The sequence below is a fragment of the Bidens hawaiensis genome, unplaced genomic scaffold (genome assembly GCF_021521415.1).
Source record: "Bidens hawaiensis isolate Kalapana, Puna unplaced genomic scaffold, B.hawaiensis_p1.1 tig00036471_1, whole genome shotgun sequence".
NCBI lineage: Eukaryota > Viridiplantae > Streptophyta > Magnoliopsida > Asterales > Asteraceae > Bidens > Bidens hawaiensis.
Window position 1 is genome coordinate 122,782 of NW_027496380.1, and position 72,089 is coordinate 194,870.

The 72,089-nt window shown below is 37.2% G+C and overlaps 1 protein-coding gene, 1 long non-coding RNA gene and 1 pseudogene across 4 annotated transcripts; 1 reads left to right on the forward strand and 2 right to left on the reverse strand.

Moving 5' to 3' along the window:
• The first annotated feature begins 31,638 nt into the window (after nt 1-31,638).
• Nucleotides 31,639-35,461, forward strand: LOC143588589 (uncharacterized). The gene is made up of 3 exons (XM_077069550.1): nt 31,639-32,184; nt 32,284-32,347; nt 34,938-35,461. Exons 1-3 carry the CDS (start codon nt 31,929-31,931, stop codon nt 35,251-35,253), a joined length of 636 nt encoding a protein of 211 aa, XP_076925665.1. The 5' UTR covers nt 31,639-31,928; the 3' UTR covers nt 35,254-35,461.
• A 5,349-nt stretch (nt 35,462-40,810) lies between these two features.
• Nucleotides 40,811-47,260, reverse strand: LOC143588585 (uncharacterized). Of its 2 annotated transcripts, none has more exons than XR_013145132.1 (4): nt 47,185-47,260; nt 41,972-42,035; nt 41,785-41,882; nt 40,811-41,034 (listed from the first exon to the last, which is right to left on the reverse strand). It is a non-coding gene; the product is annotated as an uncharacterized LOC143588585 (long non-coding RNA). The 2 variants fall into 2 exon arrangements; XR_013145131.1 differs by lacking the exon at nt 47,185-47,260 and adding an exon at nt 42,102-42,297.
• LOC143588578 (UDP-D-apiose/UDP-D-xylose synthase 2-like) lies at nt 42,483-43,778 on the reverse strand (annotated as a pseudogene). Its single transcript, XR_013145128.1, has 6 exons — nt 43,770-43,778; nt 43,560-43,652; nt 43,319-43,426; nt 42,993-43,108; nt 42,710-42,904; nt 42,483-42,626 (listed from the first exon to the last, which is right to left on the reverse strand). The product of XR_013145128.1 is annotated as a UDP-D-apiose/UDP-D-xylose synthase 2-like (transcript).
• Nucleotides 47,261-72,089: the final 24,829 nt, after the last annotated feature.

A 72,089-nucleotide genomic window follows, 5' to 3' on the forward strand; every position in this document is an offset into this window, starting at 1 on the left:
AAGGATCTGAGATGGTTTGAAGAATTCAAATCATATGAAAATGGATCTGTATTTGGGATGTGAAATGTGAAAGTTTGACTTGTATTGACTTCTGGAAAACATTTGTTTTAGATTATGTGTTGTATATTTTATGGATTAAAAAGAATCTCTTGTCTGGTGATTTTAACCAGGTTAATAAGTCAGATAAATTTATTTTATCTTGACATGAAACTTTGTTGGATTCGGATATTTGTAATGGAGTATTTAAACAAAATATTAATGTCCCATTTGCCATTGAATCTGTTTGTATGACATCTTCATCTCAAAGCATGTGAATTATTTTGGAGTGAAAAGAAATATAGAATCTTGAAGGAAATGATTAATTCCTTGTTAACTTACTTGGGTTTGAGTGATTAATAAGAAAGAAATTATTATTTTCTAGTTTTGATATAAAATATCTGGGGGAGGTTGATGTTATCCTACGTATAATTATTATTATTATAAATGGGAGTAAAAATGGTATAGCTATGACTCAATTTCATTATATCGAGAAAGTATCGAAGAATTCAATCAGTTTGATTGTTCTTCGGTTAGCACTCATATATATATATATAGATCCTAATATCAAGTTTGTGTTTAATTAGTGTAATTCTATTTCATAATTAGAGTATTCAAAGTTAATTGGGTATTTAATGTATACTATGATTAACATAATGACTTACATAGTTTATGTTGCGGGTAACTTGAGCAGATAAACTAGTAATCTTAGTGCTCAACATTGGCAAGCAGTAAACAGACTACTTAGCAATGGATGTGTATTATCTTTTGGAGAATGCTTCATTTCTTAGGTAATTAAGAAATGAATTTGCATCACTTGACAACGGAATGCGAGTTTCTAGCAATAACCGATAAAAGTGGTTGAATGGCTAAGAAACGAGATTTATGAAATTCTATTGTGGTCAAACCGATATCACCAAAATCTATCAAGTGGGATAGTGCTGGATATGGGTTATAGTCAGATGTATAATGGAAAGTCTAGACAGTTATATATTATACAATGCAATGTGTGATGTCAGTTGGTTTGTAATATATGAGTATAATTTGGCTGACGATCTAAATAAGATGTTAGGAAGAGATCTCGTGAATATATCAGTCATGGGGATGAGTTCAAAGTCCATACTTTAATATCCTGTGTCAAGACACCCAATTCCCATCTAATACAACGTTAGATGCTGAATTCAATGCGGAAAGCTTGTCATAGAGATATTGGAACACAATATCATAAACATCCAAGGTTTGTGTTCGGACCGCAAGATAAAGAAGGTTGAAGTATAACTTCTTAATAGTTCATTGATAAATTGCAGTGCGGGTGCGAGAATAATTAACTACCTATAAGAATATGAAGTTTAGCCGTTTCAAGAAGCTTTGGACCTGAGCTTTGATGTATTCTTTGAAGGATTAGGACACAGGCTAGTAAAATATTGTGTCGAGTGGAATTTGGATTTATAAACGTATGTGTCTTTTACCTTCAAGTATTCAAATGAATAGCAAGGGTTCAATCCATAGGACACCCCGATATTCGAATATTTGGATCGTGTAATTTACTAAGATGAAAATTCAATCCGTAGGATATTTTCATTTATGCATATGTTTGCATTTCTGTGACGATGGTTAAGTTATCATGGATATCACTAAAATAGGGGAGGATTGTTGGTTATTTTAGTGTTATTGGATTAACTTGTTGATCGAGAAAATAACGTTAGAGATTAAACGAGTTAGGTGACGCGGGAGTGCGGGCTCAATTTAATTCTAAATGTTATTTGAATTTATTATGTGGCTATACCTGGGCTTAAGTATAATAATTGGTGGGCTTCTAAATAATTATTTGGGCTTATGTGGGATAGAGATGGAAATCAATTTATATAGACCGATGGTTTTATTCTCTGGGATTCCTAACTTGATCGCATAGAAAGAACATAAGAGACGGTTACTATCTCTTGTTCTTCATCACAATCACAGATTCTTCAAAATTCAATTCTATCTACAGAAAATCTCTGTCTTATCCGATAAATCATTGCGTGTAACCCGCAAATAGGTTTATCTGAAAGTGATTCACGATTTAGAGATTAATCCAGACAATTGTTCAAGAAACCAAGATTGAAATCAGTGTTACAGGTTTGCATCAATGATCGAATTCATCCTCCAGGTACGCAATTATACAACAGTGTCCGAAACAGAAACTTCACGGGAGGGAAGAACACTTAAAGGATGAACAGTTAAAGGGTCTGCCAAAATATATCGATACCAATGGACACGATAAAACCATTCTTTAAGCTAATAGCGCATCGTGTCGTGTTGTGTTAATGTTAACAGAGATGGTGTTATCCGCGATGAAGAGACCAACGAGCTTGCAAACTACGTTCACAAACGTGGCATTTTTATTACTTAAAAGCTTCCATAAGGATTTAAATGTATTGAAATATATTTCTTTTTTTATTTCATGTACATTTCCTGTTGCTAAGTTGTAATAAGGTCAAGTGTGAATCTGTAACCGACTTCATGTTGTTTAATAAAAATAAAGAAGAATGAGTTGGAAGTATGTTGTAAATGAGTAAATCATATAACTGTGAGCAAATATTACTCGCGGTCTTCATTTGCAAAGTTTTTCTCAAGAGCAGGTATCATCACGTTATTATTTCCTTGTTTATCTCTCGGGTCTTAATACCCTGACGCGCTATTAAAGCCCCGTTAATACGTCACATCACTTTTGTCACCCCTTTTAAACCCCCACAACACAAGTAACTTTAAGATTGCATATAAAAAACATATAATAACAAATAAATATAATATAATATAACGACATAACATTTAATACTCAAGAAAATAAATAAATACATATAAAAATTTGATTAAGTTGAATACATAAACATACAAAATAGAATATAACTTGATAAAGTAGAAGAATTTAAAAATAAATGCATAAAAATAAATAGGGTTTGGATCAAAATACAAATAAAATTAACATAATAATTGTATGTTTATTATGTTAATTTTATTTGTATTCTATCTCACATCAAATAAAGAAATGACAAAAATCAGAGTGACATATAACAAAATCCTATAAGACACATTTAACCAAACACTATATTTACATTTAAAAGTCATTAACCTTAATCTACTTCTGCCAAGAACTTCTATCTTTGACATGTCATGTGTGGTGAAAGTCTAACAAATCATATCCAATCTTCTCATCACAAGTCAGTTTGGGCATGCCTATACTCCTCATCCCCTATACAATAATGTTAGCTACTGTTCTAACATGAGCTTTCGTTTTTCTTCTCTTTACATGTCCAAACTATGTAAATCTCCTTGGTCTCCGTTATCGAATCTAATATACTAGCCACTCATAATCTCTTTCGAATAACGTCGTTTCATATTTGGTCCAACCTCGTGTACCCACACATCTACCACAACATTCTCATCTCTGCTACATCCAGCTTACGTGCATGTGTCTTCTTGATAGCCCAACAATTTGTTCCATATAATATTGCAGGTCTAACTGCGACACTATAAAATTTCCCCGTTAATCAACATGCTTTAACAAATGTACTCTTAACTGATTCGCTTAATCGCCAAACTGAATTAGTCTGATACACTACTTTACTAGCCCATACCTCTTCAAGTCAGAACAAGTAAATGCATGTGACTCCATTGGTAGCATAATCAAGTATCCTTTCGAGCTTATATTTCAATTTTCTTTTGCTTGAACCTCTGTGCTTCAAATGCGATATTGAGTTAGTCAATCAACTTCAAATATATACCGTATTGAGTTAGTCAATCAGTCATCACAAATGAGTTTGCTCGAGTGGTCAGGATTTCTCGACAATTTTTTCCTTGCATATTGTCTAAAATATAACTTGAAAAGATATCAATCAATCTGCATGGGTCCCAAATCACTTGTAATATCAACCGAATATATAACCACCATCCTACAACAAGATCATATGATTCATATCACTTATAATATCAACCGAATATATAACCACCATCCAAATTAAAGACACATCACTAACTAGCAATAAACTTTCTACCATTGCAAATGGTGCCTTTTTGTTGACCAAACAACAATATTATTCTGTTATCCATTATAATCTTGCCTTGCCCCTTCTGAGTGGATAGGAATAGCTTAAAAGTTAAGCAAACCACTGATCAAGTCATGCTTTATGAAAGATATCGTTTTAAATAAACCAAATTATTTAGTGTTTCTTTTGAACCCCTACTATTGGGATAAATTGACCTGGGCATACAAATTTTCAATTGCTAACAGGTGATGTATTTGTATTTCAACATTCTGTTAAGTATAGAACCCCATGATTCTATCTTTTATAAAATCTATATACGTTTTTTTATCCATCATCATGTTTCTGTTTATACTATAGTATGTTTGTTGTTGTCTTCTATTATGTTAGGGGTGTTTAGTATTCGAACCGGACTCGAATAACTCGAAATTCGATTCGATTCGCGAATTTGATTCGGTTCGAATTCGATTTTAGAAATCGAATTTCGAATCACATACGAATTTATGATTTTAAATTCGATTCGAAATTCGAATTCAAATTATACATTTTTATTTTTGTTATATTTATACATACTTATGAAAAGATAAACCAAATAAATCTTTTGAGTTATAGAGATTGAAAAGTGAAAGATCATCGCTTTGGTCAATAATTAATGTAATTGAACAATACCATTTTGAATATTTATGATATGATAACTTTAAATGATTATTTATTTTATGTGATTGTACTTTTTGTTGTTAAAAAACTCAAATTTGTAGTGGTTTTGAAACTCAAATAGATTTATTTAACTGAATTCGAATCGATTCGAACTTCATTCTCGAATCGAATTAGCTTTTCTGAACGTGAATCGAATTTGTGGAATCTGTTTCGAATTCGAATCCAACTTCAAAATTTCAAAATTCGAATAATTCGATTCGAATATGTTCGAATTTCGAAATTCGATTTGTTGAACACCCGTAGATGTTATATTTGTTACTATTATACTTTTTATAACGATCCTTTCATAGGTAGTCCACTAATGCTATATTGTTAGTACTTTCAGTGTGGGTATTGTTTTTGTTGTTTAGATTTATAACTGATACATGCACTCTGTTTCTAATATACCTTTCATGCTCATGTATCGTTTTTGGAGTTGGTGGTAATTCCTATAAACAACTTTCTATCCTCCGGGATAGGGGTAGGATATGTTTATACCTCACTATTTCGGACCTTACCAATGATTTTCTATGCTAGGTATGGATCTTCACGCGTCACTAAGGAGTCAGACAATTTCTTCATGACGCGGTCGGAAATGATTTTCCTGATTTTTATTTCCTTTGCATATCTCTTCAATGTGAGTGCATATCATCCTCAATCGTATATGCCTTCAACGCTCGGCATCATTAATACTCCAAATTAACTCATTTTAGCTCCAAACACCCGTAATTATAAAAAAAAAACTCAAAATAATCGTGTTCAATGTATATAAATATCTAAAATACACAATATAAGATATTAAAAAGACATCATTTTACCGCTCATTAACTACTACATAAATTAACACTATTTGCTAAAATGCGTGCCTAACTTATTTTAAGGCTTCGTAAATTGTTTTATCTCCTCATTTATTAGCATATCCCAACTCACTTTAATTTAGATGCTTATTTAAGTTACAACATTTTTTTTCCACATATGTTTGTTTGACTTTTGGATTCATATGGTTTTGTTTAATAATATACTTTTTAGATAACGACTTTGTTGGTGTTTGAAACTTCACTTTCAACTCAATATTACTACATGTTTTACTTATTTGTAAGTTTAAGTATCAAAATTGAATGAATGTGTTATATGCAGTTTTGCACATAAATAAAGAAATAATATAATTTCGCATATTACAAACGGATAATTATTCTTGCAAATTTGAGCTGCGTGCTATTTCTTCGAAGTAACAATCTTATGAGAATCTCTTGGTACTAAACTCAAGGTCAGTTGTTTACACTTTATATGAAATATGTTTTTATGATGTGCTCTTGGGTATGTGTATGACTTTGTATGTTTGTAATATGTAGTTTAAAACCTTTTTTTACATTAATCTTTTAATAATTGTAGTATCAAACGTGTGTTTTATCTTCGGAAGTTCGTAAAAAATGAGCAAAAACTACTTTTTTGTGAGACAAGACATGTTTTATGAGACGTGAATGAAGTTTCTATAATTAGGTAATAAGAAAAGGTATGCAACTTTGTTTTACCTTTGATAATTATTTTTGTTACAACAATAGTATGATTAATACCATAATCTGTTTATTAAAAAACTAAAAAGAAATTAATCACTTGTAGGTAATACCAACTTTCTATTGCAAAAGAATCCCAAATGTTGAAGCATTTGACATGATTAAAAAAATTTTATTTCAAGAACATTGTTGATGTTGTTTTGGGTAGCGAGTAGCAATTTACTGATATTTTATCATTAGATATCAAACATGTTGAAAACAATGTCAATTCTGGAATATATATCTTCATGCATTAATACAAAAAGTTCAGAAAGTTAAAGTTTAAGGTGTTGGTTTCTTTCTCAACTGATGTGAGTCATAAATCATACACGGTCCAATGTTAACAAGAAGCGTATTTGATTGAGATTTGGTCATAATCGAGGTTACATATTTTGTTTACATTTAGACCAAAATAAATTTAGATTCGTCTTTCAGAAAATGGGAAACACTAAGCTGTTGGCATAATGGAATCCTTGGTATTCCAAGGTACCTTATCATTACTTTGTTCATGTTCGTTCATAAAAAATAAGGGCATGTCTGTGTGCATTCATGTTCATTCATTTGAAATCTAAATGAACAATTTGCAATGGAAATGAACAAGTCTAATACATCACAATTTATCTAGAAAACACGTCTAAATTAGTGGCTTAAATTTACCTCATTCATTTTAACGAGTCCTTTTTATTTTCATATACATAACTACTTAGATGTTTATAAAACATAAACGAGCGAAAATACATCAATGAAAATAACGAACATAAATAAACGAACATAATCGGATGCTTACGAACATAAATGAGCAAATAAAATGCATGTTCATGTTTGTTCGTTTTTTAAATAAACGAAGATGAACTTCCAGCCGAACAGTTTGTTAATGTTCGATTCTTTTATAGGCTTAAATTAGCATGTAAGCTGATTGAAAATACACCTAGAAGTAATAATAAATAACGTATATTTTTAGAGTAGTAACTACAGATATATTTATAGAAACACTTTTAGAAAACTTTCTACATTTACAAGCTCTAATTAACACTACTAGAAGATAGAATAAAACAAAATCCTAAAAGGGTCATATGGGTCACACGGGTTAAAAGTCGCATGGAATTTATCGCAGTCCGATCTAACCTTGACATAATTTTATGAATACATAAATAGAAGATGAATGCTATTTTAGCTCCATTGTATCCTCAAAATATAATTATTCTGATAAAGAAGATACAACATGTATACACAATTTCTTTGTGATCATGCTTTATAATGGACTGCTCATAAATGAGTCATAATATCAACTTCATATTTGGCAGGAGGAGCCATCAACGTTAAAGCTTGTATTATCATTTGCTTCATTGAAGTACCATGTGAACTCTAGAAGTTAAGTGACAAAATTCATATTAATAGTTTATATTCTTTTTAAACTTGTTGGCTTGACTTCAAAAGTCACAATTCACCCAACAAAACATATATAAAATATTTTAATATTTTTACGAAACTGGTGGTGGTGACGGTCGTGGTGGTGGTGACTGCCATGGAGGTGGTGGTGGTGGTAGTGGTAGCAGTGCAATATGTCACATAAGCATGCCACATATATGCCAAATAAGAATGCCACATCATGAAAACTAACGATGTTAGGATTTCGTTAGTCAGGGTTCATTAATAGAAAAAAAAAGATAAAAGGTGGGTCTGTCATTAGTTATTTCGTTAGTTATGATCGGTAGTGGTCAAAAGGTGATAGTTGAGATTATTTAAAACCAATATATTTTTTTAAAAGTGGTTGTAAATTGTTATTGACACAATGTTTGATTAAATAAACTAAGAACAAACACAAATCCCTTCAACAACCTACAAAACTTTCACTTAACAATAAAATTCATCCTAATTAAGGGGAATATTAACTTAGGGTTTCTAATTGTTAGATAAAACGAAGAATTTGATAAAGAAGGCAAGAAAAGAGTTTATCAAAACGGGTTATAATCATTATATCGTCACTTTTAAATGATGACTTCTAATTATTATCCATTTTGAAATATAAAAAAGAAATAAATCTACAAATTTCATAATACAAAAATTTATGTATAAAATATTAAAAACATATACATTATTAATAAAAAATAAATTTTTAAAAACTTAGGTTTTACATATAATCATAAAATTTTCATTAATATAATACATAAACTAGTATAACTTATATTATATTTGATAAGAATAAAAACAAATTAACAAGTTAAATGTTCTTTTAATACACAACAATAACTAAACTACAAAATCTATAAATATAACAAATACATACAAAATAATAAGAAAATCACAAACTAAACATCATACTAGAAAAAAATATAATAAATTAATAATTCATCCGAAAATGAAATGATAACACATGACGTACCTATTTCAGATAGACGTGGAACTAGAATTGGCCTATAGAAATTCGAATACACCAATTTATTAAAAGCTCAATTCACTATCAAGCACAAAATACATATTTTAAATAACAAAAAACAATATATTTGGCTACATTAATTGACAGACACATGAGAGCCCATTTTTGGTGATCTATTAAACAACATATACGTTTTATATCACAAACGAACCGTAACAACTCAATACAAATGGAAATAACACAAACCATATAAATTTCTTTATGCATTCATGTATATTAAGACGAAAATTCGCATCTTAAATAACAAAATGTTGGGTCACGTTAACTACTAGACCAATGAGACCCATTTAAGATATAAACAAAAAACAAAACAAACTATACCTTAACTACAACTAATAAATATAACATATTTTATTATAAGTTCATGTAACCTTTAAGTTTAATACCTAAACACATTTTACATGGAAAATCTACATAAACAATAATTAATAAAAAACAATTATTTAAAGAAAAACTAAAAGTAACCCGCGTAAATCATCAGAAATGTTGTTTGAGATCAAAGATTTTTTTTCAAAAATTTACGGCTTTTATTATGAATCTAGAAATACACAACTAATTTGAATTAGTTTTATTTATAATTGTAAGAATGTTGTTCAAATACTATAACTGTGACTTTAACTTAAATTTAAAACAATTTAATTTTATAAGGTGGCAAACAAAATGAATAATATAAGAGTCTTATATGATACTCAACACCATGCCTTTATACGTTGTGGTGTGTATATATATGTTCAACCTCTTAGCAACTCAAACCACCTTTGCCTGTTAACATAAAGCCTTCCCTTTTTCAGTCATGAGTTGTAATACTTGGACGTCACATAGGTTTTGTCCGAAACCGCTGCCGATCTCGAACACAAATGAGTTTGGTAATGGAGACGGCAAGATTAGTATTAAAGCCTTGATCAAGAATTATGGAGTACGATATTTTGCAGGCTCTGTTAAGAGTGATGAAGAGACCAAGGAACTTGCAAATTATGTTCACGAACGGGGCATTTCTATTACTTAAAAGCTTACACGTTAAGGGAATATTTATATATTAAACGACACTTTTCTTTTGGTGTTTTAATGTACCTTTCCAGTTGCTAAGTTGTACTAAGGTCAAGTGTTGTGTGAATCTGTAACCATCTATCATAATGGATTTTTTTCTTGATTTAGGTGGGTTGAAGAAAAAAAAGTGCTTTTAGGTAGTGTACTATAATTTAACTGCTTTTAGGTAATCCTCCATCTGAGATGGCGGATTACATGTACACGCAAGCATGCTTTCCACGTGTGTCTCCAAGTTGGATGCCATGTCAACAGGTAATATACGTGGAATCCTCAATCTGAGATAGATGATTATATAAACTCATTATACCACCATTTACCGTGAACTTACCATATCCTTTTTTACCTCCTGGACATGTGTCACATGCAATCCCTGAAATCCTCAATCTCAAATAGAGATTTGTCACACAAGGAATATATGTTAATAACTCTCGTGAATGAATTGTATTCAACATTTTGAATAAGTAAATCTCATATTTGTCACCATAAAAATGTATTTCAGCTTGTGTATAAAACATTTTTTCATGAGTAAATTATTTGCATTGGACTTTTAAAATGTAACCCTAGGAATCCTCCATCTTTACATTTAAAGATAGGATTATAACTATTCTTTACACACTCTTAATACAATATTAATTAAATTTTAATGTCAACGAATATGTTAAATTTACGTATAGTTAGTTAGGGGCTAAGATAAAATAACAATAGATTTTATAAATTCTTCACTTAATTTTTAATATAATACATTACTTCATTTTTAATATGGAAAACCCTTCTCATGTGGGTTTTCCATACATTGTTTTTAATGTAATGTATAAAATTTATTGTTATTTTATCTCAGCCCCGGACTAACTATACGTAAATGTAACATATTCGTTGACATTAAAAGTTAATTAATATTGTATTAAGAGTGTGTAAAGAATAATTATAATCCTATCTTTAAATGTAAAGATGGATGATTCCTAAGGTTACATTTTAAATGTCCAATGCAGATAATTCACTCATAAAAAAATGTTTTATTCACGAGAAAGCTGAATACATTTTTATGGTGAAAAATATGACATTTACTGATTCCAAATGTTGAATACAATTCATTCACTAGAGTTATTAGAATATATTCTTTGTATGACAATCCTTTATTTGAGATGGAGGATTTAGATTTTGTGACATGTGTCCAGGAGGTAAAAAAGAGACTCCATATGGTAAGTCCACGGTAAATGGTGGTAAAATGAGTTTATGTAATCCTCTATCTCAGATAAAGGATTCCACATGTATTACCCGTTGACATGGCATCCGACTTGGAGACACACGTGGAAAGTATGCTTGCGTACCCATGTAATCCGCCATCTCAGATGGAGGATTACCTAAAAGCAATTAAATTCTAATACACTACCTAAAAACACTTTTTTTTCTTCAACCCACCTAAATCATGAAAAAAATCTATCATAATGCATGTTTAATAATAAAGGATAAAAAAGAATGAGTTGAAGTGTATTGTAAATCTTATAAGTGTGACCGTAGAGGTGTAAAAGTGCCGAGGCACTCGAGCATGGCTTGTTTTGACTCAGTTCGAGCTCGGTTCGTGAGCTCGTGTAGTACCTTAAACCAAAGCTTGGTTCGACCTCGGCTGTACCATATAAAATTAATACATAGAAGTCCAAACAAGAAAACAAAAACTAAACGAGCTTTTTTTAGGATCGGGCCGTTTTACATTGATTTGAGCTCGAGTATCTCACGAGCAACTCATTTAAGCTCAAACCACGTTCATCTCAAACCACTCATCTCAGTCTCTTGGTTAGCAACTCAAACCGATTTCAACTATTAATATAAACCGGTCATCTTTCTTTAAATAGCGGAAATCGTAAAGTCTGAGACAGGTAGAAGTTCCCTTAACCAAAGAACAGTTAAAGGGCATGTTCAAAAAATTTAATAAAGATGGAGACGGTAAGATCAGATTAATATGAGTGAATTAAGGGCAGGAGCTATTCGTGCAGTACGCGCATGATGCTGGACTATAAACGCTTCAGCGTTTTCTTGACGAAAACAAAGCAACCCGATTGAGTTGAGTCTATTAGGATATGAAATTAGAACAAATTCTTTATACGGATTGCTGACCACGTACAACTCCGTCCCAGAGAGTGTCTTGGACACTTGGGCGGAGCTTAAACCCAAGTCAAGTCAAACGCATGTTTCCCAACACAAATATTACTGTCAACTTGCTGTTGCTGATTCAATGAAGCAGTTTCTGCAATTCCCTGACGGGTTTCGTTAATACAGAGGGCGATATCAGAGCCCAGGCGGAGTAAGTAGTTGCGGAAGAGGGGTTTGGGAATGAGAGAGTGAAGGATACGCATAAAATTTGAAAACGAATAAGAGCTGTTCACAATCGGCTCAGTTACTAACCGATCTGCTCGATTTAATATTTGTATAGACACGAACGAAGAGTTAAGGTTCTAACTCAGATTGGAAGTAGAACAAATTCAGCCAAATTGTCATTCATTAACAAGTTCCAACTCAAACTCAATAAAACAACAAAAAAGAAAACATTAAAACAAAACTATTCTTCCATATGTTATTATGTATATTATTAAATTAATTTTTTTGTTGTATTTTTTTAACCACATGTGTATCACACGGGCTCTATCCTAGTATAAAATAAGTTTAAACATACTAGAAATATAAATTGTAATCAGACTCAAACATTAAGAACATTTCCAAGGTTAAACCCATGTCCATTGCGACTCCACGTCCATTATACACGAACCTCTTCTCGCGTCTCTTTCCCCATGCAGGGAAACTAACAGATCTTAATAAAATGAGTAATTAAGATGACATGCAAAAAATAAAGATGAAACTGTATGTCATTTGGTTGTTAGCACACCCGTCAGGAATTAACATATCAACTTCAATTTTTTTTTATTCTTTTGCAAATAGCTGCATTTGATTGGTTCAAACAATGTGTTCAAACGTATGTAAGAGGTTACGTACATCAATCTAAGTCTAAGTGTAATGAGCGAAATATAGGGGCGAAATGGGGCGAATTTGGGGGGGGGGGGGGGGGGCGTCTTCCTGGCCGATTTTGGGGCGGGGGGAAATTGTCGCTGGAAAGGAAGAAAAAATATTAATATTTTATTTTGTTTGTGTGTGGGGTATATATATATATGTATGTATATGTATAACATATATATATTATTATTATTATATTACTATTTGTAGCCCCTACACCATTACACCCCAAAAACAAATTCTCACCCCTTGCTGACTGGGCATCACGTGTCGCAACTCGCCCCAATTTGTAGCCCCTCAATTACGCATAGCCTAACAGCTTATAGGCTTCTGGGTTTATTTTTTTCTTCAATTCATTAATAATAGGAAACACACTTCTTCGCTTGGGGGGAGGTTCTTCTGAACCAAGTGTCTCCGACTTCATTTGTGGCATTGATCCTTGAGGTGGTGAATAGGTTCAATTTCAAGGACAATCGGAAAATGATTTGGGCTAACATTAGTCGAGTAGTTAACGAATTGCATGATAACAATGTTGTTCCGCGGCCTTCGATGAGAAAAAAAGTGAATAACGGGAAAAATACTTTGTTTTGGAAAGAGGTGTGGTTAGATTATACATCTTTCGGCAATAGATTTTTCTAGTCTTTTCCGTTTAGAAAAAAAAGAGGCTTTAATTTTAATTGGTGATCGAATACACAACTCAGGTTTCATTTGGGATTGGAGACGGTTCCCAGGGGAGGGGCGGAGGCTTTGCAATTAGCTGAGTTATGTGGGATTTTGGGAGTATTCCAGGTTATGACTTGGAAGACAAATGAGAATGGGTATGTGATTGTGGAGATGAGTTTTCGGTTAATGGAGTGAGGAAACCCTAAAAATTTGAGTACCTGAGGCTAAAAAAGAATGGGCCTCTAATATATAAATTCGTTAACTCCTATATAAAAAGTAAATGATACGACGATAATTGTGATAACAATAAACAAAACAAAAGTATAGTAGCAGAATAGTAAAATTTAAATACTTAAATGAATCGTAAAGTTATCATACCCTTTTTGGTTTTAAATCAAAAGGTCTTTTTTTTTCTTTAAATAAATAAAAGAAAATAATATAACTATTGATACGAGATCGATTAAGAATATCAATATCGATTAAGAATTAAACTCATGCCATATTGTTAATGTAAATGACAAATGCATTGAGCCTTTATTAGTGTGAGTTTAGATTGGACCTAAATTTAATGGGGGTGTAGACTGTAGACTAACCAATGGAAACCAAAGAAGTTAAAAGAAATATATAAATTGCAATAGCAGGACTTGAACTTGTGCAAGTCATTTGGTGGAAGAGAGTTTTACCAGCTGAGCTAGAACAATGTTATTGAGTTTTAATGATTTGCATATTATATGTATGAATGCGGAAAATTTGATAAGCCTAAAAAACTGTTGGGCGTTGGCTGTACTCCTCTCTGCCCTCCCTATCGGCCGGGCCTGAACTCGATGAACATTCATGTGTGGAGGCTTCTGTTGGATTTACTTCCAACTGGATTAAATTTAAGCAAGATAGGTTTTGATATCCCATCTATTTTGTGTCTGTTATGCTCCTTGGTGGTTAAAACCGTAGATCACGTTTTTGGCCATTGCTATGTCGCTAATCGTATTTGGTGTAGAACTGAGAGATGGCTCAACATATCGTTGATTCAAAAAGCCCGCAATCTATTTTGAATTGGTTGGATTCGATCGAATCATTTCATGAGAACAAAGAACTTGGTTGAAGCTATCATCTTTTCAGCTTGGTGGAGTATGTGGAAAAGGCATAACGAAGCTATGTCGTGGTAGAAACAATGTTTTTCTTCTTGATTCTATTATTTCCATGTCTTTTTGGGGTGTTCTAGTCGTAATAGTAAATGAAAGTTTGGTTGGACAGAGTGGTTGAAAAATCTCATTCTCTTCATGTAATTAAATGTTTTTATTCGGATTAGTGGTTTAGTAATTGGAGAGTTTTTGTTTTTTTATATAAGTTTGCCTTAAAAGAAAGGAATTAAGTTAAAAATAAAGCAAACCACATGCCAAGTCATGCTTTATGGTGAATATCGTATCTCTGAAAACGATATAAACCAAAGGTTTGAGTACCCCTTTGACCGGCCTGAACCATTGAACCTCTATTGTTGGAATAAAAGACGTGCACTGAAGAAACACTAAGTGACCCGGGGCAGATTACGGATAATCTGGGGGTTAAGTAATGTTTCCCACGAGGATGAGGTCCAGCAGAGAAGGTTGTTCTTCAGATGACCTGCAAAACAGACACCGTAAGCTCGTCACTGAGAAGGGGGGGTTCCTCCTTGTGACCACCCTCCGGCGTGAGAATCAGACTAGATTGCTCTGAATATAAGTGTATATTGAGAGATTGCTAGATAAGATAAGATAATGAGATATCAGATGATGTCCTTACCATTCCAAGGAGTTGGAGTATTTATAGCCGAATGTAGGTTTCCTAGAAGGTACAGCCGGCTGAATAATATTCCTGTTCTACCAACAGTGGGCTACGCACAAGCCATGCTGGTTGGTGGATAGGCTGCGGCCGACAGTGACAAGGTCGGCTGTATACTGTTCCTTTACTGCCGGCTATGCACTGTTCCACCAATTGTAGGCTGCGCACGTCCCACAGTAAGGGTTGGTGAGTAGGCAGCGGCTAATAGTGACAAACAATGCTAGAGGGTGCACCTCCTCGTACTGTTGTCGGTGAGCTGTCACCCTGTGATTGGTTCATGGGCGTCTGGCCAGATCGTCTGTTTTGCCCATACCTTGGTAGGTATAGTACAAAAGATCTTCCAGAAGCATACGGACTGGCTCATTTGGGCGGGTGTATTCCCGCCTTGCTCATTCCTTCAGGTGACTACTGAAGTAGCAAGAGTTAGTGCCTTGTGCGTGTAGCCTTGCTATCAGTGCGGGTAGCCTTCCCTGATGGCTTGTATCCGCAGCTGCGGGGACAGGCGGAGTACACCATTGGGAGGCTTTTCCTGCGGGAACAGGTTGCGTACTGCACGTAAGGACGTCACGTCTCTGAGCATGGTTGGTCCTGCGGATCCAGTTGGTTTCTGCGCAGACGTCTCCAAGGTGAGTCCTGCGGGTCCAACTGGGCTCTGCTGAGACCTACCTCTTCAAGTCCCCCCAGTCCAATGTTCTTCTCATGAATGTTTAATAAAGTGAGGTGAACTTTTGGACTTAAGCAAAGGGTTTTGAAAAGGGTTTAGTTTTAAGGTTTTCCATGGGGATTCTTCCCGCGGAAGTCCTAATGTCACTTGCAGAAATTCCCGACTTTCCTGCTTGATCTTTGGGTATGATGCGGGTAGGTCTATAACCTCCTCGCAAGTCAGGAGCGTTGAGTCCCACTTGTATGGATTCTCCATGAGGTTTTGGTAGTTTTGAACATAGTGATCAATTATGTTAAAACCACCAATTCCATCTTGGATCTTCAAACAATGTAGTTCTCGACGTTCCCGCTATGCGGGGATGTTATTCCCGTTTCCGCAAGCGTGGCCTAGAAGATCCTTCCTGGTTTGAATTCCCTGCGGAGTGCTAAGTATGTGAAGGGTTTTGCCTTGACACTGTACCCGCACTCGTCTTATGGTTACTTCCAAGGTATTCCTGGCGTCAATTCCCTGCGGGTGCTAAGTATGTGAAGGGTTTTGCCTTGACACTGTACCCGCACCTGTCTTACATTTACTTGGTTGATAAGGTAAGGGGTATTTTCCCGCTTACTTTTGAATCTTTTTGAAATTTTTGGAAATTCGAAGAGTTGGTGAAAGGATAAGAACAGTCCAAACCTCTGAAACGTCGTGCGACGGTTTCTTCTGACTGTGTCAGGACGTGCAGTAAGTTATGGTGACGTGACAGTACATGGTCATTCCAGACGCTTTTTCAGGCGCGTGGGCGCGATTTTTCGGGCGCGTGGCCGCGAAATTAATGGTACGCGTCCTTTCAACAGCTGTTGCCAGCTTGCTTTGTCATAGTTTCATTGCACCTTCGGTTTCTCTCTCTTCCGCATTTAATTCATCGCATTAATTGCGATTAGTATATAAAGGGGGAGAGGGTTCTTTGTAATCCACACTTTCACTTTTCTCTTCATCTTTCAAAACGATTTCCGGCGAATACTCATCTTTTCAGTCGAGCATTCTCTTGAAATCATTTTCTTCTTTCATATCTGCAAGATGTCGTCTCACGATCTTGAGTCTACAGCCCAGGAGGCTGGGGTGTACGCCGATGACAAGAGTACTGCTGGCGAGTGCCAGTGTGCTCTGCCTGTCGATCTATATCAGTACATCGTCAGGAAGTTCATGCTCGAATCTCTCGAGCCTGAGTTTCTTGAACCCCATCAGACGGTGTATGATGCCCCCAGAGGCAAGATCGGGGTATATGCTGCATTCTTTGTCTATGGGAATCTTAGGTTCCCGTTGACAAAGTTTGTGTACCGTGTCCTGGAGAGGCACGGTGTGCACCTGACCGAGGTGCACCCGATGGCGATCGCGAAGATTCGCCACTTCGAGTGGGTGTGCCGGATTCTGGGCATTGAGCCCTTCGTCGACCTCCTGATGACCTTCTACTCTTGGAGGTGCATCCAGGGGTGGTATACGCTGATAACCCGAATCAAGGGTTGAAGATTTGCGCAACCGAGCGCAGTCTTAGTTCGTGGAAGCGGGAGTTCTTCTACATCTCCGCTCGCGCCATCCCCCTTGCCATGAAATTTAAGAATGGGCAAGCTCTCCCAAGCCTTCACGCCTCCAACTACCAGGAGGCGGAATGGTTCTCGAAGATATCCCGAGTCCAATCTCCGGTTTACCGGTTTGCGGAGTCCGGGATGGTGATGCTCGGGATGAGCCGGGTGTGGAAGGATGCGGACGCGCGAAAGGTCCCGATCGTCCTCGAATACGGTTTGAACTCTGTTCCTTACGGTATGCTCTGTTTCTTTTTGTTGATTTAGAATCTCTTCTAACTTCTTTCCTGTTTATTTCAGAGGGGAACGACTTGCAGTCGCTCCTGTATCCGCGGGAGGCTGACAGTCCCGCTCGGATGGGTACTCGCGCTCTAGACGAGAACGAGTTGCCCATCCTAGAACAAACGACGGATCGGTTCGTGGAGGTCTACCCGCTAGGCCACGAGATCCTGAGCGCCAGGCGGCCAGGTAAGGCGCTATTCAACCCTCGACCCCTCAATGTTGAAACCTCTGTTGGAATTCCTCTAATCTTATGTTCTGATGAGGAATCCGCAGATGGTCCTCCGTTGGTGCGGAAGAAGAAGGCTGCCGGCGGGAAGGGGAAGGAGAAGGTGGCCTCCACTGCCGATCCGGTGCCTCGGTCTGACTCAGAGGCCGAGAGCGAGGAGGTGGCGGGGAACCCCGGTGGTGATAAGACCACCGCTCCGGAGGCTGCGACGACTGTTACCTCCGGAGAGCCCAGGATGACGGTGAGCGGCGTGAAGAGGCCGGCTCCATCGGGTTCATCCCCGCCTGTCCGCACTTTTAGGCTCAAGAAAACCCGTAAGTACAAACTTTATTTTTAACTTCATAGTTTTCCATCATTAATACTTATCTTCTTTGTGCAGGCGTGGATGTTGACGCATTCCAGGGTGGAGCGCGGAGGAGTACCCCCCCGCCCATGACGGTAGGCTTGGTCAGCCTACCTGAGGCGACGACCCAGGCGGCTGCGCCTGCTTCCGCTGGTTCAGTTGCTCACTCCATTGAGCCAACTGTTCCAGCTGTGATGACATCACCGCCGGCTGTCAGTGCCATTTTTACCGCATCTTTCACTGAGCCGGCGGTTACTTTTGCTGCGGATTCCGCAGCGGCGACCGCGGTGGCCGCGGCGGCCTTCACCATGCCTCCTCCGTCATCGGCAACGACGGCCGATCCTTCAGGTATGCTTGGGGCTTCTCGCCAACCTCTGCCTCCTTCCCATCTACCTGACCTCTTGGACGGATTTCCCTTGGGTTCAGGTGATGGGTTTGGCGGCTATCGGCCTGTTATTGACCCTACAGGTGCGTAGGGTTCTTTTGGCCTTTTTTTTTTTTTAAATATCATCTTTTCCTAACTGCTTTTTGTTTTTTGCAGTGTCGGATTCCAATGAAGTGTATGTTCCTCGATGGAACATCCGCCGAGGAACAACCCTTCGCACACCTGTGGAGTGCGTGGAGTGGGCTCGTCACGCAGCTCCCAGTGGTGCATTGGGGGAAGCCATGGCTAGCTACCAGGAGGGTAGGCTAACCAATGAGCTTCGGGTTCTCCTGGCCCGGATGCAGCCGCGCGTCGAGCTGCTTTGTTGTGAAAACGACAAGTTAAAAGCAGCTCGCATTCAAGAAGTAGCTCAGGCGCGGGCTGTCCGGGAGGAGAATAGGAGGCTCTCCGCCGCGGCTGCGGAGAAGGAGAAGGCGTTCAAGGCCCTTGAAGTTGAGGTTCAGGCCCGTCTCGAGGCCCGTTCCAAGGCTGCCCAAGCTGTTAACGAATAGCTTCGGCTGGCTAAGGAAACTGCTAGGAACGCAACTGAAAGAGCCACCAAGGCTGAAGCTGTTGCTGAGCCTCTACGCCTCGAGAATGAGGAACTTAAAGCTAAATTAGAGGCGCTCCAACAGGCTCATGATGCCTTGGCGATGGAGGACGCGAAGAAGCTCCAAGAGATCCTGGACCAGAGGGGCGTGCTTGACCACACCGAGCGGAAGCTAAAGGGCGTCGAAGAGGCTGCTGCAAAGGAAGTGTTGCTTGCCAACCTCAATAAAAGTGAAGCCGAACGCGCCTGTACCCAAGCTCAAGCCGCCCTCCAAGAATCTCTGGTTGCCAAGGAATGGCTTCTTCGAGAAGCGTTGTCTCAGGTAAGCTTTTCATGTCTTTACGCTTTTCTTTGTAAATAGAAAAGGTTTTGATACTTGTATTTTCTTTTTGTAGGTTGTGCATCGGGTCTTCACGGAGACGTCTTATGACGATGCTATGAGCACAGCCCTCAACGCTTCTCACGAGGATGGGGAAAAGGCCGGCTTCCTGCTTGGTCTAGGGTTTGTTGAGAAAGGCATCCCGCCTTCTAACTTCCCTTTGTATAATGTGGATACTGAAGCTGTTTATGACCAAGCAGTGAGTCAGTATGCCGCCTTCCCGCATCCGGTGGTGGAGAAGGTAAACGAAGTCGCTGCTGCTGATGATGGGCTAACTATCCTTAAAGCTTTCCTTGAACCGCCACGCTCTGCTGATGGTGCGGATCCAAGTGGAAGTGGTCCTGAAGCATGATCCTGAAGATCCCTTTCCACCATTAGCGTAGATTTTTGCTTTTGTATAGCTTCTTTTGTATGCGGGTATGCACCCATCAATCTTTGTAATATTTGAATTTGATGGAATAAAGATTGTGTTAATTCTTTGCCTTGTTTATTTTACGCATGTTTTGATCTAACTTAGCAATTTCTTTAGTACTTAGATAAGTTAACTTTTTGACGTGGCAAATTATAAGTTTGTTTCGCTTCCTCTTTCATGATTGTGCGGGTATGACCGTCACTTACACTTAGTAGAATGGCTTAACTTTACTTATATCTGACCTGCGTGGAAGTTTTCCTTAAAACTTGAAATTTTTACCGTTGTGTTTATGCGGGTTTTGCTGCCTTCCACACGTAACGACTTACTTCTTCCCCTATTTATGCGGTGAATACCGGCACATCAGTGTGGGAAGTTCATAAGTATAAAGGTAAGGCTATCAACACATTGTGAAAGGAGAATCAATTCCATTAGAAGTGGCTCTAGGCCTTTTCTTTACAAGTTTGGAATTGATCTACATATAACATTTGCGTAATTGAGCTCCATTCCATGTTCTTGGGATGGGAGTGCCATCGAGCCTTTCGAGCCGGTATGCGCCCTTTCCCAGAACTTCTTTGATAATGTATGGCCCTTCCCAGACCGGGGCCAGCTTTCCTGGGCGTTCTTGGTTCGAAGCCTCGTTGTTACGCAGTATGTAGTCTCCTACATTGAAGTTGCAGAGTTTTACCCGCGTGTTGTAGTACTTTTGCATTTGTCGCTTGTAGTTCTCTTCACGCACTGCGGCTAAGTCTCTACGTTCCTCGGTTAGCATAAGGTCTAACCGTCTTTCCGCGTCATTGTCTTCTGGCTGAATCAAGACCCTTGGTGAGGGTAAACCAATTTCGACCGGGACCATGGCTTCAGTGCCATAAGTGAGACTGAACGAGGTTTCTCCCGTACTGGCCTTCTTCAGCGTTCTGTTTGCCCAAAGGACGTGCGGAAGCTCGTCCACCCAGCCAGATCTGTGTTCCAAGAGTCTTTTCTTTATGCCTTCGACGATGCTCTTATTTGCTCTTTCCACCTCACCATTACCTTGCGGGTGTGCCACTGAGGTAAAGGTGTGGGTGATTTGAAGTTCTTTCAGCCACTGTTGTAGCTTCTTGTCAGCAAAGTTGGTGCCGTTATCGCTCACCAAATTATGTGGAAGTCCAAAACGACAAATAATAAATTCCCAAATAAATTTTTTGATATGTTTCGCGGTTGTTTGGGTAAGGGTTTTGCTTCTATCCACTTGGTGAAGTAGTCGATGACTACCACTAGGAACTGAACATTTCCTGCTGCTGTAGGAAATGGGCCTGTCACATCGATGGCCCACTTCTGAAATGGCCATGAAGAGGTGACTGGAACAAGTTCATTCTTCGGGCGGTGCGTTTTGGGTGCGTGGAGCTGACAAGACCTGCATTTTCTAATATATGCCAACGCATCCCTATGCATCCCCGGCCAAAAGTATCCCGCGTTGTTTAGCTTTGCTACGACAGCGCGTGGACCTGCGTGTATTCCACAGATGCCTTCATGTACTTCCCTTAGGAGGTAGTCAGCATCTTGGTTGTCCACGCATCTTAAGAGTGGGCCAAGAAAGTTACGTCTGTAAAGGATGTTATCGATGAGTTGATAATTCAATGCTTTACAGCGTAGTTTTCTTGCCTGTGTTTTTGACTCTGGTAGCGTACCTGCCGCGAGGTATTTTATTATTGGTGTCATCCATGTTTCTGTGCCGGTTTGGATGACACAAATTTCCTTGTGCGAGACCGAAGGTGCCTCGAGGAGTTCAATGCGGATGTCCTTTCCCAAGTGGGTGAAGGCTAATGATGCAAGCTTGCTTAACGCATCCGCAGATTTGTTTTCACTACGCTTGACGTGTATGACTTTGCAGTCGTTGAAATCGCGCATAAGGGTTTTTGCTTGTGCGAGGTACAGGGCCATTGTGTCGTTCACGGCCGTGTACGTCCCGTTGATTTGATTGGCTACTAACATGGAATCCACGTGGGCTTCCAAGTGTTTCACTCCCATCTTACGCGCAATTCTCAGCCCAGCCAAGAATGCCTCATACTCGGCTTCGTTATTCGTACTTGGAAAATCCAGTCGAATAGCGTAAGTGTATTCTTGGCCTGCTGGGTTGGTTAGTTTCAGCCCCGCGCCTGAACCCTCGTTACTGGCTGCTCCATCAGTGTAGAGTCGCCAGACATCATTGATGTCTTGTGCTGGAGAGGGTTGAGCCTCTTCCTGGCACTCTTTTTCCCGCGATGCAGGCACTTCCGCAATAAAGTCGGTCAAAACCTGGCCTTTTATGGCTGGTCTTGGCTTATACTTTATCGCGTACTCCCCCAACTCAATTGCCCATTTGGCTAGGCGTCCCGATAACTCGGGTTTGCCTAGAACGTTTGCAAGTTTGAAGTTGGAGAGAATGGTGATTGGGTGGCCCTGGAAATATCGTCTTAACCTGCGTGAAACATGTATAAGTGCTAAGACTAATTTTTCGAGGGTAGAGTACCGGGTTTCTACGTCTGTTAGGATACGGCTGACATAATAGATTGGCATCTGGATGCCTTTTCGCTCTACTAGCAGGACTGCCCCGGTTGCTCTATCTGTTGCGGAAATGTATAGGATTAACTCCTCTCCCGCTTTTGGTGCTGTGAGCGTTGGGAGTTCGATCAAGCGTGACCGAATCTCCTGAAAAGCTGCTTCCGCTTCTGGTGTCCAGCGGAAGTGCGTTTTCTTTAAACAGTTTCTCAACGTTGACACGAAACGACTTATCCGCGTGGTTTGCCAAAAAGCGATTAAGTGCCACTAGTCGTCCATTCAGTGTCTGAGCCTGTTTGATGGTAGTAGGTGATTCCATTTTGATAATGGCTTCGACCTTTTCAGGGTTCGCTCTGAAGCCATCTTTAGTGACGATGACCCCCAAGAACTTCCATTCTTCCATTCCAAAGGCACACTTGCCCGGGTTGAGTTTCATGTTTATCTTCCTAAGCGTGTTGAAAGTTTCTTCGATGTCTTTCAACATCGCTTCTGCGTCAGGGCTTTTGATGACCAAATCATCCATGTAGACTTCCAAGTTCCTCCCAATTTGGGCATGAAACTGGTTGTCCATCAGGCGTTGGTATGTGGACCCGGCATTCTTAAGTCCGAATGGCATCATTTGGTAACAAAATGTGCCATCGGGCGTCCGAAAAGCGGTTTTGTCTTGATCATCAACGGCCATGTGGATTTGATGGTACCCCTTATACGCATCCAGGAAGCATTTAAGGCGAAACGGTTCTAACGAATCCACCTTAAGATCAATTTCGGGTAACGGATAACAATCTTTGTGACATGCTTTGTTTAAGTCCTTGAAATCTATGCACATGCGCCATTGTTTGTTATTCTTCGGTACCATAACGGGATTTGCAACCCATGTTTGATATCTACTAACGCGTACGATGCCTGCGTCAAGGAGTTCCTTGACTTGGGTTCTACACGCGTTAGTTTAATCTGGCCCCATTACTCTGCGCTTTTGTACGATTGGCGTAACAGCCGGATCGCATTTGAGCTTATGCTCTGCCTTACTTCGGGGTACACCAGTCATGTCAGCTGGTGTCCACGCGAAGATGTCAGCGTTTTTCTGTAATAAGCGCTTGAGTAAGGTGCGTGTGGGATCAACAACTGTTGGGCCAATGGAAACGGCCTGGTCAGGGTATTTGCCGTTGAAGGCCCATCTTTCTGGTTCGGTGATGGTTGGTTTAGCAATCTTTGGTTTGGGTTTAGATGAGACGGATGCGATGCATACCTGGGGAATGCCGGTGATCATCGCTACACCCTCAGCTGTTGGCCATCCCATCATGCCGTGGACTGAGGATACCACGGCGTTGAATCTTGCCATCCCGTCTCTTCCGAAGAGAATGTCGTATGTGTGGTGTGGCTTCCTCATTACGACAAAATCCACGTCTTCTGTGCGTGAGTGATTCCCGTCCGTAAGAATGACGGGGAAAGATAGGATACCCAGGGGGGTGTTGGTGCTGCCATCGAACCCTTCCATCGAGGCGTAGATCGTTTCCAGGCGTTCCTTGTCTTCGTCATCTTGCTTATCGAAGAACTGCCTGTACATCACCGTTGACGAGGCGCCGTTGTCAGCAAGAGTGCGAGAAGTGATGTAGTGCCCCAGCTGGCTTTTGATGACGATAGGGCCTTCTTTGCTGGGTCCTCCTGGCACTCGCGGGAAGCGCACCTCAGCTTCCTTCCACGCGCATGGTTCTGTTGTTCGCCTTTTTCTTCCTCTGATCTTACCATGAACCATGTTGATGCTGATGTCAACGGGCTTTCGTCCGTTGCCTCGGTACCGGTTATCATTCCTTCCTCCCTTCTTGATTGATGCCACAAGGTGTGCAAGTCTTCCATCCTTGACGAATGTTTCAACAATATCCTTCAAGGATGTACACTCTTCCGTACTATGACCTTTTGTCACGTGGAAGTCACAGGATTTGCTCTGATCCGCATTAGGTCGCTGCCGGATCATTGGAGCTTTTGGCCATGGTAGTTTTTCAGTGGCAAATATCTCCGTAACGCTTTTGGTGAGTGGCGTCCACCGGTGTTTTCGGCTTGAAGGGTGTGTGTTATCTCTTCCGCCAACAAGAGGGTGAGAGCTGGATGAGGTGTCAAAGTTTACCCTTGACTGCCAAATACCTAGCTTCCTCTTTTTGTTCTGCCGGGCGATCCGAACATTGTTTTCTCTAGTCCTTTGCGTGTAGAGGTGTGTACTCTGGGGAAGATCCCTTCCCAGTTGCTTCTCCGTCTCGGCAAAGCGCTTGGCCGCCGTCATGATGGCATCCCATGTGGATGGCATGCCGTCCTTACCCGTCAATGTGCGGATAAGCTCTGGGTATTCGGCGCCCTGGATGAAAGCGGCGCGAACAAGATCTTCACTTATGTTGCCCAGACTTAGCTTTTTGGAGTTGAAGCGAGTGATGAAGTCTAGTAAAGATTCATCCTCCTCTCTAACGCAGTTGAGGATCGTCCACTGTTCTTCAGTATATTTCCTTTGTTGGCTGAAGTGTTGGCTGAACTTGTTCTGAAAGTCCACCCAATCATAGATGTGGTGGACCGGTAAACGATCGAACCATGCCCTGGCCGCTCTAACCAGAGTCATCTGGAACATATAACACCACGTGGGTTCCGTCCAGTTACTGACGGTTGCCCCCGCAATGAATCTGTTCAAGTGGTCGTCTGGGTCGGATAGACCATCATAAGTGCCGATGTTGGACATTTGTTTGGCACTTCTCGGGGCGATTGCCTCCGCAATGTCCCTTGCAAACTTTGAGCTTCCTGCATTTGCAGCAGTTGGTCTAAAGGTTTTGGAGAAGTCACGCGGGTTTCTCTCCGCATTCGTTGGTTTAAAGGCTTCCCCAAAATTCCTTGTCGGTTGGAAGTCCGTTTCCTTACGCTTCCCTTTTGCCTTATGGCGAGGGTTTGCGTCGGTATCGGATTCTTCCCGCTCATCGTCTGAGTACTCGCACTCACTGTTCATATTGAGATGTTGGCGAGTACTGCCGAATTCGTCAGCCTGTTGAACTGAACGCAAGCGTTCATCCAACTCAGCTTGGAACTCTTTCTGACGTGCTTCGGCCCACGCCTTGACTTGATCTAGTGTTTGGCGAGGGCCCCTCGTCCGTTTCTCCAACTGGGCATTAGTGAACCCCAGTGAAATATTGTTTACTGCACTTGTCCCGGCTTGGGTAACCGGGGTAGTGTTCGTAAAATTTGTATAACCGCCGGTGTTCCCAGTTGCTGGGGTTGTGGTCACCGGGGTTTCTTGGTCACTTACTGGCCTTGGGACCGGAGTAACGTTAACCATTTCTTCAGAAATTTTGAAAAAACTAAGAATTAGTTCTAGCTTTTATGCACGGATGGCGCCAATGAAGAAACACTAAGTGATCTGGGGCAGATTACGGATAATCTGGGGGTTAAGTAATGTTTCCCACGAGGATGAGGTCCAGCAGAGAAGGTTGTTCTTCAGATGACCTGCAAAACAGACACCGTAAGCTCGTCACTGAGAAGGGGGGGTTCCTCCTTGTGACCACCCTCCGGCGTGAGAATCAGACTAGATTGCTTTGAATATAAGTGTATATTGAGAGATTGCTAGATAAAATAAGATAATGAGATATCAGATGATGTCCTTACCATTCCAAGGAGTTGGAGTATTTATAGCCGAAGGTAGGTTTCCTAGAAGGTACAGCCGGCTGAATAGTATTCCTGTTCTACCAACAGTGGGCTACGCACAAGCCATGCTGGTTGGTGGATAGGATGCGGCCGACAGTGACAAGGTCGGCTGTATACTGTTCCTTTACTGCCGGCTATGCACTGTTCCACCAACTGTAGGCTGCGCACGTCCCACAGTAAGGGTTGGTGAGTAGGCAGCGGCTAATAGTGACAAACAGTGCTAGAGGGTGCACCTCCTCGTACTGTTGTCGGTGAGCTGTCACCCTGTGATTGGTTCATGGGCGTCTGGCCAGATCGTCTGTTTTGCCCATACCTTGGTAGGTATAGTACAAAAGATCTTCCAGAAGCATACGGACTGGCTCATTTGGGCGGGAGTATTCCCGCCTTGCTCATTCCTTCAGGTGACTACTGAAGTAGCAAGAGTTAGTGCCTTGTGCGTGTAGCCTTGCTATCAGTGCGGGTAGCCTTCCCTGATGGCTTGTATCCGCAGCTGCGGGGACAGGCGGAGTACACCATTGGGAGGCTTTTCCTGCGGGAACAGGTTGCGTACTGCGCGTAAGGACGTCACGTCTCTGAGCATGGTTGGTCCTGCGGATCCAGTTGGTTTCTGCGCAGACGTCTCCAAGGTGAGTCCTGCGGGTCCAACTGGGCTCTGCTGGGACCTACCTCTTCATGCACATACAAATTATCATTTGTTGATTGATGCTGTATTGAAACTATAGAAGATAATATGATTCCGTGTGTGATTCTTAACATCCAAATCAAAAGGGTAAAAAAGAAAGAATATTAGCATATAAGAGAGTCTATAATACTCAACACCAAGCCTTCGTACGTTTTGTGTGTATATATAATGTTCAACCTCTTTGCAACTTAAACCACTTTTGCCTATTAACATAAAACAATCTTTTTTTTTCAGTCAAATTTCTCGATCTAAATATGAGACGTTGGCTTCTAAAACAGGGCAGAGTTCTCTTAACCGAAGAACAGTTAAAGGGTATGCTCATAAAATTCGATACCAATGGAGACAACAAGATTAGTCGTTGGGAACTAAGGGAAGGCTTGAAGAGTCTTGGGGTACATTTTGCAGGCTTTAGAGCTAATAGGGCACTGCGCCACGCTGATGCTAACGAAGATGGTGTTATCGGTGATGAAGAGATCAACGAGCTTGCAAATTATATTCACAAATGGGGCATTTCTATTACTTAATAGCTTCCACAAGGATTTAAATGTATTAGAATATACTTTTTTGTGTGTGTGTGTGTTTTCAGTACTGAACATGTAACCGTCTTCATATTGTTTAATATGAATAAAGAAGAATGAGTTTAAGGGTATTGTAGATCACAGTTATGAGCAAGATTACTAGTTGTCTTTATTTGCTAAGTTTCTCAAGAATAGGTTACTTACTTTGTTTTTGTTTATACAAATAGGAGTTTGATTTAAAAGTGCGGAAGGAACTAGACCTCTAAACGACCCGAACAAACACGGACACCAACAAGTTTGTGTTTGTTTATTTAACTTTAACCGAACATGAACTAAAACACAAAATTTATAATCATTTATATAATCGAACAAAATTTGTGTAATTGTGTTCATCTTCATTTATTAAGAAAATGGGCATGTTCATGTTCATTTTCTGCATGCTCTTTTGCATAAAACTTAAACGAACAACTCATGAACATAAACCAATAAAGTTGAATGAACATAATTGAACAAAAATAAAAGAACAAGTCTTATAGATCGCAGTTCATCCAAAACCACAATTGTATTAGTGGTCTAAATTTACGCAATTCATTCTAAACATCCATCATGATTCTACCAAACAAACAAACATAAATGAACAAATGTATATTGCTTATGTTTACATTTATATAAATTTAACTACTTATGTATTTATCATAATTCAAACGAACATAAATGAACGTAAATAAACAAACATATATGCACATGAAAGAACGAACATAAACGGTTCTTAAACATAAATGAACGAACAATATGTGTATTCATGTTCGTTTGCTTTAAATGGACAAAAATTCTTGTTCATGGTCGTTCGTTAATTAACTAAACGAGCATAAACAACTTCCTGACAAACAGTTCACAAAATGTTTTAGCTTTAAAGACTACAGCCTTTTGGTTAAAACAATGTTTGTAGTTAAGTGCTGAAATATTTGGGGTCAAGCGAATGGTGTGTGTTACTTTGGTATTTCATAAGTTATAGATACATTTTTTTTCTTTTACTTATATGCTAACTTATTCATGATTATGCTATTAAAAACGGTTGACGTAAGTATATATGATATCCACGATTGCAATAGGGGTCATTTGGGTGGTATATTGGTGTTACTCTGGGTTGATGTTTACTATGATTGAGACATGTGACCTTATTATGTTTGTATCCAAAACTAATCACTGTAATTTTTGAAACATATGCAAAACCCGTCACAAAGCACGGGTTGTGTTTATTAGTCTCAATCTATCATCACAAATGACCTTGCTCGAGAGCTAGGTCAGGATCGATTTTTTGACAACAAATCCTATGCATATTGCCTAAAGTACCACTTGGTTGGATATATGCCAAAGGTTATCAATCTGCGTGGGTCCCGGACTGCTTATAATATCAATAGAATAAATAACCAACATTTTATAACATTATCATATCACGGATTCCTTCTCGGATGCCCCTAACAAAAGACAAATTTTCAAGGCATCTTCTTGAAAGAAAGTGGAAATAAAGTATGGTAAATATACCAATTCCTTCTTATTTTATAAGTTAGCTTTTTGCCTTCCAATCTATCCAAATCTTTCTTAACTGTATTAAGAAACCTAGTTTGGTAAGACAACAATGTTTTGAAGATCACGTTCTTTATAATTTTCGTAACAAAAGTGATTTTCTTATAAGAAATGATTTCTGAGTAATTTGAACCTTTTTATTGCAACCGGTGTCTTTTTTAAAGCCCAAAAGTCCAAAACAACAATATTCTGATATCGATTATAATCTTGCCCCTTGAGATCAGTAGATATGAAATTAGGAATTGCTTAAATATATAGCCAACTACCGGCCAAGCCATGCTTTATGGTAAATATTTCTGAAAATGATATTCGTTTGGCCAGCCTCAACCATTAAGGTTCTACTGTTGGAATAAAAGACGTGGACATACAACTTTTTAGTTGTTGATAGATGCTACATTTCAGCATCGTGCCAAGCACAGGACTCATGATTTTATCTTTATTTTGTTTTGTCCAAAAATATCTATATACGTTTTTTCCATCATCACGCTTCTCTTTGTACGATTATACTCTCTTCCTATGATGTTTTATCGGTTACTATTATACGTTTTTAGCATGTTCCGGTTGTTGGTAGCATATATACACACCACACAGTACACACTAATGCTATATTTATTACAACTATTTACACTAGGGATGTTGGTTTTTAGTACTCTTAATTTTCATCAGTTAGTTGATAACACTTTCAGATATTTTTCGGGTATAAATCGGGTATTTAAAAAACCCAGTTTCATGTATCGGAAAAACCCAGTTCTAGGTATGGAACCGGTTCCGATTTTAAAGTGTTACTGGGGTATAAATTGGGTCCGGTTCGGGTACGAGTTTTAATACTGAAATGCATGCCCTCTGAACCCTATGGGTAGAGTTGGGTACGGGGTCTGGCGTTAAAAACTCGGATATACGGGTCTGGTTTCAAGTTCGGGTCTATTGATTAATTGATTAATTAATCACAAGCGGCCAATATAGCCCACCTTGTCGCCCGAACCAAACGGTCCAAACCCACACTCAAAACCCAAAGAACTTCACCACTCCTGACAAAGGGGGCCCAACCGCTTATAAATTCAACAGAATAAACAATCACCATCATATAAAGACGACCATAAAATGAATTCCTTCTTAGATGCCCCTTGCAATTGACACATCTTCAAGGCATCTTCTTTAAAATGAAATAAAGTTTGATTAATATATCATATCCTTATTAATTTATAAGTTTGCTTTATGCCTACTAATCTATCCAAATCGTCCTTTGTATTAAGAAATTAGTTTGGCAGGATTACAATTATCATTTGAAGATCAAGTTCTTTTAGTTTCCGTAACAAAAGTGGTTACTAGAAAATGTATTAAGTGCAACTGAAAATGGCCACGACAGAGTTGCAAATTAATTATAACGGTCGCAAGTCTTATTTTTGTCCCGGTAGCAAAAATCATAGGAAATAGTTACACAAAATTAAATACCGGTCGAAAAAGTTTCTACTTTTACTATTGTTAAGGGGCAAATCACTGTCTTTTTAACAGCCAAAACAACAACATTTCAGATATCGGTTATTTAAAAACTACGCAAACCACCGGCTAATAAGTCATGTGTACTATGGTGAATATCTTTGAAAAATGATATAAACCGAACTATTGACCGAGAACTCCTTTGACCAGTCTCAACCATTGAAGCTAGTCTACTGTTGGAATAAAAGACATGTACATAAAAATTTCAATTGCTAGATAGATTCTCTATTTTAGTACCGTGTCAATCACATGACTATTAGTGATGAGACTACCTAAACTTATGATAGACATGGAAATCAATCTCTTAAACAAATACAATGACATCAAATATATATGACTCCTAATAAGGACCACTGGTTATCGAATGGTCATAACGTCTATAAAGAAATACACTTATGTGTACAGATTGCAAGTAACATGTGTAAACAATTATCAATGGTGAGGCCGTGAGGGTAAGCTCGAGAATATTTTACATACGATACAAGTCAAGTCTTTTTTATATAATTTATGATTATGGAACATCCCCATAATTCTACTAATCATAGTCTATAAATTAACATTTTTACCGTCATCATGCTTCTTTTTTTTTGTTCACATGACTATTTAAAAAAGAGCGCTATCTGCCAAATTCGTGGGATAAGTATTTAGCAACTGCTATGTCGGACGCATTACTATTTACGTTGTAACAGTGATGACTTTATATTTGATTGTTTAATGAAACATTAGTCGTGCCTGATAAACTATCAAGTGATAGCAAATCCAAAGTTGATGGTTTAGGGTTCATCTTTAATAAAAAACGAACTTCCCATGACGTTGAGGAACAAAAAAGATATTTGTCATTGGTATCATTAAAGCGGAAATTAATCGAATGCGTACACACACACACACGAAGAACAATACAAAATCCTTGTACTTTAACTCACCCTATAATTGTCACTAACGAACCATATTGATTATTCTTGACATCATTAAGATATAATTTGCTCATTGTTGACCACTGATGACCATGATCACTTATAACAGTCATGGTTACAAGCATTCAAGGTATTTTGGTTTTAGTTTCGATGTTACAAAAAATCCATCGCAACACATTAAGATAATACGATTCCATGTATTCCACGATTCTTAACATCAAAATCAAAGGTTAGCATCCATATCAAAAGTTAAAAAAGAGCGAATATATATTAGCATATAAGGGAAAGTCTAAAATACCCACCTGCACCAATAAACCTTTGTATTTACTGTATATAAATGTGTTAAGAATAAGCCTCTTAATTTGCAACTCAACCCACTTTCACCTATTAACATAAAGCCTTCCTCTTTCCCAGTCACCTTTCTTTAAATATGCGAAAATTATGTAGTCCGAGACAGGTGGAAGTTCCCTTGACGAAAGAACAGTTAAAAGGTATGCTTAGAAGGTTAGATACCAATGGAGACGGCAAGATTAGTCGGAGAGAATTGAGGGTAGGCTTGAAGAGTCTTGGATTGCATTTTGCGGGTGTTAGAGCTATTCGTGCACTGAGTCATGCTGACGCTAACGGAGATGGTGTCATCAGTGATGAAGAGATCAACGAGTTGGCAAAATATGTTTACAAGTGGGGCATTTATATTTATTAAGAGCTTCTGTAGGGATCTAAATGTATAAAAAAACACTTTTTAGTGTTTTCTTGTGGCTTTCTTATTGCTAAGTTGTATATAGGTCGATCAAGTGTGAATTTGCAACCGTCTTCATCTTGTTTAATCAGGATCAAGAAGAATGAGTTGTAAGTCTATTGTAAATCATAACTAACGGACGAACTTTGTATCGGATGTTGAGATTCCTAGACTCGATTTCTATAAAAAGTGTCTTATAAAAGTTCATTCATTTTATAAAAACTAAAGAGATGGAACTTATGTTGCTTTTGCAAAATTCATTCTTGAATCAATATTTCATACTCTGTTATTGTTTACTGTTCGGATATGATTTTGTTTGTTGAGTTGTATTTAAACAGGCTGTTTACAAACTATCCACAATCGGCTCATGGATAGATCTTAACACTTCTATACAAATCTTGAAGATCCAGTTTATTAACCATTGGTTAATTCAAGGGGTTTGAAGGGAAACTTTGATCATGCTATTATCTTCAAGTGTACTTGACTTGCATGATTTAACTTTTATCATCATCGAAACAGGCCATTAATACTAGAGATGCATACACCAACGCACCAAATAGTTCTACTCTTAAACGCCAAACCTACATGGGGCCGCATCACCATGACCAACTTGCTTTGATCAATGGGCTCTTAAGTCTTAACTAAGCCACTTGATTGTCAAACTGAAATCGTATGATAGACAAATTTACAAGCCCGAACCTGATCTTCACACAGAACAAATAAACTGAAATGTGACTCCCTTCAGTGGCGGACTTAGGAAAAAATTTTATAGTGTCAGAAGATTGTCGGTGTTAAATTTTATAGAAGTCGGTCGGGATTTTAAAATTTTCACAGTGGCCGTCCCCTACACTTATAGTGTAGGTTCGCCACAGACGCCTTGATAGAATGATCAAATACTCTCTCAAGCTCATATATTAATTACTTATATCTATATGCTTCAAATTGGATAACAAGTTATCACAATCAATCATCACAAATAAGCTTTCACAAGAGGTCACGACTTCTCGACAACAAATCCTACGCATTTTGCCAAATGTATCACTTGGACAGATACCAAAGTTATCGATATGCAAGGGGCCCCAATCGCTAATAATTTAAATAGCATAAACAATCTCCACCATATAAGCTAGAGGATCAAATAATGAATTCCTTCTCAGATATATGCCCCTTACAAATTACACATCTTCTAGGCATCTTCTTGAAAGTGGAAATAAAGTGTGATTAATATATACCATATCTTTTTTTAATTTATAAGCTAGCTTTATGCCTGCTTAATCTATCCAAATCTTCCTTTGTATTAAGAAACCTAGTTTGGCAGGACAATGATCTTCTAAAGATCATGTTCTTTTAGTTTCTGTAACAAAAGTGACTACTAAAAAATGGATTAATTGCAACTGAAAAATGGCAACGGCAGAGTTGCAACATTAATTATAAGTTGCAAGTCCGGTAGTAAAAATCATAGAAAATAATTAAACAAAATTAAATACTGGTTGTAAGAGTATCTCCTTTTACTTATAATGTTAAGGGGCCGGCAAAATCGACAATGTCTTTTAAACAAACAAAACAACAAAATTCTGACATCGATTCCAATCTTGCCCCTTGTGAGTAGTTAGGAATAACTTAAAAATTAAGCAAACCATTGGCCAAGTCATGTAATATGGTAAGCGTCATTAAAAATGATATAGAACTATTGAGTACTTCTTTGAACAAGCTCAACCATTGAAGCTCTACTTTTGGAAAGTTGGAATAAAAGACGTGGAGATACATGTTTTAGTTGCCAATAGATTCTCTATTTTAGCGACTTATCATGCACAGGACCACAAGTTATTGAATCGTCGTGACGTCAGTAATGAATTAATTACACTAATGGGCCTTAGGTCCATGGGCTTAAGGGAGTATAAATACCCCTTAAACCCTAAACCTCAGCAACTAACAAGTGTAAGCAATGATCAATAATGAGGGTAAGCTTAATTGATATTCTTTTACATACAAAACATATCTATACTAGTGTTCGAAATAATCGATGATTATGGAATATCCCTATAATTCTATTAATCATGGTCTATAAATGTTTTACCATCATATATCATGCTCTATTTTTCTTTTCCTTTTTTTTTGCTGTTGTACACATGACTACATACAAAAAAACACTATTAGCTGTCAAATTCGTGGTATAAGGATTTAGTGACGACTAACTCCATCGCAATACAATTATTTTGTAATAGTCGACCGACTTGTATATTTGATTTTTTTATTGAAACATTTGTTGCGCCTTCTAGAGTATCAAATTATAACTAATTCATGATTTAAGGTTTTCGGTTTAGTTTTTGACAAAGCTTTTTATCAAAAGTGAATCTCCACATGACAAAATATTGGTTTGGGTAAGAACACAAAAGATATTTGTCATTGTTAAGCTAATAATATATTTGGTTTTTAAATTTTAAAAACTAAATATTTTAATTTTCATGATACAAAAACTATCGGAACATAAAAAGATAATATGGTTCCTTGTATTCAATGATTCTTAACATCAAAACCAAAAGGTTATTTAGCATCCAAATCAAAAGGTAACAAAAGAAAGAATATTAGCATAAAGGATAAAGTCTATAATATACCCATGCCACCAGCCATCCTTTGTATGTACTGCTTATAAGTGTGTTGAGCCTCTTAATTTGCAACTCAAACCACTTTCGGTGATTAATATAAAACCTCCTTTTTCTTTTCTAGTCATCTTTCTTTAAATATGCGGAACACATGGAGTTGGAGACAAGTGGAAGTTCCCTTGACAGAAGAACAATTAAAAGGTATGCTTAGAAAGTTTGATACCGACGGAGACGGCAAGATTAGTCGTAGGGAATTGAGGGTAGGCTTGAGGAGTCTTGGATTGCGTTTCACGGGCGTTAGAGTTATTCGTGCACTGCGGCATGCTGATGCTAACGGAGATGGTGTTATCAATGACGAAGAGATCAACAAGCTCGCAAAATATGTTTACAAATGGGGCATTTGTATCTATTAAGAGCTTATGTAGGGATCTGAATGTGTTAAAAACACTTATTTTTGGTGTGTTTTTTGTTGTGGCTTTCTTGTTGCTAAGTTGTATATAGGTCAAGTGTGAATCTGCAACCGTCTTCGTATTGTTTTATACGGATCAAGAAGAATGAGTTGAAGTCTATTGTAAATCATAATATGTAAGCAACACTACTAGTCTTCTCCATCTGCTTAGTTTCTCAAAAGTAGGTTCTTATTTTGTTTTAGAAGTTGAATTTAAGTACAAGGGGTTATGTTTAGATCCCTCGATGGTGGATTTTGAATGAGTTTCATTCTCCCTTCTCTCCTTCACATAAGCATCACATATATACGTTAGAAACACAATAAAACATATTCATTGGAGATGGTCTTAGAAATAAATAAGCCAAGTATATATCCAAAGCCTTAGCACAAGTTAATTAAATACTTGATACAAGATATTAAAACAACGAAACAGGCGTCGACAACTTAAAATGCATCGAGGTAGAGATATCACAACTAAATGAATGAGAGAAAGGAAAAAGACTATTAACATAAATCCTATAATGTTGATTTTGTATTGGAAAAGAGGCACGTACACTTGGAATTGGAAACAAAGAAACTAAAACCTAAAGCACCAGAGACCCTAGAGACGAGAGATGGCACCGGTGGTTGACTGTGGTCAACCGATACAAGTAATCTTCACCGTCATTTGCGTCCATACTTTTTTTATTTGCGAATTTGCAAGTATCCACGACGGGTTTTTGTTTTCCACATATACGTGTTACTTGTGGTTGCAGTTAAACCCACAAACTTTAAACATAATGGATATTTTGAAAGTGCAGAATAAATATGTGAAGAAACCAGGTAGATATTTATTTGAGCATTCAAAGGGAAAGTTCTCGGACAGACAACGCTCTCTTTTCCTTGTCAAAAACTCTTCGCAAATGCAACCTTCGCCACGAATGGCTCCTATTTCTCCTTAAGCATGTTCCTTTGTGAACATACTTCAATTAGAACATGCATCCCCAATCTGGAGTAACCGACCAATTTCAAAATTTTGGCTTTTTTTTTAAGAAAAATTATACCCTACAGAAACTATAAAATAAAGATTTTGCCTAAAATTTAATGTTTGTTTTTTGTCCCATGGTATATTTAAATTCCCATATTGTTCCGATATTAATCTTTCCAAGTAGATGAGAATAACGAGAAAAGCAAATAAATATATAGTCAAGCATCAAATTATGCATCTTGCATTCGAGAGCCCCCCCACACTCCCTCCTCTTTTGGTCCTCAATTATTGAGGGCCTAGTGTTGGAATCTTGATATATAACCAATAAACCGTTGAGAGGATTGAATCCTCAAGCGTAGTGGTAAAGTCACAAGTTCCATCGTCTTAGATCCAAAACATGCGTCCACAGGTTTTCTGTGATAAACTATATTTGAAAGACCACATCCCTTACACAAGCATGTCAAGTATTGGTGGTTCCCGTGGATTTTCTAGAAATAGCAAATATTTAAATTAAAAATCGAATAAGAGAAGGATATAAAACTAGAAAAAAAGATGGGAAGAGGGCAGAGCTTTTGGTTTTTCATGTTGTCAAAGAGTTGAACAATGAAAATAGATGGCGAATGCCCGATCGGATTGATCGGGTCATGTAGAAACAAGGTTCAAGTCTAACGGTCTGTTAGGATGCCTCATCTGCATACATCACTTCACTTCCACAGTTCCACTTGACACATATCGTAATGAAAAACGGCTCGTGTCGCAGTGACCTTCTCTTGAATTCTCAAAACTTTTGTCGCTCCATCTCCGTAGGGGCAGAGAACCCGCCGTTGTCTCAGTTGTGCTACCGGAGGCTCTGGAGAAGTCGGAATATGAGAGCACACATCTTGGGGTGAGCTTACTACTTAGATGCTTTCAGCAGTTATCCGCTCCGCACTTAGCTACCCAGCGTTTACCTTGGGCACAATAGGCAGAGGTGCATCCTTCCCGGTCCTCTCGTACTAGGGAAATGTCCTCTCAATGCTCTAACACACACACACACCGGATAAGGACCGAATTGTCTCACAACGTTCAGAACCCAGCTCACATACCGCTTTAATATCCTAAACAACTACTTGTTTACTATATGTCTATATGGTGATATGGCAACACTATGGAATTCAGATGGGAAAGTTACATGACACTGATGACTAAATCATAGACGGTATATCACCAACTAAATGTACTCCATCACAATCTAGCTATATGTTAGGACTTTTTAAGAATTGCATACTATAAGTCTATGACTCAATGTGAGGCGTGAGAACCCAGTATGATCCATTTAGATCCCTCATGACACAATTATGACACGGGAGAGGGGGGTGCGAGAGATCGACCCTGGCCTTCCTCTAATCTTTGCCCATGCTTGTTGTCAGTTCATCCCACATTACGACTCATATAATCATATAATCACATACAGACTCATATTCATTATTTCCAAGTCCTAACATGACATCTTAAAACATAATATTACCTAGTAATATGACAATAAGTACTATTTTTATATCAATATAAAGATACGTTAAACATATGTGCATACATCATGTGGTCTATTTACCATCCCCCATGATGATGATGATGATGATGATGAATACGCAGTTTAGGTCAAAAAATCATAAAAAGTAGATGGCATTGTTCGTGTTAAATGAATGTTGGTTTTGCTGGTAAAAAAAATGACATTGTCCGTGTCAAAAGAAACTAATTGATGGACACAGAATTATCATTGAATGACATTAAATTACTTCTAGAAGGATTTATAGTGATGAATAATAAATTTTGTTCGAATAACAAATTTCTTTAATCCTTACCGTTACATAGAATTTAAACTAAAGACTTTCCTTTCAAACCCGTATGTTTAAAGACGTTGTATTTGTTAAAGACCTTCGGTTGATGAATATTAAATAAGGCTTTTCATTCTATAAGGTGTTATAATAATTTATAGTATCTTTTTGTTAGTTACAATATTTGTAAAAAGTATTAATAATAGAAGTCACTTTTATTAGTAGATTTATTTCCTAACAAATTGGTTTGAGATCAATGATCCAAGAAATGTATACTTCTCTTTGGAAAATCCTAATATTGGACGAAAAAGGCCATTAAGGCAATTCGTAATGGGCGACAATATGGGGCGAATTGGGGCGATTTGAAGGAGGAACACTGCCCCCCGGGCAATTTTCAGGCGATAAGGGGCGGGGGCGAGTTGTTCTCGTCGCCTAGAAGAAGAAAAAATAATAAAAATAATTAATATGTGTTATATATATATATATATATATATATATATATATATATATATATATATATATATATATATATATATATTGTAGCTCCTACACCATTACACCCTAAAAACAAATTCTCATCCCTTACTGACTGGGCGCCACCAGACGCAAAACATTCCAATTTGTAGCCTCTTCACTACGCATAGCCTTAGCAAATAGTAAGGGCTGAATTGTTAACATGAATATCACGAACATAACCAAAACAACCGATTTGAATTTGACTAGTTTGACTCTTTTTGTTAGCATGAATAAGCAATTACAAAAATACAATAACCAAAGACACAGGAACCCTAAACAAAAAACCCAAACAAATAACAAATACTAATTAATCTCCCCAAACTCGAAATTTAAAAGTACTTTAATTAACCAAATTTCTACTTTAGCCATTGATCTTTTAAAATAACTCACGCATACAATCTAATACTGATTTTACTTCACAAACCAAAAGTCAAACCCTCACCTCTAGAGTAAAAATACCATCTAACACGGCAACATACTAGCTATTTGGTTAAATGGCCTAGCATTGATCCACTTTATTTAATTGGATATAAATGTTTTTTTTTTGTGTGTGTGTGTGTGGGGGGGGGGGGGTAATGTAATTAAAGATCTTATTAACGGAAAATATGTAAATTGTTACATAATTAATAATTGAACGTTAATAGGTAGATAGGATTTGATACCATTTTGTATACACTTTTATTAAAGTTATTATTAATTATGGTTATCGTAAAAGAATCTGCATGCCCCAGATTTTAGGCACGAAATAAAATAATAGCATGTGGAAATACATTCTTCTATGTACTAAACAATTACATATGGCATTATATGTACTTTAGACCAGTGATTCTAAGAAAAGCTCAGTGACCGCAATGTCATTTTCGAGTTATGCTTAAGTTACACGTATATAATAACGAACATTATTATTTATCCTGAAAAATGATGTTGATTCAAAGTAATTACTTCCTTTGATTACCAAGAAGTTAAAGAAAAACCAATAAATCAAATATCTGAATGTAACAGGCAAAATCAAGCATCAAGATTCCAAGAGATTAATGCATTATGCATCATATCATTTTAGACAAAATGCGATATCTATATTAATCATTCTTTGTCGCTAGCTAGATTATTAATATATAAGAGATGATAACCTTGCCATTAAAAAACACTCGTATCTTTCTCATTGTGTGATACACATTTTCATAGCTATATCAACTACGTACCAAACAATATATTCTATTCTTAGCTTGGTTTAACAGCCGATTTTTTAAACACAATAAACTAGCTAGGGACCAAGTACTAATTAAGGTGAGAAAAGGTGCATCTGCTCCAATATATATATGTGTGTATAAATTTGATGATTAGTATCAAGTATCAACATAAAGAACCTCCATATATCTCTCCATTTCCTTGCCTTAATATTAATTTCTTAGATAATGAGAAAAGGTTGGTCTGGAAGACGGGTTGAAGGGGGGTTGCCAGAAAACCAGATGAAGGGTATTTTCAGAGCATTCGACACCAACGGAGATGGTAAGCTAAGTAGGAAAGAGTTAAAGGTTGGCTTGAAAAGTTTTGGCATACGTTTCTCGGGCTTCAGAGCTTGGCGTGCAGTGCGTCATGTTGATGCTAATGGTGACGGTTTGATCGGTGAGGATGAGATAGATGAGCTCACTAAATATGCAGCTTCCAGGTGGGGAATTATAGTCACTCCCTAGAGTGAAATTAAAAAAATATGTAGATTATATATATATATATATATATATATATATATATTATATATATATATATATATATATATATATATAGGATGCGTGCAACTGTTTTTATTTTCAATGGTTGGTTTTCTTAAAGAGATTACAAACGTCTTTATGTAAGATATATGATTAGGAAGTAGTGTTTGAAGACCACTGTGATCTATCTAATTAATACATATCTTGCTTTCTGTTCTTTTTGTTTCTTTCAGTTAAAGCTTAATTTCCTGCACTACTAGAAAATAGTCCTTTAATGACGCACTATGCGCGTCATTAAAGGGGTAGATGACACGATATCTCGTGTCAAAGAAGGCCATGTCATAAAGAAACAATGACGTAAATTTGTGTCATCTTTTTATGACATGCATTTATGACAAGCATTATTGACATCTTTTTTTCGACACGCGTTTGCGTGTCTTGGTTTCAAGTTATAAAAAAGAATGTTTTTGACAGATTTATAATTTCAACGTTAAATAATGACAATTAGCATCTTATAATAAAACTAAATTCATATATAGCAAAATAATCCATTTCATATAATATTTCAACATACTAACAAACATTCAAAAGTCGACCATTCTTCACAATATTTCAAAGTTTAACATTTCATTAACATCGATACGAACATTCACCGGTAAATAAAGGATGCCACAAGTCGACCATTCTTCACGAATTCCATCAATATCAGCATCCGTGTATTCATTATTCCCTCCTCCAACCTGAGAAAAAATTTAGATTAGTTAAACCTAAAGTTCAAATGATTTGAAGATTTATTTATCAGACTCATTTGACTTTTAACAGTCAAAGCTTCTTTTTTGATCATTAAACTACAGTTTTGACCCCTTAGTCAAATTTGCAGTCAAATCCACAAAAAAAATTTGCAGTCAAACAATTTCATTCTGAATTACTAACTGATTCACACCGAATCAAGTATGTCTATTACAACTCATATTTGTACAGACTAACTACCGATTTAACTACTCTATAACAATCAAGTCCACAACTTGCTAACTAATACAATCTAAGTACCTATATGTGCTAATAATATCTTTCATTTATTGTTACAGCTTTAACCCTTGTCATATAGCTGAGACTTCTTCCCCTGTACCAAGGGTATATGGGTAAAATTGTCTGTTTGCACTAGTTGCAAGCTAAACAATTGTGCCTGAGCCATTTGTTCTGTTTTAAGCCATCTCACTTGAACACATAAGTAATTCCTTAGAACCTTTAATTCTAAAACCGGGTTGCTAACTTTGAATTTCACAGTTAATTAATTCCTTAAAGTTCCATCACTGTATCATAATTGGTGACATGAATAAGTAGATATAATATCAGTCACATTTTCACAAGCCCACCGTTTAAAACTTTTGGTTGGGTTTGGTCAACAAAAGTCAAAGCCCATTTATAATCGGTTCATAAATTTACTAAACTGATACAATAATGAAAATATAAAAAGTTGCTATACTCACATTGTCATTGACCAGTATTTTAATTCCTTCATCAACTATCTCTTTCATGAACTTTAACATAAAGTAGCCACATTCGGTGCTTCCGGCTGACATGGACACTTCATAAATACATTACAAATAGTCATCGTAACATAGATTCATATAATGAGGTTAAAACTACTATTTCAATATGGATTTAAATGCTCACCCTAGCGTTGACCCAATTGAGTTTTACCCTCGATCTACTTTGTGTACCGTACAAGTTCATTGCACTACAAAAATGTTAAGAAATATATCAAATACTAAAACATATTGTTTCCATAATTTGTATAACTTACCCATCGATAATCTGCTGCAACTGCAAATTAACAGTTGCTGGCCTTAGAGAATCAAGGTAATAGCAAGTCATTGTTTTCATGTGTAGTACGGCCAGCACCCAATGATTTCTAAAAAAAACAAAAACCAAATTTAGTCAAACAAATAATAAAACTAGTAAAACTTGGATTTCGATTTGGATGGTTTTGATAATTAGACTCCGGATTGTAGAGAATCAAGATGATGTCATTGTCCTTTCGGTTAAGCAACCGATTTGCAATCCTTCAACTTGAATCGTCAATATTTTTGAACTTTGATTTACGTTCACGTGGCGAGGCTGTAGTCGGGCTCACAAAACAACTCGATTTCATGAAACATTACTCAAGAAACTAGGATCAAGGGGGCTAAGTACCTAATTGTTTGTTTATAATGGTCATGTCTGAAATCCTCTTGCCACTGTCATTATACCCTTCACCATAAAACTCTTTAGAACTTACATCAATGGTTGGGGTCTCAATCGAATCTTCTCCACTTACTTTTGCATATACCTGCAATATGTGACTAAATTAGACCATACCAATAACATTTTAATCTATATAAATATTTGAGTGAAAAGATAATGTTACATTACCTTGGTCATCATTTCAGCAAGTTGTCTAACAGTAACTTCATTGTTAGGGTTACCCACATTGAAAAGATAATGTTACAAGAACCCTGGGAACACCCTCACTTGGACCATCAATCCCGGGAAAGAAATCCATCCGAGGACCGATCCAGTTGAAAGGTCTGACAATGGTGAACTCAAGACCGTTCTCAGCACCCTCGGCTGCAAATGTAATGAAAGTAATAAGAGCATGCCATGTGGATATCATCAGTTTTAACACTAAGGTTATTTCAAAAACAAGCATGCTCACCATAGATGAGCCTCTCGATCAACTGTTTTTGCACATGCATAAGACCATCTTTGTTTCTCAATTGAGCCAAAAATGCAAGGGGATGTGTCTTCTTTCAGAATGTAATAAGCAGGATCCTGTAAATGGACGCAATTCATTAACTAAATTGACTACCACAAAATGTTGTATACCACTCTGAACAGATACTTATCAGCCAAATCTTATAGATTAGGTTCACACTAGTATACTACCATGATATGGATCCTGATTTGTGTTGGCATCAAAACACTATTTTAATAAACAACTAATCTTAATTAATAATAATTTAAATGAATCTGAATATTTACCGGTCGCAGAGGGCTATCTTGGGGAAGAAAGCTACCAATAGTTTTCCCATATACTTCACAAGTGGAAAAGTGAATGAGCCGCTTGTTATTCTCCGAACAGTATTTGACCTGACAGACGAAGATGACACTAACGATCCATAAAACGTCATAGAATACTTCATATAATCAAACATCAAAAACAGTAGAATAGTTTATAATACATAAAAACGTCAAATTAAAGCTATAAAAATGTAAATCGTACCACAGGGAGCGCATCGATGAAATTGCTGTAAATTGTGTCAAGAGGACGAGTATTGTAATCCGCCGGTGTGCAGATCGCATCTAGATTAACAGTCTAAACATAAACAGAAAAAATAAATCAAATACTATACTAATAGTGAACAATCTTAAACATGAACAGAAAACAAAAAACACAATAAACCAAATGCTGGATTAACAGCTAAACACAAACAGAAAACATAATAACTCAAATGCCGGAGCAGATTTGTCAAATCGAATATGATCTCTGCACTGTTATATTACTCATCCTAATGTATACATTCAGATTTACTGTCTAAACATGAACGATAACAAAACTAAAAAAATGCTATATTAGATCAAACACCAGATTACCAGAACAAATTCGTGTTATTGAATATGATCTCTGCAATTAGCTAACTGTTAATTTCAGATTTACTGTCTAAGCATGAATAGGAAACAAAAATAAATCAAGTGCCTGAACAGATTCGCCTTAGTAACAGGCTAAACATGAACAGATATTAAAAAAATGTCAAATGCCAGCACAGATTCGCCTAATTAAACACGATCTTCACAATTAGCTGGCCGTTAATCACATACCTAATGTATAATTTCAGTATGCTCCGCAATTAGCTAACGTTGAACTGTTCATCACTGAACAACTTAACATCACTCAAATTCTCACTCTAGAACTCACAATTAACCAATCAATCACGAAAATGCAGATCCAGAACAATTAACAGCGACAATCCTAATTACTAACAGTTGAAATGTGAAATAAAATCAAATGCATGAACCGATTCGCTTTCGCTTTATTAACTACGATTCACAGATACACCTAATTTAAATAAAATAAATCAAATTAGTTGTTGTCTTGATTTCTTAGTTATCGTATTTCTTATTTGTGAATTTAGTAACAAATGCTACTCTTTTTTTTCCTGTAAAAGAGAGTTAAACTATTCACATGGAATTATTCTCACAACAGTTATTACTCTACATTTCTATTTTCACCTTTGTCCTGCTTGATACATAGAGGATTTAATTCCTTACAAAAAAAAATTCCTAAATAATGGTTTGTATTGATCAGATGAGAGTGCAAAAAACCAACTAATCCAATTAATTTGCGAAAATCTGCAAGGGAACAATCGAACCAGACTCATCCCCAATTTTCATTTTAATACACCATATTTTGACTCGTTTGACCAGTTTCACTTTAAGTTCCTATTTTGACCCGCTTAATTTTAATTCATTGCCTTTCATTTTAATACACCATATTTTGACCTGTTTGACCAGTTTCACTTTAAGTTCCTATTTTGACCGGTTTAATTTTAATTCACTGCCTAAACCGCTTAATTCACTATGTTTTGACCCGATTCATTTTAATACACCATATTTTGACCCATTTCGTTTTAATTCACTATATTTTGACCAAATTCATTTTTGACCCATTTCAGTTTAATACACCATATGTTAACCCGTTTCTTTTAAATACATCATATTTTAACCCGTTTCGTTTTAATTCACCATATTTGACCCGTTTCGTTTTAGTTCACCATATTTTGACCTGTTTAGTTTCAATTCATTATATTTTGACCCGTTTACATATCAATGCGTTATATTTTGACCCGTTGAATTTTAATACACTATCTGAACCGCTTAATACTTATCACTACGTTTTGACCCATCTCACTTCAATATACCATATTTTGACCTGTTTCACTTTTGTTCCTATTTTGAACCGTTGAATTTTAAAACCTGAACTAATTCTAATACACTATATTTTGACCCGTTTCGTTTTAACTTATTACACGGATCTGATCTCGGTTATGGATTTTAACTATTTTTCGGTTCGGGTCGGTCAGTTAACACTCGGTTCGGTCCGGTCTTATCAGTTTGCTCACCCCTATTAGAAACATTAGAATGAACATGTCTTCATATTAAACCTAACAATTCTGCATCTCCTAATAATCTAGTGAACCTATTTAAGTTTAACAAAAATTTATGCACCAGCTTAAGTTTAACATTGAAGGCGGAAATTGATCTGAAATGAGTAAGAATGTTTCTCCATTCCATAAACAACACAGTTAACAACAAATTCAATTCAAAAAACCACACCTGTGAAGGTAATCAGGCTACCTATATACAACATAGTTAACAACAAATTAACCTGGTATAAATAGCATAACAAAATTAACAATTATTTTGTAAATTATAGACATTCAAAATATTAGTTGTAAATTATTTTGAATGTCTACTGTAAATAGCATACAAGAGACGAATCCCGTAAATCCTTTTATATATAACACAAACCGAACTACATCTGGATAATGGGTAAGCGAGCAACAAGCTGCGCCACTATCCCCTTTTGAATCGCAAAGCCTATTCTACTAAATATAAGTCCTTGGTTCCTCGGGCTCTGCGAGTCACTGTGGACCACCTTCTGCACCCGCTCCAAGAAGCGAACCGCCTCGGGAGCTAGGGATCCAAAAGTGTCGAAGGCAAATGGAATGAACACGTGTTGATTCTCCAAACACGATGTCTCATGCTTAGCAACCTTCCTAGACTCCGCTCTCAAAACCGCCTGTCCCGGTACGAAGCCACTGTCTCTCAACCCCACCAACGGGGACACCCCAGTGAGGTCAACACACGCATGCTTACCCCCTGCCCAGCCAAACACAAGAACATCCGCAGGACGCAGGGTAGATCTTCCCTCATGCGGATCAGTCAAAAAGTTAACATGTGCCTCTTTCTTGGCTGAGATCCCGGCACGTCTAAGCACATCCCATAACACATCTCTAACCCAGTCATGACGATACTTGAATCCCGGCAATTCCTTACAGTGAAGGGCATGCTCACCGAATCTATCCAAACAAGCCTTTTTACAAATGGGGCATAATTCATCTGGAGGGAAAAGGGGAATCATAAGCCGGTATTTAAGGATGGCTCTGTATTCAACTGCCGACATCCGTTGCCCAAGACCTTCAATGGGCACAACAGTCAAAAAATCCTGGGCATGAGCCCCCTTGAGACAAGCTAAAACTGCCTTTTGTCTCGGGGTCATATCGAATCTATCCTCCAAATCATGTACGTGTTTACCATAAAGAGCACTCGCCAAGGTTTGTTGAGGTTTCTTGGGGCGGTCTCCTTATCAGTAAAACCGCCTATATCAAGGTTCGGGAGAGTTGTTCCAATATTACCAAGTGCAAAAGAGTAGTCAGGATCTGCCCCCGTAACACCAGCGTTTCGCAGGACGTGGTCCTGCAATTTCCACGACTGAGACCTGGAAGCCACAAATGCATATGCGGAGACATCCTCAGCCGAGAAAATTCCTAAGCCTCCGCAACGCATAGGGAAGGAAGCCAACCTCCACTGGAGGTCCCCAAAATGCGGTCCTCCACACACAACAATATTTTGTTAATTCAATTCAAAGATCACGTAAACTAAACACCTATATAATACCACAACAAGAGATTAAGCAAAACCAATGGTAATTAGAGATTATACTTATGCATCAGCAGATCCGTAACTGTTTAAAACATAAAATACTCTTAAACCTAAACAATTTATGCATCAGCAGATTGTAAAGCCACTTTATGACCCAATTTAACACAAAAAGTAAGAGATTATACTGTAAACAATGAGTAATTAGAGCCGTAATCGTGAATTAGACGCAGCAAATCCTTAGATCCAGAGCCGTAATTGTAAGAAATCGATGATGGTATTAGGTATTAGATCGATGATGAGTAATTGTAAAGCCAGAGCCGTAAAGTGAGAGATCGATTATGGTATTAGGTTATAGCCATGAGAGATCGATGATGAGAGATATGGAATTAGGTTATAGCCATGAGAGATCGATGATGGATAGATGATGAGAGGTCGATGAGATTGAGCCCTAAAATGAGAGGTCGATGAGATGAAAGAGGGGTTTTGTACTTAGTTTTTTTTAACCAAAATTAAAAAGTGACACCTAAAAATAAAAATGACAAGACACTCAAAGTGTGGCCGTAGGCCTTTAGCCACACACATTTGGTTCAGGTCATATGTGGCTAAAGGTCATGACACCGTGGGTATGATATGGCCACACACAGTTTTTAGTGGCCTTATGTGGTAATAAGTGTGGCTAAAGGGTATTGGCATTAGTTGTTGGTCATCAAGAAGCCTCTTCAATAAGTGTGGCTAAACGGTAGAAAATGGCCACATGACTATTTACTATGAGTGACCATTGCACGTATAGAGCCACATGAATTAATGTTTCAGCCACATGAATTTTATAATAATGTGGCCAATAGGGTTGTGTTAAGCGTGCATTTTGACCTATACCGTGTGGATATAGCAAAGCCATGGCCACTTAAGTTTAATAATAGTGTGGCTAATTATATTATATAGACACTGGATATTACATTAAAAGTGGCTAAATATGTTTACTTGCCACTCAAACACTCCTTTGTAGATTATAGCGTGGCTATTGTCTTACCGTTTGTCACACATAATACTTTTCTTAATTTAAAGTGTGGCTATTGTCAAAATTCTCGTCACGCATAGTGAGGTACTGTGTGGCTAATCATATCATATAGACACTGGAGGTTATTGTCAATGTGGCTAAAAATGTGAACTTGCTAGTCAAAAACTCTTTTGTAGTTTGTGGTGTGGCCATTGTCTTATCGTTTGTCACACATAATGCTATTCGTAATTTAAGTGTGGCTATTGTCAAACTTTTCATCACACATAGTGAGGTACTGTGTGGCTAATCATATCTTATAGACACTGGAGGTTATTGTCAATGTGGCAAAAAATTTGAACTTGCCAGTCAAACACTCTTTTGTAGTTTGTGGTGTAGCTATTGTCTTACCGTTTGTCACACATAATGTTTTTCCTAATTTAAAGTGTGGCTAATGTCAAACTTTTCGTCACACATAATGATGTATTCTATGGCCAATCATATCATATAGACACTGGAGGTTATTGTTAATGTGGCTAAAAATGTAACTAAACACATTAGCATAAATTCAAAACATGTTTTTTCATAAGTTTAACAAACCCAACAACATAAATTCAAAACAGGTTTACATTACCAAACCTTCACTAATAAGTTATAAATTCAAAATATTTGAAACTACTACTAATTACTACCGACCTCAAACTTTCTCATAAGCTCATCAGATTGTTTTTACCTCATTTCTTCATTTTCCTTACATTCTTTTTCCATTTGTTCCATTCGTTGCTCGTTCTTCCAACTCGTTTCTTGACTTCCTTTCATTTTCTAGTTCTTTTTCCATTTCGGCTCTAACTTTTTGAACCTAAAATTGTTAAAAATATTAGCATCATAACTAATAAAGGGTTAATGTAAGGCGAAACCTCAAAGCCAAGTAGGAGTGTTCACGATCCGATTTTCGTGGTTTTTCGTCAAACTATAAACCAAACCGTTGGTAACGGTGTTTAATTTATGTAAACCAAAACCAAACCGTATAACTTTTAAACCGAACCAAACCAAACCGTTACTAACGGTTTGGTTCCGGTTTGGTTTCATGGACCTGGACCCGAACCAACCCGTTTATATATTACACCCACAAAATCAGTATGTAATTTTCATTTAAATTTTTAGTTATAAACCGAACCAACCCGTTTACGAGGATACCACATGTATATTAAATTATAGTGTTAGTAGTTTTTATGTTACCACATGTATATGAAATATGAAACGGTCTATTTCATTTGCTCGCCCCTGGTTGATATGTTATACCTAATTATATTACAAAACGAAAAATGATAAAAATAACTTACAAATGCGTGTTCTGACTTTCCCGTACAAAAATCAAATCCAACAAGGCTATTAATGTTGAGCTCGCCCACCCAATACTTTTTCTTGCTTTCTTTGCTGATGTGGGTATCTAAGAATACTTCAATCCACTTAACTTTTCGACCATGTTCTTTTTCCTAATAAGAAGTAATGTAATAAACGTTAAAGCACAAAAAATTATAGTTTTTGACCTAATTTTTTAAGATTGAATTTACAAATAAAACTAGCTTACCAAGCGGATACGATGCTCATCAACCCCTATTGGACCGCCCGTATGTTGAGATATAATGCCAACATTACCCTCTTTCGTGCGGTTGTCTCTCCCGCTCGCGGACTTCTTTAGCCGTTTTTCTGTGTTCCAACCCTATAAAGAGAGAAAAATATATGATACATATATAGGGTAAAAAATACAAAAATAAAAACTTGAATCGGTGTATAGCACAACGACCTTCACGCGCAATCACATTAGACAACTGTACTAAAAAGTCCTAACATGTATTCACACATCGTATCATGGCAAATCAACCAAACATTCATCATACAACTTAACTTATGATCACTTAGTTCACGAGACAGATTATAACATATACAAACTTATTTTATTCACTATGAAAAGATGAAGTATAAATTCTACAAAATTACCACAGTAGAATATTTGAATTAGGTTTCTCAAACAATTTTTATTATATTTTTCTCATGCATACAAAACTCATAATAATTCAAGCATTAAAGATATGTACCAACAATTCAGCAGATTGCACAACAAACACTTGTTTAATGGTTCTATCAACTCATTAATCCAAATTGCGCAAGACCAATTGGGTTGTCTTTAAAGCTCATAATACTAATTTTCAGAGCTGGAACCAACCCGTTTGGTTTTGTCATTAGGGAGTTATGGTGTCGGAAAGACAGACCAGAATATAACTCCCCAAATTAGCTCTGACCAGTGTTTTTGTAAAATTATAAAAACTATTCAAAACTCGTCCAAATATTACAAACTTTACCTTTCTGGAAACTAGACTCATAGTACTATATCCTAGAATCAACAATCGTTCAATAATCATCGTTTAACATCAAGTTACATACCAATAAATAAACAAAAACGAATCTGTCAGTAATGAAAGAAGATGTACTAGCTTCAATTACAAGTGAAATACATACCTTTTTAGCGATGAAAGAAGATGTACTAAGCTTCAATTACAAGAAATAACACTTAAAATTGAAAATCCCCAAACTTGGTTCTTAGGGTTCTTCACACTCAACACGAATCCGGCAAAAATCGAGATAGAATTGATGGAAACCGACACCATACGTGAATTTCTCTCGCAAAAATAATAAGATTAGAGCCCAGAATCAAAGGATTTGGTTAAAAATTGAGTGAGTTAGAGAATTAAAGATGAAAGATGGTGAGTGTAGAGAGAAGAAGAAGAAGAAGAAGAAGAAGAAGAAGAAGAAGAAGAAGAAGAAATGAAGAGAAAGAAAAAAAGGTAGGTTAATATGAAATTAGATTTAAGAATGAGAGAGTAATTCAAAATTTTTTAAAGAAAAGAGGGGTGAATTTAATTTGAAATTTTGAGGGAAGTAAAATTAATAGGAAATAAATAGAATTAAATATTTTTATTTTTAATTAAAATAAAGAGTTGTTAGTGTGTGTGTATGTGTGTAACAACTAATTAAAACTTAAATAATATAACAAATTGTATTTTAAATATAAAAACATATAAAATAAATACAAGTGATGTTTATAGCTGCTCTAAAAGAGTTGTATAAGAGTGCAGTAATCAGTGGTAACGCCCAATAATAAACCATACGCTTATTAGTGGGTCATACTAGTTCTTGATCGGTGTTAGTGTCTCATTATAGCATCTATCATGTCACAGTTGCTCTAAAAGAGTTGTATAGGAGTGTCATTAGTCATGGTTAGGTGTTAACGCCCGAAACACGCCATACTTTCGTCAATAGGCCTTATTTGGCTATCATTAGTCATAGACTCATAGTTAGATGTTAGTGTCCCTTGGTTACGTCATAGTTGCTTTAAGAAGTTTGTATATGACTATCATTAGTCATACTTAGATGTTAACGCCCAAAACATGTCATACATTCATCAATGGGCCTTGAATGGTACTAGTGGCCATTATAGCATCTATCATGTCCCCGCTGCTACAAGAGGGTTGTATATGAGTGTAGTGAGCCATATGCATAGTTGGTCGTCATACTTTGCATTAATGGGCCGTCTTGGGCCTTGATTGTTGTTAGTGACCCATTGTAGTATCTATCATATCATAGTTGCTCTAAAAGGGTTGAATATGAGTTTAGTGAGTCATAGTTTGGTTAACGCCCAACAAAATGTCTTACTTTCATCAATGGGCCCTATTGGACCTTAACTGGTGTTTGTGGCCCATTATAGCATTTATCACATCATAGTTGCTCTAATAAGATTGTATAGGAATGTCATTAGTCATAGTTAGATGTTAATGGCCGATAACATGTGATACTTTCATCAAAGGTCTTATTGGGCCTTGTTGGTGTTAGTGGCCCATTATAGCCTTTTTCATGTCATAGTCGCTCTAATGGGTCATATTAAGGCTTGAAATCTCTTAGTGGTCTATTATGGCATGTGATATGTAACATTAGATATATAAGAGTTATATCGTTTTATAGGGAGTCAAATTAGACAATAATAGACAAAACAACTCATACATGTCCTAATGGATCATATTGGGCCTTGAAATCTCTAATGGCACATTATGTATATAATTTTAAATTGTGTCTTAAGAGGTACAACTCACATAACCCGTCAATATACATCAAACATAGGGGTGGCAAGTGGGTTGGGTTGGGTCGAAACGGGTCAGGTCCAAACGGGTAAATTAAAAAAAGGGGTTGTTATGTTTCGGGTCGGAATGGGTCAGGGTCATAAGGTTCGGGTCATAATGGGTCCGGGTCAAAATGGGTCAAGGTCGGAACGGGTCAAAACGGGTTTCAGGTCGTTTTTTAACAAGGACAACGGAGGAAATGTTTATTTTTTTTGCTTTTTCCGTTTTTTATTTATAACTTGACTTATGATTTTTTTATTATTATTTTTGAATATTTTTTCAAATTGTGTCTTAAGAGGTACAACTCGCCTAACCCGTCAATATACATTAAACATAGGGGTGGCAAATGGGTTGGGTTGGGTTGGGTCAAAATGGGTTGGGTTGGGTCGAAATGGGTTATGGGTCGGAACGGGTCAGGGTCGAAACAGGTCAGGGTCGGAACGACTCAATTAAAAAAAATCGTTGGTGATAATAAGTAATGTCAACAGTACCAAAAGTCCTAACATGTATCCACACATCACGTATAATATCCGAACATCACGTATAATATTCGTAGGAACTTGTCTTTTAATCAAGAGAAAATCACTGTTTGAGTCCCCGTAATTTTTAAAGCGGAGTCAATTTTAGTCCCTGAAAAAAAAATATGAACCGCTTAAGTCCCCGTGGTTTAAAAAGTGAACCATATGGTCCCGCAATCTAACAGATGTTAACCTTGACTTTAAAACTAAGGGTATATATGTAATCTAGCATCTCAAACACATTTGCCCTGAAATATATTCCACAATCGTTCAATTAATTGCCGCCGTTCAGTTCACAACGTTATCGATTTTACAGCCTTCACCATCGCCGTATTTCACAGCCACCATCGTTCAATTAACAACCGCCTTTCGCCGTCACTGGATTTCACAACCACCGCTGTTCATTCGCCGCTCACCTTCTTCATTCTGACCGATTTCACCTTTGCTGTTCACAGTCGTTCACCTTCATTCGCCGTTCACAGCCGATCACCTTCACCGTTCACCGATTCGCCATTCTCCTTCATTCATTCGATGATCGGAATTTTTGTTACAATAAGTTTTTCTTATTTTTGGTTTTGTGTTACAACACTTAAAAGTAAGTTCAAACTTACAATAACTCCTCAATTGATTATTTTATTTGCTCCAATTAAATATGCTAGTTACCTAGGGCTCCAATCGAATGGAAGAGGAAGAAGAAGAATCAGTCAATTAGGGCTGCAAATTACCAAAGAGGAAGAAGAAGAATCAATTAAGGAAGGGGCTGTGAAATAGACTTCCATTGAACGTGTTGTGTATTCATTTACCTTTAATAATCAATCAGGGGTAAAATAGTACATTCACACATTTTTGGATGGAAAATTTAACGTCAAACTAACGGAAGGACTCATATGGTTCACTTTTTAAACCACGAGGACTTAAGCGGTTCATATTTTTTTTTCAGGGACTAAAAAGTGACTCCGCTTTAAAACCACGGGGACTCAAACAATAATTTTCTCTTTAATCAAAGACAGTACATATTTTAAAACTTATTCATAATTCATTATCAATATTAGAAACTTGCACTTTGATGTGTATTGGTGTCCAAATCCGAGCACTTGATCTTCGGCTTTTCGCTTCCATTTGTGGGCTTCGCCTAAAGCAATCCAATACCAAATATTAGTTATTGCCAATATTTAAATATTATATATAAATAAGATATTAAACCCGGAGTAACATTAGTCAAAATATTAACCCAAACCAGGCCCAACGTAGTCTATGTCGGCTACCATTATGCAACTCAAAAGATTCAATTTATTATGTATCTTAACTCGCCCGATTGATCATAAGCTTCGCGTACCTATTTCTAATCAGCATGATTAGAACCCATCAACATAATTACAAACCATTTAAATTAATCTTAATGTTATTTCACGTCTCAACTAAAATTCAACTTTAGAAACGGTTACAACTTTTCAACATATTATTTACAACCCGTCTAAACAACTTAATGAATCATTTCTCTAATTAAAACATGCTACTAATTTAATATTCACCAACGAGTCAAATCTTCATCTAGTTACTATATTATTATTATAATCGACAAGCTGGTTCGAAACCCAAATCAAACCGTACTACACAATGCTAGTACTATTTATATTCTAGACACGAGTAATTCCCATTTAGACATTTGGTAGGGTAAACTTCAAACTGTAACGAGTTAAAACAACCAGTACGCACTAAGTATAGTCAAAAGAATCAACTTTCAATTAATGGGTCAAGGTTGCCCATATCCATTTGATATTCATAATAAATCAAAACATACTAATAATACTTGTAACTTCTTAAAATAGATGTAAGATAAACATACCTTTGTTCGTAGGAGCTTGATTACACTTCGTCCATTTGACTCATTGGCTTCCAAGCTTCAACATACCTAGCTTGTTAAAGTCAACTTTCAACAAGTTAGAATACATAATGTGGACACTCGGCATTAGTATTCTTTATATTTTCATACCACTCTCATTCATACCGAATAATTAACAAGCCAAGAATCATCAATGTGTTCATCAAGTTATCAGTTAAACATTTTCAAGTCATTTATCCACTTCCCCGTTTTAACGGTTAACTCAGTACATATACGACTAGGCTCTACTTAGAAACTTCATACATTATGGAATTAATTTACATTAAAGCAGTTATGTCATAATCTCTTCTAAACAAGTGTGCATACCATTTATTATTATGAAAAAAACTATTTTCAGTACTACACCTTTTGTGCAGTACCTATTCACCTCAACTTTTGACCAGTTAAAAGTCAGAACTAACTTAATATGCTCAAAAGTAAAATGTAGTAAACTCACAGAGGTTTCCATGCATATAAAGTTCACCTTAATCGGAGCCACGGTTTATTATATGTGATTTTTAGCAAAACAGGTCAGCAACCTATTTTCTGTCAAAACAGTATGCTGAATCTACTGTATTGCTCTAGAAACTAACTGTTTTGAACAATATTTCATCCGAAACAGCTTTTCATGTTCACATATAAAACGTAGTAGACTCAAGAAGCTTTTCAAGAATATAAAATACATCTTTCTCAGATTTTTATACTATTTTATATGATTATTCAAAGAACAAGACAACAACATAATTTAACTTCAAACAGCATGCTGTCATCATTTTAATCTACTGTTTTGATCCGTTTTAAGTCTGAATTAGCTTATCGTGTTCAAATATGAAACCTAGTACATCAAAAGAGGTTTTCAAGCATGTATAATACACATTCACCCGATTTTTCTATGATTTTATACGAATTTTATTGACAGCAGTAATATGAATTTCACATCTTAACAACTCTTTTAATTCCTTGTTGGTTGAGACATTTTCACAAACACCTTGTGTGCATTCATTTGAAATCATTACTTTAAATCTCTACGCACGATCTGAAATGCCTATTTTCTCACACATTTTAACAATGACCTCTTATGTTTGATGCATTACAACAATCAACTTATGTGTACAGATTATAATCATATAACCACATCCATAAAAGATCTCTAATTTATCAACTGTGTTCATCAAATATGGTATACTCTTGAACACAGTTTGACACTACTATGATAGAATCAACAATTATAACTAGTAATAGATCACATAATCAATATTATCACTATCAGTTCATCAATAATCACATAAAACACGTACTAGATCATCATGCATGAAGTGTAGATAACAAAGCCCCAACTTTAGGGTTAGAAACACTTACCAATAATCGATCTACTAGACGATGATTATGTATTTTCTAATGCTCGATTTAATAATTGATTTGAGAATTGAAATCATCTGTTCTCCTTCTTGCTCGTTCTCTTCTTCTTGCTTGTTTTCTTCTTCTGTCCACACACACATCCAGAACATCCAAAAATATACATCACCCACCCTTTTGTTTTATTTCCTCTTTGACCCCTCTTTGGTTTAAAATCCATATTTATAAAAATCTTGAAATTTGAGATGTTACATAATTGTTGTTTAACATCGAGTTACAGACCAATCAATAAACGAGAACGAATCTGTCAACCAATTGATCTCAACAAAACTCAAACCCTAACATTTTTTGACATCTCTAGGGTTCTAATTAATCATGTTGAAAACCCCTGTTAGATTTTATCGCAGGATGGTTGATGAAGTTTGGAGCAAGAATCAAAGTAATGAAGAAGAGTAATGAGCTTCAATCGATGTTTATGGATTAGGTTTGTAATTGGGAGGAGGTGAAGGTGATGATACTTAGGAAAAATAAAGCGTTTTAGCCATATAAAACTAAACTACTCTTTGGTCACACAACCTCGTATAAGTGGCCATATATTTTAAGCGTTTTAGCCACATTAATAATAAATACAATGGTTTTTCGTCATATTTCGCCACATTATTAAAAATGTGGCTAACAAATGTGATATTAGGCCACACAATGTAATATAAGTGGCTATATCTTTTACCTTTTAGACACACCTCTTATCAATACAGTAGCCGTTCGTCACATTTGGCTACACTATTAAAACATGTGGCTAGTTAAATATCACAATTTGTGGCTAATGCATATGTTTTTGGTCACATGTATCAAAGATCAAACAAACTATGACTGTAGGTCACATTTCGCCACATGTTTTTATAACGTGGCTAGCTTTTGTCACAGTTTTTTTCAAAGTGTGGCGAAAAGTACATGAGTAGGTATAGAATGGTCACATGAAGAATAACATGTGTGGCCAAAACATTCTGAAAGGTTTTCAAACATGGTCAAATACCTTTTAGCCACACATTTAAGCCGAAGTGTGGCAAATCGCCCAGACCACATGTGTGGCTAAAAGTCGATTTTCACGTAGTGTGATTGGCGTGTCATTAAAGGTATATTTTCTACTAGTGCTGCTTGCCAATTCAACAGATGCTTTATTGTACATCTATTAAAAATCTATTTACTTCAAATGACAAATTGATAAATTCCAAACATAAGAATTATCAAAAGAGAAGATACCTTATTACTAAGGTTTATTGGATTTTAATAATCTATACTAAATGGTATTGACCGATAATATCCTTATTCATTTTATCGCCGATGACGGTTTCAATTTTAAAAAAGTTGGCCCCCAATCAAGGCAATGGATCGATCAAACACGTTATTATTACAAGAGAAAACTGGCTCAAAAACTCGTTACAATAATTCTCTATGATCACACATCTAAAGCCTCTAACCAAACCATATATTTATAATCTAACCCTAACTTGGTCACAAGACATTACCATAATAATCATATTACAAATAAGAAACTAAACCAACGTGTCAACTTAGGTCCTTCCATATTCACCAACTAGATAACATGGTCCGGAATTACCAACACCCAATGGTCCCTCGTTAAAAAGGACTTAACAACGTTATATTTTTTTTCGAATTTGAAACTAATGTTTTAGGGAATTGATCTGAAGGACGATAAAAGTCGATTTATGTAAAACTTAGCTCGAAACGGTAATCCAACCAACTTGATTTTTGTTAATTGTAAGTTCAAACACCTGAATTGAAGCTTTGTTTCATCGTTTGGGAGCACCGTTTCAAACTAAGTTTTTCAATAATCGACTTGTATTCCCTTCCGATCAATAGCCCTAAAACTTTAGTTTGAAATTTGGAGAAAAGTATAACGCCGTTAAGTCTTCTTTAACTCGGGGGGAGGGGCATTGGGCGGCCAATTTTTTTAAATTTGAGATTGTCGGTAACGATAAAATAAATAGGAATTTTTATTAACAAATATCATTCAATATGGATTATTAAAATTCAATAAACCGGCCTATTACCAAAATATTAGAGTTCTTGTAATATTTTATAAAGACAAGTCAGAGTAGTTGATGTAAAAACAACACATTTTGACTTGACCACTTTTTAGAAACATTATGTTTTGACTTGACCACCTTTAGAAACAAGTGGTCGCAATTTCCAGTTTTCTAGTAGGTTTTTTTTTATGATGAAGACTTCAATTAATTTATGACGTTAATAACTAAGAGGAGTCTGATTGAAACCAGAAAGCTGATTGACGACAGAAAGCAATAGACGGAGAGGAAAGGCCGATTGTGTAGAAGATGAGATGGGGAGGCGACAACTTAAGGAAACAAAATACTAGTTTTGGGCTGATACGATGTAAGAATGGAAAAACGCACCACAGTGGGTAGGAACTTGTATTTATATGGACGATATTACAATGAAAATACAAGAGAAATGAATAAATACAATAAATACACAAGAAACTTACCTTTCTTCTAATAATAACTATCATTAACATCATATAGAATCTACAGTCACATGAAAATGTAAAAGCTCTAATTAATTGATAATAATAACTAACGAAAAATGTTAGTGGAGACTTTTCTCTACTAATTATGTTTCCCTTATTTTTAATTTATGGGCATTTTAGAAAAGATAGAATAAGAGATTTTGAGGTTGAGGAAAGATGGGAAAGACTTGTTGGAAATATGGACCGGTTCGCTTAAGTCAACGCCGCTGACCGGGTTATGACCCGTAAGAGTTACATCTTGGGTAACGAGCATGAAATCCGCTTATATTAGTTAACCGGTATTAACGAATAATTAACGAGTATTATTGTTTATACTAAATATAAACAATAGTTATATTATAAAGTTTATTTACTAGTTAAATAAACATATAGTGGGCTTTTAAATGAGTGTCTAGACGAACTATAATATGGGACATAGGAGTTGGTTATGTAGGTTAACATTATTATGATATATATATTAATCATTCTTTTGTGATCTATGATTTCCAGCCGCAAGAAAAGTCTTGGACGTCACTCCAAGATCTTCCAAATCCCATTATTGTATATTGTGCCATATTATTATCTCACGTAGACGATCGGATCAACTACAAAATTTAAAGCCACCAGCCACCACCACACGACGCCGCGACATTCGCGCCGTTCTTTGCTGCTGCCGTGCCTCTCGTTATCGTCACCTAGCGTCGCTCACTAACTCTCGGTGTCTCAACCGATTAATCATTAACCGAGGTATTATTTATTTCATCGGTAGTTAACAATATATCGTATATTATTACTCGTACTCGTATCGTTTGTAACCGGATCCTGTACGGTTCCGTTAAATGGTGATTACTCGTATTATATTCCGCTGCGTATTCATATATTAATGTGATTAATAATTATGAAACTAATTTAATTAAACCGGGTTTAATAGTTAAACCGTTGACTGATCACCAATGGAACCAATAGTGGTATCAGAGCCTTGGTTACAACATACGAGTCGAATCCGGTCTTTTCACCGGATCTACATCACAAACTTCAAGCTAGTTGAAGTTTTTGATCTAGATAAGTTTTTTAGGGCAATCTTTTGTTTGGTCAAAATTTTATTTATTTTATTTGACCAAAATATTGCCCGATTTTATTTTTATTGAATATGTAAATCTGTCCCGACCTTGTGTGATTGGTTGTTTGTTTTTGGCCATATGGATGGTTCAAAGTTGTATTTATTTTTCGGTTTTATTTTATGTTTTTTTTGCCACCTTGATGGTTCAAAATTGTAATAGATAGGGTTTGGTTTTTCATTATATGTATTTTTAATATTGTAATGAAGAAGACCCGAAGGAAAACCGAGGACGAGCTCGTGGTGTCCTTGAAGTCAGTGGGAGTTAGAAAAGATAACCGGATGCACCATGAGTCCATCCTTGTGGTTGTTTGTGTTGTGACCCCTTGACCCGATTGGTCTTGCTAATAGGCTCTAGCAAGACCAATCACCTTTTGGCCATTTAAGATTTACATATTCTTGTTTGCTATTGTGGTTGCTTGCTTGATTATAATAGGTTATAATACCACCAACCTAATACCAAATATATCAAAATAAATTTTTTATTAACCAATTGAGTTTTTGCAAAATTAACTAAATTTGATTTTCCAAAAACCTTATAACTTAATAGTTTAACTATTAACTTAAAATTTGTTAGTGATATCGCGACAAACTTAGTTTTAATAGGTTATTTAAAACTAAGTGTCCTAAGAGATGAAAGGGTTCATTAATTTTGTCCCGATTACATATACAGTAAAATTTGACTTTTACTCTATTTGGTAATTCTAAAATTTATCCCGTTTTAAAAACAATAGTTTATGCCAATCCTACTACAAGTCACACTTGAGGCATACTGCGAAATTTCGAGTGTTTGGAGCTAGAGCATCGCACTTGTTTTCTAGCCTATCTCATCAAGGTGAAAGCGTTTCGTTGACACATCCGGCCCTTTCACACGTCACTGTACTAGGACAACTGTTACTTTACTCTCGTGTTACGTGCTAAAGCTGTCTGGAGATTTAAAGTGGGCAAAGATGAGGCTAAACGTATCAATACAGACAATCGTTGTCTCTATAGGCCTCATAACCGAGAGTTGTGCTCTATTCACAATTGACAATCGTTGTCAGTCTGCCTAACCACTTATTAATGTCGTGTACTACAGCTGCCTTTAATAACTGGAAGCCAGATTCTCATACTCCTGTTTCGTTAATGTTATTGGGTCATTAATAATAGGACTACTACATCGAAAATACTAATTAAATTTACTTTTGCTTTTTAATCAGATGTCTTCAAACGAAAACTCACCCTGCGCCCTTAAGTCTATCCTTGAGAAAGATAAACTGAACGGTACCAACTTCATCGAATGGCACTGCAACTTGAGACTTGTTCTCACCATGGAAAAGCGCCTGTATGTTCTCGATGGACCTGTTCCATCCGAGCCTGAAAACAACACAGCCGCTGCTCGAAAAGCTTTTGACAAGCATAGGGATGACTCGGCTGATGTCTCCTGTATTATGCTAGCCACCATGACTTCTGAGCTCGCTAAGGGCTTAGAAGACTTTGGTGCCTATGAGATGCTGGAACAACTCAAGGGCATGTTCCAGAAGCAAGCCCGTCAGGAACGGTTCGATACCATGAAACAACTCATTAGTTGCAAGATGGCAGAAGGGTCTCCTGTCAGTGCACATGTTCTTGAGATGAAGGGGCACATCGATCAGCTTAAGAAACTTGATTATCCCCTGCCTGATGAGATGGCAGCTGATTTCATCCTCAACTCTCTCCCCAGTTCTTACGACCAGTTCGTAATGAATTTTAACATGAACGGCTGGGTAAAGACAGTGTCGGAGCTGCACAACATGCTCAAAATGGCTGAGATGAACAATCCTTCTAGGGCCAATCAAGTTTTGATTATCCGATCTGCTGGTGTAAAAAAGCCTAAAACTAAGAATCAGGGTTATAAGGGAAAAGGCAAGAAGAAAGTTACTGTTGCTGCCAAATCTGCCACCAACACTAATAAGAAAGTTGCAAAGGCACCACCGCCGCCTCCTGAGGAGCGCCAGTGCTACAAGTGCAACAAGATGGGGCGCTGGATGCGTAACTGCCCCGAGCATCTAACTGAGATAACAAAGAAGAAGGCCAATGGTGAAGGCACTTCTCTAGGTATTTCCATACACGTTATTGAACTTTTCACTGTCTCTAGCAACACATGGGTATTTGATACCGGATGTGGTTTCCACATTGTTAATGTCTTGCAGGAGCCTGAGAAGTGGAAGAAACTGAATAAAGGCAGCATGGAACTCATCGTTGGAGATGAGAAGAGAGTACCAGTTCTGGCAACTGGAGTTTTTTATTTTACTTGTCCATCTGGCCTAGTTTTTCCTTTGAATAATTGTTTGTATGCTCCTGGTTTGACCAGAAACATCATTTCATTTTCATTGTTGCTTGAACAAGGTTTTAAGTACGTTTTTAATGGCATGACTATTTCTACTTACTTAAACGATATCTTTTATTTTGAGGCTAAACCTTGAAATAGTATTTATGAGATTGATGTTCAACCAAATAATAACGTATATCATCTTTTTAAACGTATCAAGACTAGCATCAATGATACTTTTCTATGGCATTGCCGACTTGGCCACATAAGCAAGGCAAGAGTTAAAAGACTCCAATCTGAAGGGATCATTGAATCCACAGGACCGGACTCGTTTGATGATTGAGAATCTTGCTTAGCTGGCAAACTCGCCAAAGACTCCTTCACTCACAAAAGTGAACGAGCAAGTGATCTGTTAGGACTTATACATTCTGATGTATGTGGACCTTTTAGAACCATGACTAGAAACCATGAAAGATACTTCGTTTCCTTTATCGACGATTATAGTCGATACGCTTATGTGTATCTTATGAAACACAAGCACGAAACTTTTGAAATGTTCAAAGAGTTTCAAAACGAAGTGGAAAAAAAACTTGGTAAAACCATTAAAATGCTTCGATCAGATCGAGGTGGAGAGTATCTTAGCTCAGAATTCATCACTCATCTTAAAGAGCATGGAATTGTTTCACAACTCACTCCACCTGGCAACCCCAACATAATGGCGTGAGCGAGAGGAGAAATCGAACTTTGCTGAACATGGTTCGATCGATGATGTGTAGAACTAACTTGCCTCACTCCTTTTGGGTTTACGCCCTTATGACCGCCGCCCGCATTGTCAATCTAGCTCCAACTAAGAAGATAGACAAAACCCCATATGAGATATGGCACAAGGGAAATAAGCCCAAATTGTCTTACCTTAGAGTATGGGGATGTGATTCTTACATCTCAAGTGAGTCTAATGACAAACTTGATCCCCGCGGCGTAAAAGTTGTTTTCGTCGGATACTATAACCAAAGCGGTTATTACTTCTTTCATCCTGATACAAATACGATTTCTATCAAGAGGAAAGGCCACTTACATGAGAAGAAATTTCTCAATTGAGGAACTGGAGATAACATTGTCGATCTTGAAGAAATTCAAGAACCACAAACAACCGCTGAGGAAGTTGGAGCGTCTGATCAACAAGTTGTTGTTGCTGGTACATCAGACGTGAACACGAGCGTTCGCAGAAGTAGTAGGACTCCCGTACCAAATTCTAGATACTTATGGCATCTAGATGGTCCCGAAGTCTTATTAGTAGCCGAGTCTGGCGAAAAGCCTACTAACTACAAATCTGCTATCTTGGATCCAGAATCCGAGAAATGGCAAGATGCCATGAACGCCGAGATGCAATCCATGCAGGATAACCAAGTTTGGAACTTGGTTGAGCTACCCCCCGATAGTCGGGCAGTAGGGAGCAAATAGATTTTCAAAAGAAAAACCGACATGCATGGAAATGTACAAACCTATAAGGCACGGCTAGTCGCGAAAGGTTTTACTCAAACTCAAGGTGTTGACTATGATGAAACCTTCTCGCCCGTTGCTATGACTAAGTCAATAAGGATATTACTTGCCATTGTTGCATATTATGACTATGAGATATGGCAAATGGACGTCAAAACTGCTTTCCTTAATGGACATCTTTCTGAAAATGCCTATATGGTTCAGCCTGAAGGTTTTGTCGATCCAAAATATCCTAATAGGGTTTGCAAATTGAATAAGTCCATTTATGGACTTAAGCAAGCATCTCGAAGCTGGAATCTTCACTTTGATGAGAAAATCAAAGAGTTTGGTTTTGTCAAAAATGAAGATGAGCCTTGTGTTTATAGAAAGGCTAGTGGGAGCACTATATCATTCCTCATATTGTATGTGGATGATATACTGATAATTGGAACAACATTCCTATGCTTAAGGAAGTTAAGCACTGGTTGAAATCTTGTTTTGCAATGAAAGATCTTGGAGAAGCCGCTTATATTCTGGGAATAAAGATCTATAGAGATAGATGTCACACCCCGTAACCGCAGCGGAAACGTAACCGGGGCGCCACAGACACCTTTGATATCAACCACATTGTTTATAAAGAAAACTGAATACATTAATATACTTCAAATTACATTATCTCATATTTCATTACCGTCTAGGTGATACACACATCATACAATACGATACATAATTCTATTTAATCTAACGTATCATAACATCCTGCACGCAAATCTTACACACATCAAGCACTTAGCACGTAAGCAATCACTTCATCTTAATTGTACCTGAAAAGCATGTGAGAAAACGGGTCAACTACGAATAGTTGGTGAGTTTCACAATTTGAGTAAACCATGATAAATCCATATCATAATATAATATTATCAATGTAATTATGCTGAGCCCACAAGTGAAACCTCTGTTAACCCAGTACTGTACCCGTTCCGGGGGCAATGTTAACCCAGAAACACTTCTAGGGACATCTGGGGACACTGTTAACCCAGTACAGTACCCATTCCGGGGGCAATGTTAACCCAGAAACACTTCTAGGGACATCTGGGGACACTGTTAACCCAGTACAGTACCCATTCCGGGGGCAATGTTAACCCAGAAACACTTCTAAGGACATCTGGGGACACTGTTAACCCAGTACTGTACCCATTCCGTACGATTCCCGTACAATCAAATATTTATAAATACACGCAAATCCATGCGTTCAGTATGTACTTAAACATTTCAATAGTAACATGCTTTCCGCCCCGGGAAAATATTTAAAAACAATTCAGAAAAAGGGGCTCGTGAAACTCACCTTAGCACATGCAAGCAGGTAACAACAATCATTATCAGTTAACACGTCCAATCTGTAATATGATCCTTACGATCGTTATTATACAATTATAGTTTATATAATCTTTAACCGTGTTAACCAGTACATCTGGGGACACTGTTAACCCAGTACTGTACCCATTCCGGGGCAATGTTAACCCAGAAACACTTCTCCGGACTCAGATTGTGATATCGTTTAGAGTTCAATAGCCAAAATTACTATCAGTTTGTTTTCCCCGTTTTGCGTGCCTAGCACAGATATCCGATTTTACGTTTCAAAATGAGTTTGGTCACACACAACCCGAAAATAGTTGTTGACTGATAATTTAATTAAAGTTGTGAAATTAGAGCTCGGTTTAGACGCCCCGATTGGCCGCGGGACCCGTTTCCGTCTTTAGTGCACCGGAAACTGTTAAATCGTTTAAAATTACCCAAATCATCCGAATTATTTTTGGATGATTTATTTTTACTTGTTTAACTCAGTTATATGAAAATAGTTCATTTTTAGGGTTTTTATACACCAGTCAGTTCGTCTACCCGAACTTTGCTGGTTTACGCATTTTATATTATAAAAGTTCACTTTTATTCCAAATAAATATCCGTTCATCCTCGGATCTTGAGATTTTGCCCAAATAACATTTTGACAGTGGGGAAATTTATAAAAATATTTCCAGAATTAATTTTTATATTTAAAATTTATTTATCTATTTTTAAACACCATTTAAACACTAAATATGTCGTAAATACCAAACGAACTTAGAAAAATCCCAAATTTTTCCTGGATGACCCCTGCCATTTCCATAGTTCCCTGTAATTTTTCCAGAACCAAAATCTTTTTTTACATGCCATTTTCACTAAAACCGAGCTAGAAAACCCTAGAACTCGTATAACCGAAAAGCCTACTTAGACTTCTCCAACTGACCTAAAATTTTGTGTGTGACTTTTACATGTTATAAAAAGCTTATCTGAAATTTTCCAGAATTTTTCATGATATTTGACTATTTTTCACCATTTTTAGCCAAAACTGAGCATTAAATTCACCAAATATTCATCCTTCATCCAAAAATTACCAAATTTTCACAGAACTCATATTTTCATGTATTTAACACCTCTGTAAAATTTCATGACCTAACACTAAACCATCCACAATCTGTCCAAAAATCCATAACCGAACATAAACCGAATATACCTTTTGTTTTCCGCCAATACAAGCTACAAACTCGTCTTTCCGCCTTATCTACCACTAAACACAGAACCAACAACCATCATACCACAATACCAAGCAAGTTACACTCACAATCAAGCCTCTTACACTATAGTTTCCGTTATTGTTTCAAAACTAAAGTTTAAACCGTAAAAATTCGTTTTTGGTTCGTTTAACTCCTTTCTTGGACCAAGATCCCTTGTATAACCCGTATACATCACTTGATCATGCAAGAATCGGTTTTCATCTTTGAAACCTCATTTTCTTGCAAATAAACTCAAGAAAGGACGGTGAAAACGTAGATAACTCGATCTTTACCTCATTGTTTTTGCTACAATTCTCGGTTTTTAGTTCATGATCTTGAGAGGAAAGGAAGATTGTTGATTTGTTTGTGTAAAAAAAAGAATAACAAGACAAGGGGGGATACCCCTTGTCCGATCGGTGTAGTTAGGGGGGTGGGGTGGGACCCACTTCTCCAATCTTAGCCACATGTTTGGATTTCCGAAATCTGGATAATGTTTTGGATAATCTGGTTCAGTTCGTTTTTCGGTTAAATGTCTAATTCGGCTTAAAACGACCGTTAAAACGGTCGTTTTCGGCTTAAAAAATGAAATTTATATAAAACCGATTTAAAAACTTTAAAAACTTAAACCATGGCATTTATTATCTTAGAACATCATATTATTAATAGTTGCGCATCTTTTTCGGCTTGATCGATCGTCTCTTGCTCGGTTTGGTATTAAAGGTTTCGTTTAATGTACCGACGTACCATTAAATCGAAATTCTTTTTCTGTGCCGTATTTTACTTATCCCGAAGTATTAATGCTCCGTAAAATCACTAAATATTATAGATATCGTCTATAATTGAACCCTCGATTCGTTCGGGTTTCAATAATTATCGGTCGATTAATCGCATATTCAATACGATGAATTATATATTCACGTACAATCAATACAGTGAACCATGTATTCTCGTATAATTACTATGGTAATTCATGTACCCGACATTAAATATAGCGTAGCTATTGTCTACCGGTTAGGGTATACCTGGTTACGTCGGAATCGTTACATTCTCCCCCCCGTTAAGAAATTTCGTCCTCGAAATTTTACATGCCCACTATACCCTTCCGAAAGAAAGGTGGGGGTTTTTCCTTCAGAATTCACCCTCGCGTTACCAGGTATAATCTGGTCCTCGCTGTGAATTCCACTTAATCTTAATCAATAAAGCTTGGTATGTCCAAACTGTTTAGTTTTCCCGTCTACTATCTCTACGGAATTATTTATGATATCAAGTATGTCTTCTATGAGTACCTCCATTACTAGTACTTTCGTTGCCTCATCGCTTAGGTACTTTTCAATCCGTATACATGGCAAAACGTCATGTATAGTACTTCGCCCCTGGAGTACTTTAATCGATAAACTAAATGACCAATCATGGAGATAGTCTCATGAGGTTCAATATATTAAGGAGCTATTTTCAGTTTTGCCAAACCTCATATCACCTCTCTAAGGTGATGCCTTAAAATGCCTTGTCACCTCCTTCCAGTGACAACGGTTTCCTTTGAATGTTGGCATAAGTCCTTTGCAAATCTCGCGCCGCTTTCAACTTGTCTTAAATATTATAAATCCAATTGGTTGTTTCTCGAATCAATTCAAATCTTATGGCTTGATTGGCTCCCATTTTCAAATTAACAAATTGGTGATAATTACTTCACCCATAGAAAGCTTCAAGCTCTCGATGCTTCCTTCCCCGCCTTCCAATAATGAAAGTAGGATGACTATTTCGATCTGAGATAATTGAAAATGGTACTCCACGACGAGATACCATTTCACCATCATGAATTTGGGCGAGAATTCATTGTGGTAATCGTCATGGATTGGGATGAAATGCGAGGATTGGTTAATCGATCCGCGATTACCCAAATTGCATCATGTCCTCGGGACGTCTTAGGGAGATGTGTCACAAAATCCATCGTGATTTGCTCCCACTTCCATTCGGGAATTTCCGGTTGTTGTAACATCCCCGAGGGTTTCTGGTGCTCCGCCTTAACTCTCGCACAAGTCGTACACTTACCGACGTACGTTGCTATATCCTTTTTCATACCCGGCCACTAGTAGATCTCCTTCACATCCTTGTACATCTTATCCGATCCCGGATGTATGGAATATTTCGATCTATGCGCTTCGTTTATGATCAATTCACGAAGCTCATGGAGGGTCGGGATCCAAACCCGATTTTTGAAATAGAGAATTTCGTCCACGCGCTGTTCGAAATTCTTCTCATTGCCGTAAAGTCCCTCCTTTTCCAATTGTTCCTCTTTCAACGCCTCACGTTGAGCGACTCGAATCAGGTCCGAAAGGTTCGACTGGACTATCATCCCCAGCGCTCGCACTCGCAATGGCTTAACCCGATCTTTCCTACTCAAGGCATCGGCTACGACGTTAGCCTTGCCGGGGTGATAACGGATATCACAGTCATAATCGTTTAACAACTCGACCCATCTTCGTTGCCTCATATTCAGTTCTTTCTGATCGAATATGTGCTGCAAACTTTTATGATCGGTGAAGATGGTGCACTTCGTACCGTAGAGATAATGTCTCCAGATTTTAAGTGCGAAGATAACCGCTCCCAGTTCTAAGTCATGAGTAGTGTAATTTTTCTCGTGTACTTTTAACTGTCGGGAAGCATAGGCTATAACCTTATTATTCTGCATCAACACGCATCCTAACCCTCTACGCGATGCGTCACAATACGCGACAAAACCATCGTCTCCATCGGGGAGACTTAAAATCGGCGCTTGGCACAATTTTTTTTTTTTTTTGCTTTAACGTTTGAAACGCCGTTTCCTGCTCTTCTCCCCATTCATACTTTCGATCCTTTTGAGTCAGGAGAGTTAAAGGTTGGGCGATGCTGGAAAAGTTCTCTATAAATCGACGATAATATCCAGCTAAGCCTAAGAATTGGCGGATTTCCTTTGGCGATTTAGGCGCTTGCCAATTCTTAATTGCTTCAACCTTACTCGGATCAACGTGTATTCCTTGATGGTTTACAACGTGACCGAGGAATTACACTTCTTGTAACCAGAAGTTACACTTAGAGAATTTTGCATACAACTTCTCCTGATTCAGAAGCTCTAAAATTATTCTTAAGTGTTGCTCGTGCTCTTCTTTACTTTTCGAGTATATCAAAATATCGTCAATAAACACGATGACGAATTTGTCGAGATAGGGTTTACAGACTCGATTCATGAGGTCCATGAACACTGCCGGCGCATTTGTTAGCCCGAAAGGCATAACTAAGAACTCGTAATGGCCGTAGCGAGTCCGAAACGCTGTTGTTGCAACGTCCTCCTCTTGGATTTTTCATTTGGTGATAACTATATGAAAGATCAATTTTCTAAAAATAAATCGCCCCTTGCAGTTGGTTAAACAGATCATTTACTTCGAAGAAATGAATACCTATTCTTGATCGTCACTTTATTCAATTCTCACTAATCAATACATATCCTAACACTTCTGTCCTTCATTTCCCAAATAACACTGGTGCACCCTATGGTGACCAACTAGGTCGTATAAATCCTTTATCCAACAATTCTTGCAACTTATTGGATAGTTCTTGCATCTCGGACGGTGCAAGTCGGTAGGGTGCCTTAGCAACAGGGCCAGCTTGAGGTATTAAATCGATTCTGAATTCGACCTGTCGGGTTGGCGGTAATCCAGGAAGTTCTTCTGGGAAAACTTGTGGAAATTTGCGTACCACCGGGGTATCTTCTATATGTTTTCTTTTAAATCGTACACTTTTCTCTGTATCTAATCGCTTCATCGTCCGAAAGAGAGCTTCTAATCATCTTCTTTTCATATTTGATTTCAGCTTCATGTTGAGTTAGCCAATCCATGTTAACTATTACGTCAAAACTTATTAACTTTACTGGTCGTAGGTCAATAAGGAAATGTTAATCGTTCAGAATAATAGGACAATTCCGAACAATTTAGTTAACCATTAGGGATTTACCGTTAGCGATTCTACAGTATAGGGTTCTATAGTTTCACTAATCGGTATCTTTCCAAATGGTAGAAGGTTAACAGGAACTAATTTCTATCGGCGACCGTAAAAATATCACTGAAGCCTATTGATCTACAACGTACTTAATACCACATTTGGATCATGACGTGTTTACTAGAATTACTCACAAAAGCACGGCTCCTTGCTTGATCAGAGGTTGATGCTTGTCATGAGGTTCGTCTTCCAACGACACCTTGGTTCAACTTTGGGCAATTTCTCTTGAAACGTTCTGTACTGCCACATTCATAGCAAGTACAACTGTTTGGCATAATTTGATTTCTTTGGATGGATTGTTATTGAAGTTGTTGGGTTCGGAGTGGTTGTACACGAATGGGTTGGGGTTGCCGGTTCACATGGCTTCAATTGGTTCTACAATTGGGGCATTACGTCCATCTTTACCACACATGTGGCCTACTATCACTCGACATTCTTCTTCCTGCCGATAACCATATTTTCCACACTTAGGGAAGGACCCTTCATGCGGTTCATGTTTTCACACCTGAACTAGTCTTAGTATAATTCTGGGTTGTAGGACATACCTACTTATTCAGAAACCTATCATGCACTATACCTTTATCATTTCTCTTCTTTAACACTCGACGTCTCACCTAACGTCCTTCCAGTCCGCTTCTCATGGAGTCAAATATATCAATGCTGGCTTGTGACACAACCCTTCCAAAGGTTGTATATTTTACAGGATTGACTATACTCCTTATCGATGGAGTTAGTCCCCAATATAGCGCTCACTTCGCTTAGTTTCAGGAGTAATTAGCCATGTTACCAGACATGACAATTCATTCAAACGATTAGCGTGTTCTAAGTGATCAGCACACAACATTTCTATCTTCCATAGCTCGGTTTCCAATTTCTGAACTTAATTACTCGAATAAAAGTGCTCTAGCACAAGAATTTTAAATTCCGACCATATCATCTGAGTAATAATTTTCTAACTATGATTTTGTACCATCGTGTTCCATCACGATACAACATAATCTACCAACATATCTGTAGCATATTTCGCTACACAATGTTCTAGACTCTTACCAATAACCTTAACCATTTCGATCTTTTCTACCCACTCGCTAATCTATTCCTCTCTTTACCATCAATAAACTATTAATAATTTCCTTAACACAACCAACAAACATAGCCTTCATACCGGATCTAATTCATTACGACTACTATTCATGTTTAGTTTATAACTAATACTTGTAGTCATAATAGTATTCGGTGGGACATTATCACTCTTAGTAATACCACTAAGAATTGAAATATTCATATTCATGTGATTGCTCGATCCATAATTCTGCGATCACATTTGCATCAACACTAGCAGTGATCTGTGATACGACATTCGGTATCATCATCTGCTATCTTTGAGCAATCAACTGAATCATATCAATCTCCATCATTGGAGTTACTCTTTTTATGTCATTCTGCCGTACCCATCCCGTACGCAGTAATCAACACTAATCTCACCGTATAACTCGTTACCAGCTCAATCATAACAGCAGGTACACATACACACCAAATATTATCATACATATTACACATACCAGTATCTAGTATATATGTCCCACAAATATAATAACATATAGACTTAACCTGACGTCGGTTAACGTTTAAATATGTTTCATAACCCTTGTCACCAACTGACATATAGATCTTTCTCAACAAAGATTAATGTTTAATATGCTTGATTTCAATATCCTTCTGCAAGTCAGCATAACCGATACATGCTCACCGTGAGCACCAAACGATTACGTACCACGGAGTTATAATATCCGTGTCCATTTGTATACCCGGCATACACGGTATACCACCTACGAACGAACAACCAACTATGCTATAATGATTCCAACACCTATTTGTGTATGGGTAATCATTCTATTCGAGTATGCATGGGTATAGGCATCTAATGGATGTAAGGATAACATAGGGAGTTGCAAGATTCAATGTAATCGCGCAACCCATGTTGTCTTCAAATATTATCAATTACTATCATGGGAAACTCTATCACTTGCTCAGTCAATGTCCTCAGGCGTTCTAGGTTCGCTAAAATCGGTAATTTTCGATCTGGAGGTGGTATATCTCATATGTTTGAG

Excerpts from the sequence above, each read along its gene's own strand:
- LOC143588589 (XM_077069550.1), top strand. The coding sequence starts at position 31,929 with ATGCGAAAATTATGTAGTCCGAGACAGGTGGAAGTTCCCTTGACGAAA. Across the intron at positions 32,185-32,283 it reads AAAATATGTTTACAAGTGGG|GTCGATCAAGTGTGAATTTG; the intron begins GCATTTATATTT and ends AGTTGTATATAG. Across the intron at positions 32,348-34,937 it reads AGGATCAAGAAGAATGAGTT|ATATAAAACCTCCTTTTTCT; the intron begins GTAAGTCTATTG and ends TTTCGGTGATTA.